Raw genomic sequence first — 64,077 nt, 5'->3', positions numbered from 1 at the left:
AACTCTTTTTTCGGAAGAATTCGTTTGCCGCATCACGGGTGTCTCGCAGTGTAAATTTCGTATGACATGCGCAGAATTCAGCATGGTAGGCTTTGTCAAGGCTGCTCATTATTCAAGCAGCTTGGTGAAGCCACGTCAGCAGAAGGTTGTTAGTGAAGAATAACAGCTCAGCGTGATCAGTCAAGTGTTAGTTATCCAGCTCATGAAAGTTAGTTAGTTAGTGAGTTACTAGCAATTCTCACGTGTAAGGAATAATATAAATACTTGTACTGATTTGTAAAAGCTTTATGAATTGAATCTTATCAAATACAAGTATTGAGAATTTTCTCTTTGATTTTCTATTCAACCAAACAGCACATCTCTGTTTTCTTTCTTGGTATTAGAGCCACAAATGGCCAGCTCAAGCAATACAATCTCAAATCAAACAATCATTAACTCAAATCAACATACACAAACATCATTTACTTTTGCTGCAACTGTGAAACTTGATCGATTGAATTTCTTACTTTGGCGCAAACAAGTGGTAACTTCAATCAGAGGAAATCGCCTTGAAAGATTCATTCTAGAGCCGCAAATTATTCCAGAACAGTATCTAGTTGATTCAACAATCGAAGGATCTGGTGAGAGCATTGAAAATCCAGTCTATAGTAACTGGAGAGCACAAGATCAAATACTCCTTGGCTGGCTGCTCTCAACTATAAGTGAAGGTATTCTTAGTTCTGTTCTTAGCTATGACACTTCATTTGATGTGTGGAGATCTATTGAAAAACAATTTGGAGTTCAATCTGAGGCTAAGATTATGCAACTCAGATATGAAATGAACATCTTAAGAAAAGATTCGATGAATGTTGAGGAATATTGTGCTAAAATGAAATTACTCGCCAATAAACTTGCTTGTGCTGGTGATGTAATCACTGAAAAGGATCTGTTAATGAGAGTTTTGAATGGTTTAGGTTCAGGTTATCTAGATCTAACTTCCATAATCACTGCAAATAAGATGAGCTATGATGATGCTTATGCATTGTTACTGACTCATGAAGCTAGACTTGAACAAAATCAAAGTGCCAAAACTGTGTTTAATGCAAACTATAGCACAATGAATGTGAATCATCCCTATATGAGAGGAAATTTTAGAAGAGGTGTTGTTGGAAATGGAAATTATGGTCGACCTGTGACTAGAGGATTTAATGTTGGAAGAGGCATGTTTCACAATCCACATTCCAGAGGTTTTTCACCTGGTGTTGGTAATGTTGGGGGTTATGGCAGGGGCGAGATGATGCAACCTTTTAGGCCACCTATAAAGCCAAACTTTCATCCTTCAGCTAACATGCATGCTGATGAATTACCAACCATATGTCAGATATGCCACAAAATAGGACATGCAGCAGATGAATGCTGGCATTGATATGATGACAATCACCTAGGCATTTTGGAAGGGGCAGGTCTTTTGGATCTAAGGCTGCATACACAGCTAACTTTGATCTATCTCTCACTTATGCTGCTCCTTCAACTGAAGAACAATATGCTGCACCCTACTCAACCTACAATCCCTTATCCTACTCCTCTTATCCATCAACAGACACAGTCATTCCTGAAGCCTATCTTACCAACTATGAAGGGCCTGCTGATGAAGGGTGGTACCTTGATAGTGGTGCCACACATCACTTGACTAATAGTATGGCCAAGATGAATGTCAGAGAGGAATTCAGAGGATCTGATCAACTTGTCATCGGCAATGGCCAAGGTTTGCCTATAACTCATATTGGTAATGCATGTTTTACTTATAAAGGATCAAATGCTGCACATAAACCAACACATATCCTACTTAAAGACATGTTATTAGTACCTGATATCACAAAGAACCTGCTTAGCATATCAAAATTAACTGCTGATAACAATCTATCTATTGAATTTGTTGATAATGTTTGCTATGTGAAGGATTCTCTGAAGAGGCAAGTGCTTCTGACAGGACTTGCTGAGAAAGGATTGTATAAGCTGCTTCTAAGACCATCTGAGTCTCTTCCTTGTTCTTACTTGGGTCAATCTTCATCCACTCAACCTTTGTCAATGTTATCTGCCTGTTCTTTTGATTCAAGTGTTCTTAAAAACACTCAGAATAATGATCCCAGTTGTGTCACAGTTTGTAATGCATCAATAAATAAATTTTCCAGTTACATTTCATCTTGTGATGCATTGAATAATAAAATTCTTCTTCTTCACAAACGTTTTGGCCATCCTAATTCTCAAATTCTAATGCATTTGCTAAAAGGAATTACTTCAGTTAATCTCTCAAGAAATAACATAAAACAAACACTTGAGCATATCTGTGAAGCATGTCAAATGGGCAAATCCCATAGGCTGCATTTTCCCAGCACAGAAACTAAAACAACAAAACCCCTTGAGCTTATACATACAGACCTATTGGGACCCTCACCTACACCTTCTAGAGATAGCTATGTCTATTACATAAGCTTTGTTGATGATTTTAGCCGATACACTTGGATTGATCCTCTTAAGTTGAAATCTGAGGCATTAGATGTGTTCAAACTATTCAAATTGCAGGTTGAAAACCAATTTGACAGCACCATTAAGAACCTGCAATCAGATTGGGGGGAGAATACAGGTCATTTACTCAATTCTTAAACTAATGTGGAATCATTTTCAGACATTCTTGTCCTTATACACATCACCTAAATGGGGTGGTAGAAAGAAAACATAGACACATTGTTGAGCTAGGACTAACCTTGTTAGCACAAGCCAAGCTACCATTTAAATTTTGGTGGGATGCCTTTCTTACAGCTGTTTACCATATAAACAGATTACCCTCAACAGCTCTGAAACTTCTTACCCCATATGAGAAAATTTTCAAACTTAAACCTGATTACAACATGCTCAAGTGTTTCGGGTGCACATGTTATCCTTATCTAAGGGATTACAACAAACACAAATTTGATTATCACTCAAGCAAATGTATTTTCCTTGGCTACAGTTCAGTTCACAAAGGTTACAAATGCTTGCATTCATCAGGCAAGATGTACATAGCCAGACATGTTGTTTTTGATGAGTCAACATTTCCTTATTCTACAGACTCAGTTTTTCATTCTAATGAATCATCATCTTATTCGAGTCAATCCCTTACACCCCAACAAGTGTTTCATCTGACCACATTATCTACAACACTAATATCAGATGGAAACAGCTCATGCAATCCTCTATCTGCAATTTCTACCAGCAGCAGTTCACAACATTCAGATAATCCATCTCATACTGACAATCAGCATTCCTATTCACAAACACATACCATGTTTATTGAACCATCTACAGAGCCTCAAAATTCACCACCTCAACCTGCACCTGACATATCCTTATTAGCTCAACCTACACCTGTTATATCTTTTCCAGTCCAACCTCATACACATCCAATGACTACCAGAAGCAAAACTGGTATCTTCAAACCAAAGCTTTATACAGCAACCCTTGTTCACAAAGAACCTGATTCTGTATATGAGGCTATGCAAAACCCAAAATGGTTTATAGCCATGCAAAAAGAATATGCAGCTTTGATGCAGAGTGGTACATGGTCCTTAGTGCCAAAAACAAATGATCAGAGAGTTGTTGGAAACAAATAGGTGTATAGGGTTAAATACAACACTGATGGAAGTTTAGCTAAATACAAAGCTAGGTTAGTTGCAAAGGGATTTCAGTAAATTATAGGAGTGAATTGCTTTGAAACTTTCAGTCCTGTCATAAAACCAGCAACTGTAAGAGTAGTCTTGAGTTTAGCTGTGATGAATCAGTGGAAGATAAGACAAGTTGGTGTGAATAATGCCTTTCTCAATGGAGACTTAACAGAGGAAGTGTTCATGGATCAACCAGAGGGATTCATCAGCTCTGAGAAACCAGACTTTGTATGCAAGCTTCACAAGTATCTTTATGGACTTAAACAAGCTCCAAGAGCTTGGTATGATAAGTTGAAAGGCTATTTGTTGCAGTGGGGATTCACAAATTCCAGCTCAGATACCTCCTTATTCTTGAAAATAAATAAGTCATCTATGATTTTAGTTCTTATATATGTTGATGACATTTTAATAACAGGACCAAATAGTTTTGAGCTAGAAAAATTCTTTACAGAATTCAGTACAAAGTTTGCTTTGAAGGATCTTGGAGTTCTCTCTTATTTCTTAGGCATTGAAGTACTGTATGATACAGATTGTATTTTCTTATCTCAAAGGAAATACATAAGGGATTTGTTGTCAATAGTTGAGATGATAAATTTCAAAGATATTGATACTCCTATGAGTACAGGAATGAAGCTACAGAAGGAAGCTCAAGGTAATCTTGGTTGTTATGTTGAAGATGTAACACAGTACAGAAGCATTGTTGGTGGAATGCAATATTTGGTATTAACAAGACCAGAAATTGCCTTTAGTGTTCACAAGCTGAGTCAATACGTTTCTGCACCAACACTGCAGCACCTTATGGCTTGCAAAAGAGTGCTCAGATATCTAAAGGCTACACAGAACTATGAACTCAAATTTATTAAGGATGGTGATCTGAAACTAACAGGATTCACAGATGCAGACTGTGCAGGGGATCTGGATGACAGAAAATCGATTGGAGCCTATTGCATCTATCTTGGTCATAATTTGATATCTTGGTCGTCTAAGAAGCAGCCTGTTATTGCTAGGTCCAGTGCAGAGAGTGAGTATAGGTCACTAGCCTCAGCAAGTGCAGAGATAAGCTGGCTGCAATCTCTATTTTCTAAGTTGAAACTACAATGCATAGAGAAACCTGTTATTTGGTGTGACAATCTTAGTGCAACAGAGTTAGCTCACAATCCAGTTTTCCACTCAAGAACAAAGCATGTTGAGATTGATATTCATTATGTTAGAAACAAAGTCCTTGCTGGAGAACTAAACATTCAATATATACCAAGTGAGGAGCAGGTAGCTGACATCATGACCAAGCCACTCTCATTCATCCATTTTAACTATCTTAGGGCCAAACTCAACGTCATGTCCTGTCCCTTGAGTTTGAGGGGGGCTGTCAAGGCTGCTCATTATTCAAGCAGCTTGGTGAAGCCACGTCAGCAGAAGGTTGTTAGTGAAGAATAACAGCTCAGCGTGATCAGTCAAGTGTTAGTTATCTAGCTCATGAAAGTTAGTTAGTTAGTGAGTTACTAGCAATTCTCAAGTGTAAGGAATAATATAAATACTTGTACTGATTTGTAAAAGCTTTATGAATTGAATCTTATCAAATACAAGTATTGAGAATTTTCTCTGTGATTTTCTATTCAACCAAACAGCACATCTTTGTTTTCTTTCTGGCTTGAATTGTAAAAGATAAGAGCATGTAATCGGAGAGGATCTTGCTGAACTCTCTAGCATTGTTAGTCATTTCATTTGAGACTTCCTCGGCAGTGTAGTAAAGGAGTTCGGTACTAACAAGCCATATTGCAACGCTTACATTAATACTAAAATGAACATGTGTGCTTGAAATATCCTGCATAAGTGAGAAGCCAACTCCTGCAGAGTACAATCTCCGGAAGCTGAACATTTTCTCTTATTAGCCGTCTCTGGACTCTGAGCTTTTGCTTTAATTTCATCAAATAAAAACTACCACAATTCCTTTGTTAATGGCTTGTGGGATAGGGATGTTTTAATTCTTATCTCATACACAATATCACTTCGGTCAAACAAAGCAATGATTTTGTAAATGTGCAGAAACTGGATGACCTTGTTTGTGGCAATGGCCATACATGGAATCAGTCGATCAATGCCCAAATAATGAATTACTTTCTGGCAGGCTAGATGCAAACCACTCTTGACTTTGGGTACTCTGCTTGGACGTCCCTTGAGCCAATATCTCATCCAGCTGGAACCTGAGACGGAACCAGACCACGTGCGGAACAAGAAAGGTGTGGCCAACACCTCGTACTTGCCACCGCCATGTGAATGCCATCGAGGTCTCTTGAGAATGAGAAACCAGCAGAGAATAGCGGCTATGCGGTTCTTGAACAATCAAGTCTTGATTTATCGTCATCATTCTGGAGAGCAACAAACGTCCAGTCGGAGAAAACGAGCATGAAAAAAGCTATGATATCAAGGGCTATGGCGCCCAAGAACAGGGTTTATGTAACACAAACATCAAACTCATTGAAACCATGCTTCTCCACTTGGAAATGGAAAACTGAAAGGGCAGCCACTACTGAACAAAAACATATGAACCGCAAAATAATTCCCAATACAGAATGTGTTACCTGGATCTTGGTATGGAGAACTTCATAAACCAGGTTGAGTTCAACCTCAATTATTCCCAAGGCCTTTTCTGGACTAAAATCATCAAATAAAGGTTCTTCACAATGAACCCATTCGAAGCTGGGTATGAGATCGACAAGTATCAATTTGAAAAGTTTGAAGTATCGACAACCAACCTCGAGATAACCCCCTTTTGTCTTTCTCACAACATTATGATGTAAGCTTAATTTATTTATGCATGTTGTTTACGTAAGAATTGGCTAGGAGTTCTATTAGTGTTGATTTTTATTAGTTGAGTCAGTGAGTCATGTTAGTGAGTTGTAATGGAAGTTAATTTGTATTTTAATTACTATCTTCTAGCAGTTTCATTCAGTTATTATAAGTTACATTGTCATGTGACCTGTGTTATATTTAAACTGAAAAATTGAATGAATAAAAGAGGTTATTCACTGAATTAATGCTTCTTTTCTGGAGAGAACGGTTCTCTCGAACAACCGTATTTTTCTTCCTTCTTTATTGCTTATAATACAACTTAGAACATAACATTTTACCATTTTTCTTTTGCAAAGAACGAATCCTCTTCAAGTGCTCAACTTCTCCTCTAAGAGCTGAGTCTCGAAATTTCTCCATGCTTGCAAGGTACAGAGCACGAATCCTCTCAAAGTACTTAATCGTTCCAGCAATAAACACGAGTGCTGTTGGGAAAAAAAGCTTGTTTCCCGGAAGCGACGTGAGGAAGATATAAACAGCGGCAACAGCCTGGAATATGAATCCAAACAAATGCCTGAGACAAAGTTCGTTATCTTCAAGAGCAAATGCAGTTATGGTGTCTGGCCCGCCCAGGTGTAGTATAAAAAATGTAGCCCAAAATGCTAGAAGTTCATTGTTCTCCGCTGGCTGCTGCTTTGAAGAGTATTCAGCAGTAGGAGTATCCCTTGCTCTTTCTGTGATGAGTCCGACGCCAAAATTAGCAGCCCAGTCTGCAAGCAAGTAAGCTGACCAGATTACGGAGATGATCAGTTTATTGCCCGTGGGTTTTCGGAGGGGAGCAAAAAGAACCAAGACAGCTTGTAATGAAAGACTGAACAAGATTACACCTCGTATATTCCAATTCTCCCATATTTTCTTGACACTTTCAGGGATTGGATTCAGCATTTTCTCCCCTTTCGTTAAAAAACTTTAGTCTCAGATTTGTTATAGGCATGGAATTGATCCTGAATTTGAAAGCTAGAGCATTGATATCTACCTAATGACACTGTTACTGTTAGAGTGAAATGATGAAAATATCAAAGTACCTACTGTAACTCTCAGTGTGAAATGTTGGAAATAATAAAAGAGCAGTGACTACATTGAAGTACATTATCAAAGTCATAAATAGAAAAAAAAAAGTCATAATTTTCATCATGTGGTGATGAAGGAGCGTTCTATGGTGGAGCTAGTACCTCCGCCATAGCCAGACCCAAAAAGATTTAAAAAAAAAAAAAAACTACCGACTAACGATGTTGTTACTGTCAATATGAAATGTTTGTGTGGAAAATAGTATAAAAATTATAAGAGAAAAAAAAATTGGCAGTTTTTGTTATTTACCACTGCTTAATTATCAATCATACTAGGTGCTTATAGCTTCCCGATTGTAAAATATCATTTAGTATTGTAATTGTAATTCAAAACGAAAAAAGATAAGAAAACTTTTACTCCATCTTTTTTATTATTTTTTTTTTTTGTGGATCAATTACACTGAGGCTCTGACGTTTGTTGTAAAAATCTGAAAATATATTAGAGATTTCCAAATTTTGACATATTAATCCTACTTGTTTAATTTTTTTACATGTCTGAGCTTTTTTCAGTACATTAAATTCCTGGCCAACCCATTTACTTTAGACACCCATTACCAAAATTTATAACTTAAACTTTTACTTTATAAATCTCTCGTAAGTCACATACCTACCTTAATTAAATTAATTTTCTTATTTCCGTAGTTTCTCTCTATCCATAATTAAATTCCAAGCTTTCATGGATTCCTTTCGTAATAGCCTTCAATGGCTTGTTGATTTTTCAGTGGCTACTATCGTCGTTTTTTTCCTCTTTTGATTTATTTCGGTTGCTTTATTTCTATTTCAGTTCTTGATTTTGATGGTGGTAGATCATAAACTACTGGCTTTTTTTTTAATTCTTATCATTAATTTTAATTCTTTTAAGAAAGGGAAACAAATGAGAAGATGAAGGGACCGGAGAGATTATTACAAATTTAAGGACACTTTTATCTATTTATTGATATATTTAATATGGATGTATGTGTCAAAATTTGAAACTTCTGATTTTCTAATCTTGCAATAAATAATGGGGCTACAGCCTACAGCCTACAGCAACTACTGAGCCTTGGCACAGTGGCTAAAGCCACTCCCTCACAAGTGTAAGAGAAGTGGTTTGAATCCCCACAAATATTTTGTAGGGATTTAATTTAAATTTCCTTCTTTATAAAATATAAGCAATGTTATATGAGATTTGATGTAAACTAATCCTAGTATTATGTGATTATAAACATCAATTATAATATCATGTAATATGTTGTATTATAAACAATAGTCTCATATAATATTAAAAAAAAAAAGGCCTACAGGGTTGAATAACCCAATGAGCACATTTGGGACATTCACTACTTTGGGATAAGTCTAATTGTGGTTAGGAAAAGGACAAAAATCGGGTTGGTATCATAGCTGGACCCATTATTATTTCTACACCGATATTCATACAAAGCTAAGCACAAAACGGTTCGTTTTGTGCAAAGTATAAAATCCATTTACACTTGCAAGCAACAACACCACACACGCATGGAACAAATCCCCTAGGAGTGCAGCTCCTGTCTCTCTCTCTCTCTCTCTCATTCTCCCTCTTTTATCCCCCACCACACAGTAGTGCAGCAACCATACTAATGCTCATGATGTTACGAATGATACAAAACTTCCCATTCAGAGGAACAATTGCTGCAGTCCTTGGCAATCATAAGCAATTTTAAAGAACCCAATCAAACCAAACTTGAGAAGGTCCCTCATGTAAGAACAAAATTCAAGCAAAAATAAGCAAGGCAATCAACATTAATCACCAAATTAATATATGTTCTGTAAAATAATTTAAAGACCACGATATCCTTAACAAGAATAATAACTATTCAAAATCTATGAGGTCTCAAAAACATATTAATTAATCTTTAACAATTAAGCAGTCTGCATCTTTAATTACAAATTAATCTTTAATCAATTAAGCCGATTGTGTTGGGGGATAGAGAGCGATGCAGCTGAGATCAAGAGAATGAGGGACAACGGAGCCGAGAGAGTGAGGGAGACCAGAGCTGAGAGAGTGAGGGAGATTGGAGCCCAGGGAGCCAGCTAGATGCTTCAAGCGAGAGACGAGAGAGCTGTCACTGTTGCTGCATCATGAGGGAGAATGGAGCTGATATCGAGCTTGTGTGTACACGGGAGAGAGAGAAAAATGTTGTTGTGTGGTGGGGGAGAAAAGAGGGAGACGGGAGAGAGAGATGGGAGGAACGTTGCTGCAGGATTTGTTGCGTGCATGTGTGGCATTGTTGCTTGCACGTGTGAATGGCTTTTATACTTTGCACAAAACGGTCACAAAACGAACCGTTTTGTGCAAAGATTTGTGCTGAGCTTTGTGATAATATTATTTTCCTTATTATTTTGGACGTTTGTGTCATTAGTGAGCGTCCTGAGGGTAGTAATGGCAACTTAAAAATATTTTCTTCAGTGAACGTCGACAGATTTAGAAAATATTAATAAATTAAAGGAGACTGCTAAGGTACAGACTCTGTACCTTACAACACCCTCACAAAATGGTCGTGGGCTCCACTTGGGCCTACTTTTCATTTGCCTGTGCAGGGGTGGCTCTAAGGTGCAGAATCTATAAGTTAGCAGGTGCAGAATCTATAAGTTAGCCTCCCTCATAAATTAAGGTAGTGTTTACTTTTTGGATTGGATTGAGAATCCTGAGGAGTGGGAATCTTAGGATTGGGAGTGTGGAGTGGGAGTGAGAGTAGGTTGTTTACTTACACTGGAATGGAAGCATGGATTAGAGATCAGAATCTAATTTATGTGTTTACTTTATCTTGGATTGGGAGTAAATAGTTTCAAATTACAATTTTATCCTTATTTAAAGAATTATAGTTTTTAATTACAAAACTAATAAAAAATATATTTAATGAATAATATTTATTTTATTATATTTGTAAATTTATTATAATTATTAATATTCTTAATTATGAACAATAAATTATTAATTTTAATACAAAATGAAACCTTATTTTATTTTATTTAATATAATTATATTAAATTTATTATTATATAAAATAATAATATAATATTATTTAGTACAAAATTAATATTTTCTTAGAATAAACTATTTATTATTAATATTAAATAAATATAGTACTATTATTTTTAAAATAAATATAATAGTATTATATTTATTAATTCTCTATTAATATAATAATATTATTTTAAAATAATTTTAACTTAGAATCAATGCAAATTATTATTTAGTTAAATATAATATTATTATTCAAATAAATATAATAATATTTATTTTATTTTATTAATTATAAAATATTAAATTAAATTAAATTAAAAAAATAAAAGGGTAAAAAAGGGAGAGGTGGGAGTGGATTCCCACTCCCACTCCCCACTTCAAAAATGGGTGGGGCCCACGGAGTGAGATTCCCACTTCCTTCCCATTTAGAGGAAGTAAACGCTAGAGTGGGAGGAATCCACACTCCTCACTCCCACTCCAGCAAGTAAACACAACGTAAATGGTTTCTAATGGAATCTGCGCGATGCTGTACTAAGTTATTAACCACTCTTTCAAAGGCAGAAGCTGTACGAGTAATTGAATAAATGACGTGGGGGCTCCCAACATATATGTGCCATATAAACGATGTACCGTAAAATCTCTGAACAGTAATACTTTATAATAATAATTTTCATTTAATAGTAAAAAATTTTAGCTCTAATTTAGATAAGTTATAAATAAGAATAAAACCCTACATTGTAGTAATTGTTATTTTTCCAAAACTCATCTTAAACTTTTTGCATACATATAGTAATAATCATTTGTTTATTACAAAAATACATGCTATGTTACATTAATAGTTTAAGATGAAATAAATTTTTTTTCTAAAATTGCTTGTTACAACAATTTATTTTTCAAAATTGTTATCGCATCTTTAAACTTGAGAGTACGTAATCACTCCATAGAGTGGACACCTTCTTGTTGAAGTTAAAATGTTTTTAGTTTATCTATTAATTAATCATTAATGTAATGCATATTTTACCTATATATTACTTATTAACTAAGTTAATTAATAATTTTTGTAACTACACCTGTAATAAGTTAGAATCTCTTCATAGTAATAAATTTAGTTTGGTCTCAATATTACAAGTGTAAAGAAGTTTTGTTGTATATTATAGAAATTTATTATCTTTTCAATTTATGCATGGATGCCACGAAATTGAGAACTGAATTAATACTTTTTAAAATAATATAAAAGAGCAGGATATTAAAGGAATTTTATTTTGATAGAACGCTCACATAAACAGTGTAAAAAAAATGGCTTACTTAATTAAAAAACAAAGTAAAATAGCAACAATTGATCACTATTTCTGTTAACGCTCTACTTTGCTCTGTTTTGTATCATCATTTTTTTTATACAAAGGCATTTGTCCCAACAATATAGAATTCTGAGTGTTGAAAAGTCAATTTTTTGGGCACCGAACCAAAGTTAAATTTTCAAGCAATTTGGCTTTGACAATTTGGAGGTTTTTTTGGCCTATAAATAGAGAAGCGGAATGAATTTCCAACCCATCCAAAATTGTGAGATAGAGCATAGCAATTGAGCTCTTCAAGAGTGTAGAGAGAGTATTTTTTTGAGTGCTAAGGGGATCTATTAGACTGTATTGGGCATTGGATTTTTTAGAGTTTTTTTCCTAAATTTTATAAATTCTCATTTATTAGTAAACTTTTTTTTCTAATCTTTCTTTATGGACGTAGGTTTAATGCCGAATCACGTAAATTATTTTATCATATTTTCTTTACATTTGTTTATGATACGGGCAATTTTGGAAGAAGGTTTACGAAGGCTTAGAGAAGAAGAGAGATAGAGAGTTGAATACTAGTTGGCTTGATACTTCTATTGAATTCAGAGCTGGCCTTTTTAAAGGCTTACAACACAAATATCTAACTAGAAATAAGGAACAAAAATAACAAAATATAAGGAGATAATGCAGCACCATGTGCCACGATTCCCACATAAATTTATTCAGTTCTATTCTACAGCAACAAAACTACTAACGGCTAATTTACTCCTCTTGACTTGGTCCTACAGCACGCAACAGAGCAGTGATAGCAAATAGCACATATCAGTCCACCCCCCTAAAATGCGACTTGTCCGCAAGGAGAAAGTCAGGATATTGCCGGTTAAAACGCCATTGATTCTCCCAGGTGGCATCTTCCTTGGGTGCACCAGCCCATTTTACAAGAATCTCAGTTTTGGGACGATATTTGCCTTTACGAATAATGCGAGTATCCAAGATAGCCTCAGGTTGTGGAAGAATCGTAAAGTCGTCGCTTGTAGGAGGCAAAGTAGGAGAAGATTGAACTGAACCTACTCGTTTCTTCAAAAGACTCACATGGAACACGTCATGAATTTGAGACCCAACAGGCAGCTGCAGCTGGTAAGCAACAGGCCCCACTCGTGCAAGAATTTTGTAAGGTCTAAAGAATCGTGGTGCTAACTTAAGTGAGCCACGAAAAACCACTGAATGTTGACGATACAGCTGCAACTTAAGGTACACATAATCACCAACTTCATAAACAATATCACGACGATGTTGATCGGCCTGTGATTTCATTCGGTCACGAGCCACGATAAGATTTTGACGTAAGTCTCGCAATATTTCCTCTCAAGAACGCAAGAAATCATCCACTGCCTGAACTTTAGTAGTACCGGGAATGTAGGATAGCAATGAGGGAGGAGGTACACCATATACAGACTCAAACGGAGAAACTTTAGTTGATGAATGAGTGGCTGTATTATAACTGTACTCAGCCCAAGGCAACCAATCAATCCACTTTTTAGGCTGTTCATGAGTGAAACAACGTAGATACTGTTCCAAAACTCGATTGACAACCTCGGTTTGTCCATCCGTTTGTGGATGATAACTAGAGCTCATTGAGAGAGTGCAGCCTTGTAACTGAAATAAGGACTTCCAAAAAGAACTAAGAAAAACACGGTCTCGGTCACTGACAATAGAGGTTGGCACACCATGTAAGCGAACAATTTCCCGTACAAATGCCTTTGCTACTGTCAAGGCTGTATAAGGATGCTTTAAAGGAATAAAGTGGCTGTATTTTGACAATCTATCAACAACGACCATGACAACAGTATAGCCCTGGGATGGAGGCAAACCATCTATGAAATCCATAGAGACTGCAGTCCAAATTCTATCCGGCACTGGCAATGGTTGAAGTAGGCCCGCAGGTTGTAGACATTCTGTTTTACAACGTTGACATATATCACAACCGCGTATATATTCCTTGATTGCCGTTCGCATTCCAGGCCAAGTAAAATTCTTTTTGAGTCTGCTGAGTGTCTTATGGTAACCAAAGTGGCCACCTGTCGGTGATGAGTGCCCTTCTGATAAGATTGCAGAAACTAGAGTAGAAGTAGGACTTAATAGAAGTTTTCCTTTTTTTATCCAAACACCTCCTCTTCTAAGGCACTGAGATTCATCAGAACTAGACAACTTGGCATAAAAAGGATCTTGAGAAACTTCTTGTTGGAGAGTGGACCACCAATCGGCAACGGGCAAGGAAATTGCGAAAAAATGGAAATTTGTAATGCGGGATAAAGCATCAGCTCCCTGATTCTTTTTACCCTGCTTGTACTGGATAGTGTAGTCATAACCCAAAAGTTTTGGTAGCCACCGTGTCTGAGCAGGAGTGGTAATACGTTGCTCAAGTAAATATTTCAAGCTCCTTTGGTCTGTTTGGATGATGAAAGGTTTGCCTAGCAGGTATGGACGCCATTTCCGAATTGCCTTAACAATGGCTAACATTTCTTTCTCATATGTGGACAATGCCAAAGCTGATCCTTTAAGTGCTTCACTAAAAAATGCTACTGGTTGGTTTTGTTGCGTCAATATAGCACCGATTCCTTTGTTACTTGCATCACTTTCAATCACAAAAGGTTGTGTAAAATCAGGAAGACGCAGCACTGGGGGAGAAGTAAGGACATGCTTAAGTTGTGCAAAAGCAGTGGATGCTTCCTGAGTCCAAAGAAATCTTTCCTTTGTCAACAAACGTGTCAATGGAGCAGCAAGTTCTCCAAACCCACGAATAAATTTCCTATAATACCCGGCCAAACCAAGGAAACCACGAACTCCTCGAGAAGAAGAAGGAATCGGCCAGTCCATAACAGCCTTAATTTTTGCGGGGTCGACTGCGACACCTTCTAAGGAAATGAGGTGGCCCAAATAGTCAACCTGTAAAACCCCAAAACGACATTTTGATTTTTTAGCAAACAAAGTGTTATGTGACAATATTACCAATACATTGCGAAGATGTTGTAAATGCTCAGTCCAGGTTCGACTGTACACCAATATGTCATCGAAGAACACTAAGACGAACTTTCGAAGATAGGGCCGAAACAAGTCATTCATAAGACTCTGAAAGGTAGAGGGAGCATTTGTAAGACCAAATGGCATGACCACGAATTCATAGTGGCCTGCATGTGTACGAAAAATCGTTTTGTGTATATCTTCCTCTCGGACTCTTATCTGATGGTACCCGGATCGAAGGTCCAATTTGGAGAAGTACTTCGCACCATGCAACTCGTCGAGCAACTCATCAATTATTGGTATAGGATATTTGTCTTTTACTGTGATGTTATTGAGAGCACGATAGTCAACACAAAATCTCCATGTGCCATCCACTTTTTTTACTAACAAAACAGGAGAGGAAAAAGGACTCGTACTAGGACGAATCAAACCAGAGTCAAGAAATTCATGCACCATCCGCTCAATTTCAGCCTTTTGGTAGTAGGGGTACCGATATGGACGTACACTAATGGGCTCTTGATTTGGTCGAAGTGTTATTTGGTGATCATGTGTCCTTGGCGGGGGTAAAGATGTTGAAGTAGAGAAGATATGAGAGAATTCAGTAAGGAGAGATTCAAGGTCAGCTGGATGTGGGGTTGATTCATAGGAGTATTTTGTAGGGACCACTTGTAAAAAGAAACTCATACCAGACACATGCAGCAATTCCTTAGTAGTCATAGGAACCAGGTTAGGTTGTTGAAGGCCCTGGAAAGTGCAAACTTTGCCATTTTGTTGAAATGTCATTTTGAGTTGTCGATAGTCCGTCTCGACGGGACCCAAAGTCTCCAGCCATTGCACCCCAAGCACAGCTTGACAAGCGGCCACAGGCAATACAAAAAAATCAGCTTGGATTGGATGACCTTGAATTTCCAAAGTAAGCGCTAGGCAACGACCAGAACAATCAACCTTCTCTCCATTCCCGACCATCACTTGAAGTGTTTTGTCTCGGATCACTGGAAGTCCACATTTAGTTACAACAGACTGATCAAGAAAATTATGAGTGCTGCCGCCATCGATGAGCACTGTGAGGTCCCTATTTTTCAACTTACCGGGGACTCGAAGGGTTTGTGGGTGGGTAGTTCCTGCCATAGCGTGGAGAGATATTTTTGGTAAAGATGTAAAAGAGATATCATCATCAGAAGGCTCAGTTTCAGCTGAGTCTACAACAGTTGTAAGGTCTTCCAACATAAAGAGTTGTGGTCACTCGCATCGATGTCCAGGCATGTACTTCTCGTCGCAATAGTAACAAAGACCTTTTTCTCGGCGAGCTTTGGTTTCTTGCCCAGTTATCCGTCGAAAAGGAAATTGAGAGGGAGTTGCCATAGGTGTGGTCTTCTGTGGAGGAGAAGGACCAAGGATGCCCGCGGTTGTATTCGGTTGCAGTCTAGATGGTGGTGTTGTGGATGCAGGACGAGTAGGGAAACTTGGTCGACGCTGCAAGTTATTCCTTTCTTCAATCAAACGAGCCACGCTAATAGCATCTGAGAGAGTGCGTGGTTGCTTAACGCGAACGTCCAGCCGCACGTCATCTTTGAGCCCTGCAATGAAGCTTCCAACAAGATGACTCTCAGGCAAGTTATCCACACGGTGAGAGAGCTGCTCAAATTGTTCCTGATAAGCAGCCACGGTGGTGACTTGTTTAAGACGACCTAATGCTTCTGACGGGTCATCATAATCCGTCGGTCCAAAACGACGAAGAATGGCTTGAGTGAATTCTACCCATGTGGAAGGACCTCGAAACTTTGTGAACCATCGATTCCATTGTAATGCAACCCCCTCTAAATGAAATGAAGCAAGTTGAACTTGCTGCTGAGGATTAATTCCTTTAAACTCAAAATACTGTTCCGCTTTAAAAATCCAACCAGTTGGATCACTGCCTCCAAAGGTCGGGAAGTTCAGTTTGAGGTGGGCTTGGTTGTGGTCGTGAGTAGCATTGGATGTGTGAATCTGATTCAGAAATGAGGTAGGTCGATGTGACGATTCTCCTGGTGCGAAAGGGTTTACTTCTGTCGCAGCTGAGTTGGTGGTAGCGTTGACTCGAAGTGCTTGTAGTTCAGCGAGGACTGTTTGAAGGGTTGCATTAACTTGATTGAAGTTGTTATTGAGGCAGTCAAAGTTTGATTCATGCCGAGTTAAGATTTCGTTGACTTCATTCTTGAATTCAGCATTTGTTTTGCCACGAGTGTCCATGAACGGAACCGTGCTCTGATACCACTGATACGGGCAATTTTGGAAGAAGGTTTACGAAGGCTTAGAGAAGAAGAGAGATAGAGAGTTGAATACTAGTTGGCTTGATACCTCTATTGAATTCAGAGCTGGCCTTTTTAAAGGCTTACAACACAAATATCTAACTAGAAATAAGGAACAAAAATAACAAAATATAAGGAGATAATGCAGCACCATGTGCCACGATTCCCACATAAATTTATTCAGTTCTATTCTAAAGCAACAAAACTACTAACGGCTAATTTATTCCTCTTGACTTGGTCCTACAGCATGCAACAGAGCAGTGATAGCAAATAGCACATATCAGTTTATCACTACGTTTACATTTATTTAGAAGTCATAATCACCGTAATATTGATAATCACTCAACCCACGCTTCCACAACATTGAGCATTAGTGATATAAGATAGTAGATAATTTGGTGTTAAAAAAACTTTTAAAGTATAAATAGCTTCAAATTTTTTAAATATAATAAAGTGTTTATTGAGAAAATAAATTTAGAAAGTATTTTTAACAGGATTAAATAGCCACGCTCAATTAAAAGTCATGTTCATTATAAGTAGTTTACATAACTGCACTTAACACTGACAACAAGACGGAACGGTTCAGGCAATCCTTATAAATATTCGGTACAAAAATGCCTGCACCAATGCTTCAACTTATTATATTTCTTCGTTCAACTGATGAGCAAAAAATTAAATGGTTCCTAAAAAAAAATTATAATAATATATTAACCAAAATTCTATTAAATCGAATTTACCTTCTTTTTTTTCTTTGGTCTGTGCGATGGCCTATCACCTAATCTGAGCGACGGCCATCGCCCAAAGAAAATTGGTGGTTGTTGGACCATCACATATTTTTAAATTAATTTTAATAAAAAATTAATTTCTATAATTTCGGTAAAGGGAATTTCGACCCCATAGATCAGTGTTCGATTAAAAAAAGAAGGAAAAAAAGATTCTACGAGATGCATGGTAAAGAAAAATGAATGTATCAGATAACATTACATTGAATGGCCCAAATGATTTGATTATGTAAAGGCCAACACTAAATTATGTAAAAAGAAGACAAGTATGGATTTTAATTTCTCTTTAGTGGTGGAGCTAGTGACAGTTTGATGCTCTGGAAACGTCAAAATCATGTCATCTACTTGTGATGCGTTTGCTATCGTTGGTTTTGGGTAATTTTTAACCTACCACCAAATAAATTAATATTTTGTACCGCGTCTCTAAAAAATTTGACTTATTGCACCGCACCCCCAATTCTGTTATTTTCTCAATTAAGTTTAACGGTGGAGGGGTAAAATTAAAAGTTCATTCTTTAAATTAATTTTAGTGGGAATTCTCTTTATTGCAATTGAAATAAAAATCTTTACAAAATTAAAGGAAAAATAATAGTGGTGACAATGTACATGTAACAAGAAATTTTTGTATTGCAATTGAAATAAAAACTTTTTAAAAAAATTAAATGAGCTAAAAATTTTGTATTTTTTCATATGGAGGGGCATTTTTGTCATCCAATCAAAAGTTAGACGGAACTATTAGAAATAACTAAAAAATTAACGGAATTAGGGACGCGGTGCAACACATCATTTTTTTTTGGTACGCGGTGCAAAATATCAATTTATTTGGGGTAGGTTAAAAATTTCCCGTTGGTTTTTGTGCTTCACGTTTTGTTAAAACAAAAATTAACCTCCGCTTGGTGGCTTCAATTATCAGCCTACTTTTGTTTTGGGCGAAAGCAATGTAGACGAGACGGGATCAAATGGATAGTGATATTTCTAAATTTGTATCCGCTATTTTTTTTTTTTTTTTTTGATACCTATACGCATTAATTGTCCGCTATTCTTTTTTTTTTTTTTTAATAATACTAAACCTATTAAATATCTGTTATAGTACGGACATTTGACAGATTTTGTGGGTAATTCTCGCCACTCGATCGCCTCTCCAAAATTTAGTAGACAACATTGCACATCAGTTATAAATCTAATATATATATCACCAACTCAACCAAATAAATTTAAATTTTTTACATAAATTTAAATTTTCAATAGTTAAAAATTAATGTCAATCATAATTTTATAAACTATCAATGCAATATTAGGTTCAAACTCACACATCGCACCATGAAATAAATAAAATTTCTCTTTAAAAAACTTCTCATAAAATAATCGTGCAAATATAAGTGTTTATTTCTTACAAAGAATCAATATTATATCTTCTTGTGGTTTCTTTCTAAAAATTAAGTTTTAAAAAAATTATTAGCTTTAATAAATATAATATAAATTTATACAAATATGTCTATTACGAATATTTAGATCAACATACATTCAATCAATTACAGAATATAATTAATAAAAGTGACAAATCGTGTATTGTGACATCTACAATGAATATCATCACCCAACATGCACAAGGTACATCAGAGCTCTACAACAAAAATCCTCTCAAAGTCATCACAGATCTAGACCAAGACGGAAATAAAATTACCACTTACTAAAAACCTGATTTTAATGATTTTGAAATATCCAATTTTTATGGTAGCTAGTTTACTTTTGATGAAATGAAAGGAAAAGTGCTTGGAAATTTAGACTACAGGATACCTTTTTTTTTGGGCTGTAACCAACTAGGATCAACCCGACAACCCATATTCGACCCAGATTAACGCCTCAAAATTCTAAAATAAGAATTTATTTATAAATATAGTAAATAATCGAATTCAACATAATGAAACAATGACATTAAAAGGACTTGACTTCCCTAAGGAAACAGTAACACAGACGGGAATTCATTCAAACTTGTGGTTTGACAAGCTCAAAGTGATGCATCAACACCCAAACAAAAGTAATAAGCTCCCCACCACTGGTAACTTGTTGGGTATGTGCCCTTGTTCTGCAACGAATTGCTCCATAACACAACAACTCCACCCACACTTTGCTCACTAGCTCCCATCTCTTGTCCTCCTCGAATTTTTTAAGCTCCTGGACCAAATCTGCTGCATCATGCAGTTCTTTTATATCGTTGTCTTTGAGCATGATTTTTTCACAGATTTTCTTGACCGATCTTATTTTTCGGTCCGATAAATCAAATAAAATTTGCGCCACTAATTTCATCAAAGTTGCCGCAATATTCAGCATGGTAGGCTTCACTAGTAAAAGATAGAACATGTAATCAGAGAGGATCTTGCTGAATTCTCTAGCATCTTTTGTCTTTTGAATTGAGACTTCCTCATTAGTGTAGTAAAGGAGATCGGTAGCGAGGTGCCATAATACAACACTTGCAGGAAGTTCAGGTACATCTTCTGTTTTCCTTTCTGTGATTTCCTGGACACGAGCATTTGCCAATTTCTTCAGAGTACAACTGCCTGAAGCTGAACATATTCCACTATTCCCCGCCTCTGGATCATTTGCGTCGTCAGCTTTTTCCTTAATTTCAGAAAATATAAACTTCCACATTTCTTTCAATAATGGCTCATGGGATTGAGATCTTTTGATTCTTCTCAGAAGCACAACATCACCTAGGCCTAACAGAGCAATGAGTTTCTCTGTCAAAAAGCCTAATTCTGCCATGATTTTGTACAGAAAATAGATAACCTTGTTTGTGGCAAGGGCTATATTCTGAAAGATTTTATGGATGCCACAGCTATGAATGCAACCATCTATTGCATTGACCGTACATGCAATGATTCCATCAATGCCCAATTTACGAATGACATTCTGGCAGGCAAGTTGCCAACAACTCTTGACTTTGTGTACTCTGCCTGGACGTGCATTCAGCCAAAATGTCATCACGCTGATTCCTGATACAGAACCAGACCACCTGCGAAACGGGAAAGGTGTAGCCAACAACTCGTACTTGCCACTATCATGTGAATGCTGCCACCGTGGGTTCTTGAGAATAAGAAACCACCGGAGAACAGCAACTATGAGGTTGCTGAACTTTCCAAATCTTGATTTAACGTCATCATTCCGGAGAACAGTAAACGTCCAATCGGAGAAAATGAGCATGAAGAAAGCTATGATGTCAAGGGCAATGGCACCCAAGAACAAGGTATATGTAACTCGAACATCAAACTCATTGAAACGGCCATGCTTCTCAACTCGGAAATAGAAAATTGAAAGGGCTGCCACAACAGACCCAAGCGATGTGAACCGCAAAATAATTCCCAATAAAGAGCATATTACCTGGATCTTGGTGTGGAAAATTTCGTAAAACAAGTTGAGTTCAACTTCAATTATTCCCAAGGCCTTTTCTGGACCAAAACTACCAAATGATGGACCTATAATAGCAAGTCCATATGCATGGAAGTGGTGCAAGAGATCGACAACTATCCCTTTGAAAAATTGGAAGTATTGGCTAGCCGCATCCAGATAATCCGCGCCTTCCTTTATCACATTTAACCTGTGCTCCACGAATTTTCTAGCAGTTGAGTCTCGAAATTTCTCCTGGCTTGCAAGATGCAAAGTACGAATCCTCTCAAAACTTTTTATCATTCCAGCAATAAACACGAGTACTGTTGGAAACAAAAGCTTGTTTCCGGGAAGTGACAGGAGGAAGATATAAACAACGGCAACAGCCTGGAATGCGAGTCCAAACAAGTGCCTGAGCCAGAGTTCGTTATCTTCAAGTGCAAAAGCAGTTATAGTGTCTGGACCACCGACGTGTAACAGCAGAAATGGAGCCCAAAATGCTAAAAGCTCATTGTTCTCTGCAGGGATCGAAGGTTCAGGAGTATCTCTTGCTCTTTCAGTGATGAGTCCAACGCCAAAATTGGCAGCCCAGTCCGCGAGAAGGTAAGCTGACCAGATTACGGAGATGATCAGCTTACTGCCGGTGCCTTTTCGGAGGGGAGCAAACAGAATTAAGACCGTTTGTAATGAAAGACTGAACAAGATTACACCTCTTATGTTCCAGTTATCCCATAATTTCCTGAAAGTTTCAGGGATTGGATTAACCATTTTCTTGCTTTTTGCTTTGAATTTCAATAAAATTCTGTTGCAGAGTTTCTACAGCGATTAGGGCAGTTGATTTTGTGCTTTTTGTATGTGAAAAATTGAGGGGGAATTAATAAGGAGCTTTTGGAATCCTTCTCTATCTTCTTCCTTGACAACTTCTTGCCGAACGAAAGAATCATTTTCAGAACAAGAATTAAGACAAAGACATAGAAAGAGTAATGGTAAACAATATTCATATAGCAATAATCAAGAAAAGAATAACACTGCGGATTCAAACAATACTACTCTGACTGGCGACCGAATAACAGAGCTATATGGCGGTGTTTTACAAATTACGGTGACACTTTGTAAAAATATTTTTCCAGAAATAAATTTGTAAAAGTAATCACAAATAACAAATGACTAGCTATTTAAACCCAAATTACTAAATGCATCTATTTAATGCATGCAATTACTTCATTCGGTTATGACTTATGAGGGATCTTCTTAATAGAGGGCAACTTATGTTTATCAGGGAGCTAAATAGCGCATTCGTCGACCATTTTAATCCTACATATTCGAGATAAAATTACGAAAGAATGTTCAAGGCCAAATTACATGTTTTGTGAATTGCTTCCCGTTCAATTATGTAATGTTTATACTTTTTTTGGAATAATTGATATGTTGTTAATTTGATGCAAAAAAAATTACAAGGGTCTGAATCTGATTATCATTTAGAGAATGTTTGATTTCCATCTCATGATGAACTCCGACAAAATCTCACCATCCGAATACGAGTTACTACATACTAATAGAGTTGAAAAACTAGAGTTAATTGACATCTTTTTAAAACTTTATAGTTATGTACAATATCAAATTATATTAAAATTTCAATCACGAAATTCCGACAAATATATATGTATCATATAACCTATTTGTTAAAAAGTTTAAAAGACAAAAAAATAGTTATAGATGATAATGCAATTCTTGTCTTAAAGAAAAATCAGCAAAGCTAAAGATATAGGTTTTAGATATTGATAAAGATTGAGTTTCAATATAGAGATTTAAAAAACAATGGGTTTTATATAGTCTACTAAAAGTGAAAATTCTAAAGATAACGAAAACACGAGGTGGAGGAATGTTTGGCGTGATACTGAGTTTACTTCAACGTTAATGATCTGTATTTAGAATCTTTCTTTATCTTTTTCCCTGAAAACTGTGTGTACAAGGTAGGAACCATTTTAGCAAGAATTAATTAAGAAAGGGCAGCTGCTAAGTTACCGGCCACGTAACTTACACCAAACCAAAGTAATCATCCAATATAAAAAGATAATAATATTTAAAATAATTTGAGATTATCTGTAATTAAAATTAAATTCTTTGTAAGCTACATATAATGTAACTTAACAAGACCTTTAACAAAAAAGTAAAAGGAAGACAAAATAATTATGCAGTAGAATCAAGAAAAGAACCAAGAAAAAGAAAGAAATAACATTGCAGCAAGAATCAGGAAAAGCATGAACTTTCCATAATTTTGGCCGGGGTTAGGTTTTCTCTAAGCATCGAGTCTTGGAATTTCGCCAAGCTTGCAAGATAGAAGGCACGAATCCTATCAAAATACCTGATAATTCCAGCAATGAAAATGAGCACTGTTCAAATTTAGCAGCCCAGTCTGCCAGCAAGTAAGCTGGCTGTAGTGAATATATGTACACTTGCTCGCTTTATTAAATAAACTAAAACAGGCACTCAAGCTTGTTAAGACGGGTGCTCGGGTTTGTTAAGACAGGGGGTAAGGCTTGTTAGCCCAGGTGCCACGGCTTCAACATTTAAAAAGAATATTAAATTACACTATAAAAGCCACCAGAATGAGTTTTATTGATGATCCTAAGCGATTTTACAGAGCTTAGACAGAAATTTATAAGAAGTAAAATCGCTTACACAGAGAAATTTATAAGAAACAAGATGGCTCTTTCTCTCTCTTAATTCTCTCTACAAAATTCTCTCAATCTTGCTGAAACTGCCTCAATAATCAGCTTATCTAATAGTCGTTTATAAACCCAGATTGCGCCAGATTCATCCACGTGAATAACAGCTTTGTAAATTGTAACTAACTTGATTCTCCTCTCACGTGCTTCGATGCATCACTGAAACCTTTGCCGAAACGCCTTCATGTCTTGCCATTTTGATATTATTGAGTAGCTTATAGGTAAAACGGTGCCGTTTAACATTATCAAGTTTTGAATTCAGCAAATTCGTCCACAACTATGAAGCAAATATTAGTGGCTATAGAGACTGGACTTTAGCGTCTTGTAAGTCATAAATTAAGATGAATTTTTAGCTTATTGAGTTTTATTGGATGTTAATTAATTGTTTGTGAATCCTTCTTTATATATCTTCTTCCTCGAAACTTGGTGCATAATGAAAGGATCACAGATCACTACAGAACGTAAACTACGAAAAGACAGAGGTGGAGTAAAGGAAAACAATATTCATGTAGCCAGAATAGAGAAAAGAATTGAATAAATAAAAGATGGAATCAAGAAAAGGAAAAAAAAATTCCACAATTTCTGGACTCATTGGCTCAAAATATTGTGTTTATTTTTATTCATTTGCATTCTTACAGCAGATTAATGCAAATTAACAATAAGAATATCGAACACAAGTTTATACTAGATTGGTACCATTGGCAAATTGGTAACATAATATTTATAACTATGTACAAATTTCAGAAAATAATCAAATAAGCAAATCAGAGAAAGGAAATCAATTAAAACAGACAGTGCAGGGAGGATCAACGCCAGTTTCTCTGTACAAAATTACTTCCCAAGTAATTCCCAGAACAGACTACTTTTAAGAATGTTGATGTACTGCTGAATTTTAGGCTTTAGGCAAGGATAAATCAAATAGTGACACTTTTAAGATTAATTTTAAAGCATTAGAACTAAAACATGTAAGCCCAAAAAAAGGAAATTATTAATGCACTAAAATTAGGGGTGGGCAGAAACTCACAACTCATGGGTTTACCCAAATTCAAATCAATTAATGCACTGAAATGATTTGGGTTGGATAAATAATGAAAATGGGTTCAATTTGGGCTTTTATGTAAGAAACCATTTTATAAACTAGTGCAAAAATATGAACTAGATTCTAGCATGAGGAAGAGAGCACATAGCCGGATCATAGGAGCGCAAATCAGCTCAACGGCAAGATATTCAGGAGCCAGCCTGTCAACCATCCCCATGCTATTCAAAATCTGTTTAAAATCAGGCTGCCCTGGCTTTAGAAGTAGAAAAGGCCCTGCACTTTCCTTTGTTAATTATGATTACCTGAGAAGAGAATGAGAGCTGGAAATCGTGATGGGTAATAAATTTAGCACCTAATCTTGACCTTGACAAAACCCCACCACCCGCAAGTCTGCAACCCATTAACCTTGTCACCTATTCTCTTCCGCATCCACAAACTCTTCAAGCTTTCGTTTTCTTTATTGGCGCCAAGCTGCCCAAGTCCTCCACTGCTGCGAATATGCGTACCATTTAGCTGGTTCAATAATAGATTGGCATTTGGCAATAATATATTTCTCGTAAACATGAAGGCAATATACTGCTACAAAACATCGCGAAGAAGCAAATAATCAATCACTGCAACAATGGTTCCAATTCAGTTGCTTTTTCCATGCCTTATCAAAGACGATTGGTCGTCTACTATCAAACGACATTTCATTCAATTATTACAGACAGATCCGACATGTCGCTTATAGTTTTAATAGACGACAGTAGCATGGGCTGGCGCATACTATTGACGACTTGTCGTCTAACAAATACGACAATTCGTCCAATGTACATTGTAAAAATGACATGTAGTTATAATAATTTTTTATGAACAAATGATAGATCACTAAATTTTTCGTATATTGAAGGTTTGTTTGGTAGTGGCTATAGAAACAATAGACTTTAGCGTCTTGTATGTGATATATTGAGATGAATTTTTGGCTTATTCAGTTTTACTTGGATGTTAATTAATTGCTTTTGGAATCATATATCTTCTTCTTATCACATACTTAAGATCACCTAGGCCAAAGAAAGCAATGATTTTGTAAATGTGCAGAAAATGGATGACCTTGTTTGTGGCAAGGGCTATATTCTGAATGATTTTATGGATGACACAAAGCTGAAAGTAACCACTGATTGCATTGACCGTACATGGAATCAGACGATCAATGCCCAAATAATGAATGACAATCTGGCAGGCAAGATGCAAACAGCTCGTGTACTCTGCTTGGACGTGCCCTGGGCCAATATCTTATCCAGCTTATTCCTGAGACAGAACAAGACCACCTGCGTGTTAGGAAATTGAGTTTCCTCCCAAGATCTCTCCAAGTAATTTATTAAGCAACAAATTAATAAGAAAAATTAAATGGAGAATATACCAATCACACAACACAAGATTTACGTGGAAAACTCTAAATTCGGAGAAAAACCACGGTTGTTGTCAAAAAGACAACCAGAGAAAAAATATTCACTATGTGGAAAATTATTACAACCACACTCTCATAAATTTTCTCTCACCCAAGCCCCAGATACACCCAAAATACTAAAATTTCCTAATACTCACTTAATACTTAACTTGCATTAGATTTTACAACTTTGAATGTTTCTCTCTAGGATGATTAGAATGAAGGAAGGGCATCTCCTATTTATAGGCAAAAAAACTTGCCTAAAAGTCTTCAAGTTTGATCAAATTTGGTGGCTTACCCACCAAATTTGATCAACAAATTTGGTCATGTTCAACCATGGAGGCTAAAGTCTTTACTTTGACATTCTCCCACTTGGAGATTTGATTGAGAATCAATCAATCTCTGCACCACCCTTGTTGTCTTCACCGTTAGTCATAATTCTCAACATAGAGAATTATCATACTCCACCATAAAGAGTATACCACTTAGAATTAATTACCAATTCTAAGAATTTTACATCGGCACATGTTGAAATATCCTGCTGAAATTTATGGTGCAACTTCCATGTTGGCTTTCCTGAAAATTCATCAGCCATCGACATAAATTCCACCACACACCCTGCATCAATGCCAACCATGCCTTGTGTGTAAATCTTGTGGACCCGCTAGTAGTAAAACATCCCCTTTCATGGTACTAGCAGTATACCATGAGGATGTCATCATCATTTATTTTACAAGGGATCATCGTCTCCTACGATGATGAGAGACTTACCACTAGCAATACTATCAGTATCTGATCTGGAGCCACTTGCCGATCCTGCTCCATTTCTACTATGACAATCTCTTTTTAAGTGCCCCAATTGTCCACACCCCCAGCAGACTCCTTTCTTTTTAGATTTATCTTTCTACCAATTCCCTACAACTGCCAAAGCCGAGACATCCGTAGTTTTAGTGCTTGCACCACTCAGTCTTCTTTCTTCTGAGAGTAAAGTACTAGTAACTTCTTCAAGATCTACTGTCTCCTTCCCGTACATCAAAGTAGGTAACAAGTGTTTGTAGGAAGTTGGAAGTGACCATAGTAACCTAAGCGCCTTGTCCTCATCTTCAATTTTAACTCCAATGGCTTCTAGTTCTGACACAATACCATTGAGAACACTGAGGTGATCGGAAATTTTTGTACCTTCAGCCATTCGCAGTGTGTGAAATCGCTCCTTCAGGTACAATCGATTTAAGATGCTCTTTGTCTGATACAACTTTTCTAGCTTCTCCTAAAGTTCTTTCGCTGTAGGAATTTTTCCTACATTTGCAAGAACATTCTTTGCTAGACACAGTCGTATGGCACTTGCAGCTCGATCATCTAATTCTTCCCAATCTTCATCACTTATACTAGTTTTTCCAGAGCCACTACTGGAAGCAGGGGATGGCTTCCCCTTTAATGCCTTGTGTAACCCAGATTGAATCAATACATCTTTGACTTGAACTTGCCACAAGCCAAAGTTAATTCTCTCATCGAATTTTTCTATTTCAAATTTCACCGGACTTGAAAATTTCAATCCTGACATATTTGCTTTGCAGATCAGCTTTTACTCTTCACCACGGACTGTTTGGATTGGCTCCCACTGCTTCACGTGAATAGTACCATATACATGAACAGTACCGTATACGTGAACAGTGCCCCGACACCAAAACTTCAATCAATGACTCTGATACCACTGTTAGGAAATTGAGTTTCCTCCCAAGATCTCTCCAAGCAATTTATCAAGCAACAAATTAATAAGAAAAATTAAATGGAGAATATGCCAATCACACAACACAAGATTTACGTGGAAAACTCCAAATCCGGAGAAAAACCACGGCTGTTGTCAAAAAGACAACCAGAGAAAAAATATTCACTATGTGGAAAATTATTACAACCACACTCTCATAAATTTTCTCTCACCTAAGCCCCGGATACACCCAAAATACTAAAATTTCCTAATACTCACTTAATACTTAACTTGCATTAGATTTTACAACTTTGAATGTTTCTCTCTAGGATGATTAGAATGAAGGAAGGGCATCTCCTATTTATAGGCAAAAAACTTGCCTAAAAGTCTTCAAGTTTGATCAAATTTGGTGGCTTACCCATCAAATTTGATCAACAAATTTGGTCATGTTCAACCATGGCTTCAACCATGGCTGCTCCCATGGTTCAAGAATGGAGGCTAAAGTCTTTACTTTGACACTGCGAAACAGGAATGGTGTAGCCAACACCTCGTACTTGCCACCACCATGTGAATGCCGCAACCGTGGGCTTTTGAGAATGAGAAACCGATGGATGACAGCGGCTATGTGGTTTTTGAGCTTTCCAAGTGTTGATGCATTGTGGTCATCCTTGTCGGATGAAGCTGATGGCGCTGCCGTCGTGGTCGTCGGACGAAGCTGCTGCGGCGCGTGACACCATCTAGCTTCTGCTCACTGTGCTGCTACTACTGCTTACCAGTATCCTCTTTGCATTGTTTTGGTTATTTTCATCTTTTGATCTCAAATGGCACCTTGCTTCTTTTGATTGCTGTGTTTGTGATGTGTTTATTATGATTTTGTGATGATTCATAAAACTTTGCAGATGATAAGTTTAAATTAGGAAAAAAAAATTAAATGAGGCCCAAATGGCGTTTCGGTTTAATTCTTTTTTATATTCGGTTCTAATTCGGAATTTTTTTTTTAATATAAAGTAACTTACTTTAATCGGTTTTGTTTGATTTGTAATTGAACCGAACCCGCCCTCCCCAATATGTCTCTATGGTGCATATTTGGCGCATCTTATTATATAGTATCAGAGGCCTACATTGTATTGAAGTATCATAATCTCATGTTTGGCAATTCCACCGCATTGTATAAACAAAAATTTTAATGTGGTAAAATCCCAAATTAACAAAACCCATGTGAGGTGTCAGAGTTACATGGGTTTACATTACATCTAAAAATAAATAAAAAATAAAACTAAAAAACTTTTCTTTGTATTTTCAAATCACACTCTTAGAGTCTTAGGCAATTCCACCGCTAGATGATGTTTTTGATAAAAAAAATTGCTGCATTTTGATTATCAAACTGTATCTCTACAATTTTGACTGTGTTTTTTCTTTCTTTCTTTCTTTTGATTAACTGTGGATCAAAATTAGTGTTTTAAGCTTTTACACAATAGTGATAAATAAGATATTTGACAAAACAAATTCTAAAAAAAACATATTTGACAAAATTGCGAAAAAGAAGAAGAAGAAGAAGAAGATTATAGTTATAGAATTCGATAAAAAAAAAATAGTAATATCCCATTTTGTTTGTTTGAGAAATGTCAAAAATGATAGAATTTATTAGTTTTATAATTAATAGGAGATGGTAATATTTTATATTTATAATATTTCTCCAAAAAACATATGATAAAAAATTAATAGCACCAAATATAGGATAAATAAAAATTAATACAATATAAATGTAATACCCCCTGCATTAGATAATGTGATACATCCAAATACAGTCAAATGCACCCAGTATCCATTAACTCTAAAATTTGACTTTGGAAGTTATAATATATATATATATAGAGAGAGAGAGAGGCGGGGAGTAAATTATTTTTAATCTTAATTTCAATTATTTAAGTATTATTAATATGCTAAACAGTTTTTATTAATCTTAGAATAAATCTAACAAATTAATTATTTATTATGGTAATTTATTAAATATTCAAAACAATTTATATAAAAAGTGCATTATCTTATAGAGTATGTTGTTTTAACATTATATTTTTATTTATTATAAATGTTTAAAATCAATTTTTGGATTAAAGGGTATAATATTGGGTTTCTGGGTGTTCTTTTTACTTTTCTTTAATTTTTTTATCCTGAAAAAATTGGAGAAAAAAAAAACATTGTTTTGGATGCACAACGGGTATGGTAGTAGAAAGACATTCTTTATTTCATAGATAATATTCCCAACTTGACTCATTTATTTGTGGATTATATGGTAACCTATAACAGAATGAAACGCCGATAACGTAATGAATTCAATCTTTTGGTTCGACAAGATGAAAATGAAGCATCAGTAGCCAAGCAAAAGTAATAAGCTCTCCACCATTGGTAACATACTGGGCGTGTGCCATTGGTGTGCAATGACTTGCTCCGTCTGACAAAATCTCCATCCATATTCTGCTAACTGTCTCCCATTTCTTATCCTCATCCAGCTTTTGAAGCCCGTTGGCCAATTTTATCGCATCCTCAAGTGCAGAGTCAGATGACTCAGGAACCGGTCCATCCATGATCTTTTTACAGGCAGCCTTCGCCGGTCTTGATTTTATACCATTTTTTTCAAGTAATTTGTCAGCCGCACTATTGGTTCGTCGCAATATGTGTTTCGTATAACTTGGCGAAGAATTCATCATGGTAGGCTTCAATAGTAAAAGATAGAACATGTAATCCGAGAGGATCTTGCTGAGCTGTCTAGCATTGTTAGTCTGCTGACTCTGCTCATTCGAGACTTCCTCGGCAGTGTTGTAAAGGAGTTCGGTAGCAAGATGCCATACTGGGACGGTTACATTAATACTAAAATACACATAATTCTTTGAAATCTTCTTCATGATTTCGATGAGATGATATCCATTTGTACCCAAGTCGTGGAGAGTACAGTCGCCTGAAGATGAATATACAGTTCTCTTGACACCCGCCTCTGGATCCTCTGCATACTGAGATTTCCGTTTGATTTCATGAAATATAAACTGCCATAATTTCTTTGTTAATGGCTGATGGGATAGGGATCTTTGGATCCTTATGTCATCAATGATTTTAGAAATGTGCAGAAACCGGGTGACATTGTCCGCGGCAATGGCCTTACGTGGAATCAGTCGACCAATGCGCAGATAATGAATGGCTTTCTGCCAGGCTGGATGAAAACCATTCTTGACTTCGTTTACCCTGCTTGGAGGCACCTTGAGCCAATATCCTGTCCAGCTGATTCCTGAGACAGAACCAGACCACCTGCGAAACAGGAAAGGCACAGCCAACACCTTGTGCTTGTCATCAGCATGCGGACGCTGCCAACGTGGGCTTTTGAGAATGAGAAAGCGGTGGATAACAGCAGCTATGCCGTTTTTGAACCTTCCAAGTTTTGATTTGTCGCCATAATTCCGGAGTGCAACAAACGTCCAATCGGAGGAAACGAGAATGAAGAAAGCTATGATGTCCAGGGCTATGGCACCCAAAAACAGGGTGTATATAAGGCGAACATCAAACTCGTTGAAACCATGCTTGTTGTCACAAGGCTATTTTCTTCGATGCGGCAAGCCCGTGATGGCGCTAAGTTTTCCGCTTAGCCAGCCACTCGACAATTCGCAACGGAGGCTACGTGTGTGAAACACACCCTAAGATTTTGATGGGTGTCGAAGCCAACAAAAATAAATTCCTACTCTAAATAAATTGTGTATAGTGATTGAGCAGGGTCGTGTCCACAGAGATCGGTAATTATTTAAATCCTTTTGAAACGTAAAACGTAAAATGGGGGAATTGTTGACAATAATAAAAATCAAATCAAAATAACAAGAATGCAAATTAAAGTTGTAATTCAAATTGGAGAAAGCTCTGGTTGAAGGAATTAACTCAGCTTGATTCAACTACTGATCATTGATTCAAATATAGATTATTATTATTAATTATGAATAGACCGGTTATAGCTACTGAGACCCTCTAATAGCCAATCTCTCCTTAACTAGTCGATAACCAAGGTACGACCGTTGGTTATTTCCCTAATCAATAGACAACCCTAGATACGATCATAGGATTTAATTAATTGACAGCCTGAAAAACCAGAGAGACCCAAATCCTAATCAACACATATGATGACTCATTTAAATTAGATTGTTTATTCTCACAACACAACTCTCTGCTATGTTATTTGTCACAAACATTAAATTCTTCATACGATGAATCCTTTAAATGACAATAGATTAAGTTGATAATTAAATAGTGGCCAATTACCTAATTAACAAACATAATCATGAAACTAATTCAGAGAATAAACAAATACCCAAAAAGTAATAAAACAATTAAAGCATAAGAAAGATCTCACAGTAGTGATGAATCAAAGCTTCATTATCCTTCAACCAGAAAAATAGGTTTAGCTCTTCATAGAGAGAAGAGAAAAATTAGATCTAGGGTTTCTTTCTTTTTCTCCAATCCAAAAATCCCACTTTTTCACAATAGATTCCTCCCTTAAATACTCTCTCTCTCTTCTCTTTTAGAGTTCTATTTAAAATAAAATACTAATATCTAAAATATTAAATTCGTAATTACAAAAATAGCCAAAAATATAAAACACGTTAAACTAAAAACTGCAGGTCCGCAATTGACAGCACGCGTCCACGCCTTATTAACAAAATTCTTCTGCCGCTCATAATTTCTCCAAGGGAACAATCATCCCTAAACATCATCTTGTAGCTCAATTTTATCACCAATCAATAGAATTGCACCTACAAAAGTAAATCACAAGTAAATCACTATTATTAAATGCAAAACATCGATATTAAGGGAAGTAAACAATGCAAAACTAGTGCATAAATTGCACTCTAACAAATTCCCCCACACCAAGATGATGCTTGTCCTCAAGCATATAACTCAAGATTAATCTCAAATTTCCACTCAATTCTCATCTCAACTCATCCAAAAACAATTTTAAGCAAGCATACCTCAAGAAATTAAGTCGTTCAACGTTCGAGCGACAAGGATTTTAAAGCATAGAATTTCGTAAGATAGAATAAGAACATTCAACCACCAAGAAGATCCATTCAAAATTCAAGTGCAGCAAGATTTAATAGCCCTCTCAATAACTTCACTCCAGGCACTCAAAGTGTTTAGGGTGTCATTTATCCACTCAAATCAAATCAAAGAATGCTATTACCATAAGCTTGCTCATATATCACATCTCAATCCACAAAACATGAATAAAATGCAAAAATCTAAGGGTCTTAAAAGGGTTGTAATGGGGTTAAATTGGAGAAATGAAAAAGAAAGGTTTATGAAAGAAAAAGAGATCAAAATGAGAAGAATGAACTCATTGAATGAACTTATGATATCAAAATGCTTATTTCTACTCAAGTCACCAAGAATGTAAACTTTTTTTTTTCGATTTTTCTTTTTCTTTTTTTTTCTTTTTTTTCTTTTTTTTCTTTTTTTTTCTTTTTTTTCTTTTTTTTTCTTTTTTTTCTGAATCAAACAAAAGAAACGAACCTTGCACAATTTAATTCAAGCATAATGCTTGTTGATCTAATTGAGAAACTTTAATACAAGGTAGAAAAAGTAACAAAATATATCCACACAATGAGTCCAAAAATCTCCTTAAATTGAGGCTCAAAAAGAAGAAAAATGGTTAAGTCGACGGAGAGAATTAGATGGGTAATGGTTAAGGCTCAAACAAAGGTAGCAAATAAAGGTCTTCGGGTAGAGAAGAAAAAAAAATGCGAGAATAGAAAAATGGAATATGGTTTGCCCTTATCATTTTAATGCATAAAATCCCGTAATGTGGCTTCAACATGCATAACAAAGCAAGTTCTAGAATAAACAAACTAGGATTGATATTCACATAACAAAAATAATTAGAGCAAAGTGGTTGCTCATAGGCTCAAATCCTCACAAAGTTGGTAAATTTGCCATCAAATCATGTACACTCTTCAAATGAATCAACCATCAATAGTGGTGTAGAATGAGAAGAAGGTATGAGTAAGATATAAAAGGAAAGGTAAAAAGGATAATAAGCGAGAAAGATGTATGTAGTAAAAAAAAATGAAAGATAAAATATGAGTGATGACAGAGTATGATAGAAAAAAAAATAAATATAAATAATTTGAGATATATGGGAAAAGAGTAGTGACAGAGAAAGAAAAAGAAAATTAATAATATATGAAGCATACTAACTCAAAAATTATTTAAGGATGAGTAGAGTGAAAAAAAAAAAGATAAGTAGAGTGAAAACAATAATTTCAGATATCAATAATGCAAAAATCCCTCCCCCACACCAAGAACTTACATTGTCCCCAATGTAAGATAATCAAAGCTCACATAAAAATTAAAGCGTAAGGATAAAAGATTAAAGGCAAAAACTTCCATGAATTGTGAGCTTTAATCCTCATAACGTCTATGGGCTTGGCGGGAATGGTGGGATAAATCCCACACTCTTGAAGTATGCGGCCAAATTCTGCTCCATCTTGTCACGGATTTCGATTCATGCGGCTGGAATGCAAGTCGTAGGCTGGTTACGGACTATTGCTGCTCGACTGGAGCTTGCGGGTACACGGCTGGTGGTTCAGTTGCGCGCGGATGGGACTGATGCTACGAACTGGTGACGTTGGATCTGCGTGCTGCGGCTGTTGCTGCGCGCTGGGGGATTGCTGGTGCGCGCGCTGGTGACGCTTGTTGCGTTGCGTGCTCGGCTGGAGCTTGCTGCGCAGCTTGGGGCTGGTTGCGCACTGCTGGTTGCGTGCAGGATGCTGTCTGCGTGGCTGCGTTGCGCGCGAGAGCTGCTGCGTGGCTGTGTTGCTGCGGGACTGTTGCGCGCGAGAGCTGGTTATGAGTTGCGTTGCGGGGCGTGCTCGTTGCTGGTGCTTGCGTTGCGCGCGACTGATGCTGCATTCTCCGGCTGGCTGGTTTGCTGCTGGCGTGCTGCAAACGGCTGGAGAAGAAAACAATTTCTGGAAAATTAGAGATTTTGTGAACAGTAAATATATATATATTTTTTTAACAATGATTTTTTTTATTTTTTTTAAATAAATAAAAATATATATATATAAAAGAAAGAACAAAAGAAATAAATAAATAAAATAAAATGAAATAAAATAAATTAAAATTAATTTTTTATTTTTTTTTAGTGATGAATCACTTTGAGACACTAAAAATTTCAGAAGTACTTTTCTAATAAGCACGTGGGCACGCCTTATCAAAAATTTTCTTCTGACCAAAATAAGCAAACACATTATTTAAAAAAATCTGAATCAAAATTAAAAGAAGATATAACAAAAACCAAAATAAATAAATCACTTGGGTTGCCTCCCAAAAAGCGCCTTTGTTTTATGTCTTTGGCTACACATTTATGCATGAATCTCCATAATTTGGACTTTCGAGAGCCACATCCTCCACAATATTCACCGAAAAACCTTCATAAAAAGGTTTTAAGCGATGACCATTAACCTTAAGAACTCTGTCAGAGGTCGGGCTCCGAATCTCAACTGCACCATGAGGAAAAACATTAGTAACAATAAAAGGTCCAACCCAACAAGAACGTAATTTACCCGGAAAAAGTTTAAGCTTAGAATGAAAAAGAAGAACTTTTTGACCAACAGAGAACTCCTTTCTCAAAATCATTCTATCATGAAATGTCTTCGTCTTTTCCTTGTAAAAAATTTCCTGCGCTATAGGGTTAATAACATCCACAGAAAATACCGAATGTTCCTCACTAGGATATTTCATGGCATCATTCATATTGAATTCTATAACCTCTCCATCAAACTCCATAGTGAGAGTCCCTTTATGTATATCCATTTTAGTCATAGCAGTCTTAAGAAAAGGTCTTCCTAGCAAAATTGGGATAGAATTAGAGGAGTTATCATCTTCCATATCAAGTACATAAAAATCAGCAGGAAAAACCAACTCATTAACTTGTACTAAGAAATCTTCTAATACCCATCAGGATATGCATTAGACCTATCAGCTAGTTGAATTATCACACCAGTTTCTTTTAATGGACCAATATTCAAAGATGAATAAATGGAACGAGGCATGACATTAATAGAAGCTCCTAGATCTAACAAAGCCTTTTCAACTCTAACACTACCAATTTTACAAGGGATAGTAAACATACCTGGATCCTTGCACTTAGGAGGTAGTTTCTTTTGGAGAACTGCTGAAACATTCTCCCCCATGTGAACTTTTTCATCTCCTCTTAATTTTCTCTTGGAGGTGCACAGTTCCTTAAGGACTTTAGCATATCGAGGTATTTGTTTTATAGCATCTAATAAAGGAATATTTACCTCAACCTTGCGAAATATCTCAAGGATGTCTTTCTCTTGTTCCTCTTTCTTGGATTTTGCAAATCGGCTTGGAAAAGGAGGGAGGTATCACAATAGGTAGGGGTTTCGCTTTGGTGGGTTGCGCATATTGAGATTTAGGTATCAATTCATTCTTCTCAAGCTCATCTTCTACATGCTTTGTCACTTTCTTACTAGGCTCTTGCAACTCCTTCCCACTTCTAAGGATGACAGCACTAACGTTTTGCTTTGGATTCACCTCAGATTGCGAAGGCAATCTCCCTAATACTTGAGACTCCAGACGGCTCACTGTAGTCGCCAATTGACTCATTTGGTTCTCCAAGTTCTGAATGCTTGTTGTAGTTGCCTGCTGAAATTGTTGAGTGTTAGTCGCAAGTGATTTAACAATTTCTTCAAGAGATATACCTGACTTGGAGTTTAACTGTGGAGGTGCTGGTTGTCTTGGTGGATACTGTTGTGGGAATCTTGATTGCCTAACTTCATAGCTGAAGTTGGGATGATCCTTCCATCCCGGATTGTATGTTTGTGCATAAGGATCATACCTCCTCTGAGGCATGCCTGGAAATCCTCCAACTGCATTGGCTTGTTCAACGGGTTCTTCTTGAAATGTAGGACACATATCGGTTGAATGACCCATATTGTAATAAATGCCACAAGTTTTCACCTGTTGTACATTACCTACAATAAACTTTTTCTACAAGAGAAGTAAGTTTATCTAAACGTTGTTCAACAGAAGAAATATTTACCTCATTCACCTTCCTTGAAGTAGGATCTTGCATGCTGCCAAATTGTTGTGCATTGGCAGCCATATTTGATATCAACTCCCTTGCTTGAGTAGGGGTCTTGTTCACCAACACGCCTCCACTAGCAGCATCTATCATACTCCTATCCATCAATGATAGTCCTTCGTAAAAATATTGAATAAGAAGTTGATTAGAAATCTGATGCTGAGGACAGCTGGCACACAATTGTTTGATCGCTCCCAATACTCATACAAAGTCTCCCTAGGAAGTTGTCTGATCCCACAAATGTCTTTTTTGATGTTGGCAGCTCTTGAAGCAGGAAAGTACTTCTCGAGGAATTGCTTCTTCAAACCATTCCATGTTGTAATCGATCCAGGAGGCAAGTAGTACAACCAATCTTTAGCTAACCCATCTAAAGAGAATGGAAAAGCACGCAGCTTAATCTGCTCTTCAGTCACGCCTTGTGGTCTCATAGTTGAACATACAACATGAAACTCCTTAAGATGTTTATGAGGATCTTCACCTGCAAAACGATGAAACTTGGGTAATAAATGAATAAGACCAGACTTTAATTCAAAATTTACCTCCAAATCTATATATTGAATGCAGAGTGGTTGCTGATTCAAGTCTGGTTCAGCTAACTCTCTAAGAGTTCTTTCTATAGGTGCAGGTCTATCCATCACTTGTTCTTCTGAATCGCTAGATGATTCAACTAAATCTGGCACTGTATCTGTTTCAGAAAGAAAAGGCGATGAGGATCGTTGCTTAGCTCGCTTCGTCTGCTGTCTCAGCTGGCGAACTGTCTTCTCAATTTCAGGATCAAACGAAAGTGTACCTGTACGAGAAGAACGAACCATACACCAAGTAAAACGTAAAAAGGATTAAATAAATGACACCAATCCCCGGCAACGGCGCCAAAATTTGATGGGTGTCGAAGCCAACAAAAATAAATTCCTACTCTAAATAAATTGTGTATAGTGATTGAGCAGGGTCGTGTCCACAGAGATCGGTAATTATTTAAATCCTTTTGAAACGTAAAACGTAAAATGGGGGAATTGTTGACAATAATAAAAATCAAATCAAAATAACAAGAATGCAAATTAAAGTTGTAATTCAAATTGGAGAAAGCTCTGGTTGAAGGAATTAACTCAGCTTGATTCAACTACTGATCATTGATTCAAATATAGATTATTATTATTAATTATGAATAGACCGGTTATAGCTACTGAGACCCTCTAATAGCCAATCTCTCCTTAACTAGTCGATAACCAAGGTACGACCGTTGGTTATTTCCCTAATCAATAGACAACCCTAGATACGATCATAGGATTTAATTAATTGACAGCCTGAAAAACCAGAGAGACCCAAATCCTAATCAACACATATGATGACTCATTTAAATTAGATTGTTTATTCTCACAACACAACTCTCTGCTATGTTATTTGTCACAAACATTAAATTCTTCATACGATGAATCCTTTAAATGACAATAGATTAAGTTGATAATTAAATAGTGGCCAATTACCTAATTAACAAACATAATCATGAAACTAATTCAGAGAATAAACAAATACCCAAAAAGTAATAAAACAATTAAAGCATAAGAAAGATCTCACAGTAGTGATGAATCAAAGCTTCATTATCCTTCAACCAGAAAAATAGGTTTAGCTCTTCATAGAGAGAAGAGAAAAATTAGATCTAGGGTTTCTTTCTTTTTCTCCAATCCAAAAATCCCACTTTTTCACAATAGATTCCTCCCTTAAATACTCTCTCTCTCTTCTCTTTTAGAGTTCTATTTAAAATAAAATACTAATATCTAAAATATTAAATTCGTAATTACAAAAATAGCCAAAAATATAAAACATGTTAAACTAAAAACTGCAGGTCCGCAATTGACAGCACGCGCCCACGCCTTATTAACAAAGTTCTTCTGCCTCTCATAATTTCTCCAAGGGAACAATCATCCCTAAACATCATCTTGTAGCTCAATTTTATCACCAATCAATAGAATTGCACCTACAAAAGTAAATCACAAGTAAATCACTATTATTAAATGCAAAACATCGATATTAAGGGAAGTAAACAATGCAAAACTAGTGCATAAATTGCACTCTAACAGATTTTCAACGATACAACAACCGAAACACAACACAAACACAAGGCACACGAGATTTACGGAAGCACCGACTTCCAACCTTTTCTTATTAATCAAGAACAAGGAACTAAAAATAGCTTCCAGCAAGAATGCTTGCAGAATACCACTCACTGTCTACAAAACTTGGCTCCCCAAGCTCTCCCCCCATAATGCTACTTATAGCATTTGTAAGTGACAGCCCCACTTACTAGGATAGTATAGATTATTCCCAACCCATACCTTGTTTGCCACCAGCACACATAAACAAATAAGCCCACTACCTAAGTGCATTGCCCATACACTATTGTTTAGGTTACATTGAATAGTGGCGGACCATCCCCACTTAGACAAGATCCCCATTATAGGTAGTGCCCATGCAGTGGCGGGCCTCCGCCACTAAGAATTGCTCCAACAATCCTCTTGGCCTGATGCTTGTGTGCGGAACATGTTCTGTGCGTGTGCGCTCCATTGGCGCGCCTGTCCGCTATCCGTTAGCGTGCGCGCTGCCTGGCACGCTTTGTGTGCGCGCATGCTGCTTGGCGCGCTCTTGCGTCCGCGCTTGCCCGCTGCATACGCTCGCTCACTGCCCATCAGCGTGCACATGCCTTGCGCGCATTTGCGTGCACGCTATACCCTCGGAGCACTTGTGCGCTGCCTCGCGCATATCCCGCGCGCGCTGCCCATCAGCCCGCTAGTTGCTGCCACTCCCCAGCCCGCGTGCAGACTTGCCTTGTTTCCTCACACATCCGTTGCCTCATTATGCTTGGCACAAGGCCGCAAGCCAAGCATTGGCGTGCCTCGAGTTTTAAGGCTGTAACACTTGTCCACTTGGAAATAGAAAATTGAAAAGGCTGCCACCACAGAACCAAAACTTATGAACCGCAAAACAATTCCCAATACACCCTGTGTTACCTGGATCTTGGTGTGAAAAACTTCATAAACCAAGTTGAGTTCAACCTCAATTATTCCCAAGGCTTCTGCTGGACTAAAATCATCAATGGAAGGTTCTTCAAGTTTAACGTCTTTGAAGCTGGGGACGAGATCAACAAGAATCAATCTGAAGAGATTGAAGTATTGACAACCCACCTCGACATAATCTCTGCCTTCCTGTATCGGAATAACACGATCATTTTCACGAGACAAAGCACGAAGCCTCTTAAAATGCTCCAGTTGTATTTTAAGGGATAAGTCCCGAAATTTCTCCAGGCTTGCAAGATACAAAGCACGAATCCTCTCAAAATACTTTATCATAGCGGCAATAAACACGAGCACTGTTGGAAACAACAGCTTGTTTCCGTGAAGCGACTGGAAGAAGATATAAACAGCAGCAACAACCTGGACTACGAGTCCAAGCAATTGCCTGATCCAGAGTTCGTTATCTTCAAGAGCAAACGCAGTTATAGTGTCTGGACCACCAAGGTGTAACAACAGAAATGGAGCCCAAAACGCTAAAAGCTCCTTCTCCGTGGGCATCGAGAGCTCAGGATTATCTCTTGCTCTTTCAGTGATGAGGCCAATGCCAAAATTAGCAGCCCAATCTGCGAGCAAGTAAGCGGACCAGATTATCAAGATGATCAGTTTATGGCCCGTGGTTTTTCGGAGGGGAGCAAAAAAAACCAAGACGGTTTGTAATGAAAGACTGAACAAGATTACACCTCGTATGTTCCAGTCGTTCCATAATTTCTTGACAAGTTCAGGGATTCGATTAAGCATTTCCTCGCTTTTCGCTTTTCAAGGTATAGAGATTAAAAACAGTGGACTTCTAGCGTTTTGAAGCTTAAAAATTGACAGGGAACAAGAACACGAGAGATAAATTGATGAGGAATTTTTGGAATCCTTCTTTCTCTTCTTCCTTGACAACTTCTTGTCGGACGAATGAATCATTTTTTAAAAATTTAGAAAACACATTAAAATAAGAGGATTAAAGGTCAGCAATATTCAAATAGCAAGAATCAAGAAAAGAATTTAAGAAAAAGAAGACAAATCGCGGATTCAAGACAGAATAATGCAGTATCGCGCTGTTTCACAAATTATAATGACGCTTTCTCAAAATATTGTTCCAGAAATACATTTGTAAAAGCAATTGCAAATAGTAAGTGACTAGCTATTTAAACCCAAATGATTAAATGCATCCATTTATGCTCTGATGCTTGCAATTAAGTCATTTGGTTATGATGAAGGGTCTTCTTAATAGAGAGCAACATATGTATATCCGGAAGTTAAATGCAATTCCTGCCTTCTAGAAAAATATCAGCCCAAGTTAAGATGTAGGGTTTACGTATTGAAAAAGAGTGAGTTCAATAAAGAGATTAAAAACAATGGACTTTAGAGTCTTCAATAAGTGAAAAATTTTGAGATAACAAAAGCACGAGATAGAGGATAATTCGGCTTCTTACTTAGTTTACTTCAATGTTAAAGTAATATTTAGAATTCCTTGGAAACTTTGTCTAAAAGGCAAAAGCAAGGATCCGCTTCATTGCAAGGATTGATTAAGAAATGACATGAAGGAAACAATATTCATATAGCAACAATTAAGAAAAGAATAAAAAAAAGATAGAATCCCAAAAAAAAAAAACATTATCCACATATTGACTTATGAAATAAGAAAAATTATGGATTAATAAAAGAAATTACTCCATTGGAAAACCCTAATGAGCTACGGGAAAGCTTCTCCACCGCCGCTGGCGAGCGACCGTTTCACCAAAAAGACAAAGTTTAGGGCTGAAGGGGCTGATGGAGATAACCCTAAGCCCTTATCCTACCGTGATATTGCCATGGAGGCGAATGGGGGTTCTGCAAATATGGGGTTTGGCATGAGGGACGAGTGGGAACTGGAAGAGGAGGATGTCTGTTGCAAGGAGGACGAATCTATGCCCTATATTGCTTTCTCACAAAGGGTTCACGATCGACTAGCAAAACCTTGGGCGAACTCAGTTGTCGTTAAAACTCTTGGACGAAACTTGGGATATAGAGTTATCAGTGAGCGTTTGAAGAGACTCTGGAGTTCTACAATGGGTTTCTCCATCATTGACTTAGCTAATGATTACTACTTGGTCCGTTTTCAGAACGAGGGAGATGTGGAATATGCTCTTACTGAGGGGCCTTGGACCATCATGGGGCATTATCTTTTTGTTCAGCAATGGACGCCGGAGTTTGATGCTACCACGAATAGAGTTGATCGGATTGTGGCTTGGATTCGTTTGTCTGGCATGAATATTCACTTTTATCATAAAACTATTATTCGGCGGTTAGGGCAAATTGTTGGCCCGGTCATCAAGATAGACTATCTCACTGCCGCAGCCCAAAGGGGAAAATTCGCTCGCATTGCGGTTCAACTAGACCTTGACAAGCCGCTGGTTTCTCAATTTAATTTTGAGGGAAGAATCCAAAAGGTGGAGTATGAAAATCTGCCCATGATTTGTTTTTGTTGTGGCAAGTTTGGCCATTATCAAGATGCTTGCCCTGACGGTGGTACCACGCATGTGGAAGCGGCACAGCCAACTTCTTGTCCTGTTGCTGCAAACCAGAATATTGTGGTGGAGGAGGGTTCTAACCAAAATGAGTCTAAGTTTGGATCGTGGATGGTGGTAACCCGTAAACCTCGCCCTCGTAGATCTACAGAAAGGGTTTCTTCTAAGGTCTGGGTTCAGGATCAACAGGGGCTGAATGTTCGTGTGTCGCGGTTTGATGTTTTAGGCAAAGTGATGGATGACGAAAGTGTACCACAAAATCAGGACAACACTTCGGTAGTCCATCAGGAAATCCTGGAGCCAACAGTAGAAAACCCCAACACATTAGCCCCAAAATCCAGGAGCATGAAAAAGAAACAAGTGAGTCACTTTATGCGGAAATATCCTACCAAGAAAATTTCAGTTTCGGCAAACAACTCCATAGCTGAAAATATCAACCCAAACAATCACAGCCGTAACCAGACTTTCCAACCACATAAGCCTACCCTAGCCATGCAAGGCATGCACGCACATCTCAAGGTTCTTACAACATCTGAACCAAGTGCCACCTCCGATGTTCCCTGTAGCTCCATGCATGGCATGCATGCCCATCCCAACACACTGGCTGCTTCTCCGATGCCTGTTCATGTAACCCTTAACCCGTTAAACCACAGTGCAGTTTCTTTCCCCAACCTTCAGCTACAATTTCCTCATCCTCGGTCTCATCATGAACACTTGCCTGAGGGAGTTTTGGCCCTAAATTTGGATAAAGAGCCTCCCGATGAGGATGGAATGGAGAGCCCTAATTTCCGGGGGGGAGATGTTAGGGAGCTTGATTCAGATGTTGCGGGTAGGATTTTGCCTTCAACTGATGACGATAATTCAGGGGTTCCTGACACCTTCATGGATGATGAAGCTGAAGCCATAGGGCTGTCTTAGTTTCGCCCCCGTTCCCCTTTTAAAATATTTTTGTTATGTGTATTACAACTATGTTTTGGAATGCTCAAGGTGCTGCCTCACCGTCCTTTCGTCGTTCTTTCTCTGCTGTGGTTACCAATTACAAGCCCATAATGGTGGTGTTAATGGAGCCTCGCATCAGTGGGTCCAAGGCGGATAACTTCATCAAGAATAGTGGTTTTGAAAAGTCTCACCGAGTGGAAGCTGAGGGTTTTTCGGGCGGCATTTGGATCCTTTGGAAAAATTTATTTGATGTTGAGATAGTGGAGAATCATACTCAATTCATTCACCTCAAGATTTCAAGGAACAATAATCTTCTAACTTGGATGACGGCAATCTACGCTAGTCCTAATCCAAGCATTAGGCGACATCTTTGGAATGAGTTGGCAAAGATTGCTTTGACTGTCCAGGGCCCTTGGCTGTTAGGTGGAGATTTTAATACTATTCTGTATAATTCTGAGAAGAAAGGAGGATCTCCGATGGGCGCAGGAGTGTGCAGACTTTTTCAGTCTTGGTTTCATAGTCACGGCATGCATGACCTTCCTTTTCATGGGCCACGTTTTACTTGGTCTCGCGGCAATCTTTTCAAACGTCTTGATAGAGTGATTTGCAATGGAGATTGGGCTCAGACTTATGCTGCCTCTACTGTCCTTCACCTTCCAAAGTTTATTTCTGATCATCGGCCTCTTCTAGTGAAAGAGAATATTAATCCTCCGAGAAATTTGAATTCTAGGCCGTTTCGTTTTCAGGCGGCTTGGCTCACGAATGATGGTTTCAAGGATTTTGTGGCCACTTCATGGGATCGGAACGTCACCTATATGGAGGCGGCAAATCTTTTTCGGCTTAAAGTCATGGATTGGAATAGGCAGCAATTTGGGAATATTTTTTGGCGGAAACGACGATTAATGGCTCGGCTGGGGGGAATTCAGCGGGCCTTGGAGAAGTATAGTTCTCAAGGGCTCCTTGAGCTTGAATTAAAGTTGAGAACCGAGCTTGAAGAAGTGCTTACTCAGGAAGAAATTTTCTGGCTTCAAAAGTCGCGCAAAGATTGGCTCCTTTTAGGTGATCGTAACACTTACAGCCATTAAAAATAATGCGGGCACTTGGATTTATGATAAAGAGGAAATTACGCAGCATGTGATTCAGTTCTATTCATCCCTGTATTCTTGCGACTCGCCAAATTTCCGGGCATATCCGCATCCGAACTCTTTTCCTATTATTAATGATGAGGAGCTTCAATATCTTCAGGGGAATGTGGATGATGATGAAATTAAAAGAACCATCCTTGGCATGCACCCTCTCAAGGCCCCGGGTCCGGATGGCCTCCATGCCATTTTCTATCAAACACAGTGGGATACGGTTGGCCCATCTCTTTGCTGCTTAGTGAAAGATGTTTTTAAGCATAAACGTTTGCCGGGGGATCTAAATACTACATTGCTTGCGCTTATTCCAAAGATTGAGAATCCCTCTTCTTTGAAGTTGTACCGTCCCATCTCTCTCTGCAATGTAGCGTACAAGACCATTACCAAGATTATTGCTAATCGGCTCCAATCGATTTTACCTCATCTGATTGGCCCCCACCAAACTAGCTTTGTTCCCGGTCGTCACATAACGGAAAATATTGTGATCGCTCAAGAAGTCATCCATTCCATGAGGAAAAAGACTGGTGCTAAAGGTTTTATGGCGATCAAGGTTGATCTTGAGAAGGCGTATGATCGCCTTAGTTGGGAATTTATCAATGATACTTTGTGCGAAGCTCAAATTCCCCCCGATCTCATTCAGACTATTATGGCTTGTATTACCTCAGTCAAAATGCGGGTTTTGTGGAATGGGGAAGTGACGGATGAATTCGTTCCTTCCCGTGGAATTCGCCAGGGTGATCCGTTGTCTCCTTATCTTTTTGTTCTCTGCATCGAACGCTTGAGCCATGGGATTCATAATGCCGTGACTGCTGATAAGTGGAAACCGATTCATTTGGCTCGCAATGGTATCCCTCTCTCTCATCTTTTCTTTGCGGATGATCTCCTGTTGTTGGCTGAAGCTTCTATTGAGCAAGCTCGTATTCTATCGGCAGTCTTGGATGCTTATTGTTACAGTTCAGAAGCTAAGGTTAATGTTAACAAGACTATGTTATACTTTTCCAAGAATGTAAGGGGTATAGATGTGGCCAGGATCTCGGGTATTCTTGGTTATTCTGTCACGCAGGATCTTGGGAAGTATCTTGGGGTCCCTCTCCACCACTCACGGGTCACCAATAAAATGTTCCAGGATATTATTGATAAAGTTGAAAAGCGGCTCTCTGGCTGGAACGCTTCCCATTTGTCTCTGGCTGGCCGCATTACTCTGGCTCAGTCGGTCCTTCAGGCTATTCCCATTTACGTCATGCAAACTGTTTCTATTCCGGCTGGTATCAGAGAGAAGATTGATAGGGCATGCAGGCGCTTTATTTGGAGCGGCTCTTCACCTAATCAAAGCCTTAGCATGATCAGCTGGAAGGATATTTGTAAGCCAAAGTCAGCCGGGGGGTTGGGGTTCAAATCCTTGGCTATCATGAACCGGGCCCTTCATATGAAACTTGCTTGGGGTCTCCTCTCTTCCCCAAACAGCTTCTGGGTTCAGGTCCTTGTCTCTAAATATGGGGTTGACATTCGCAATCCGCCTCTTTTGCTTCCAACGCGCTATGGTTCTCACTTGTGGAAGTCTATCGGAAATGTGTGGAGTGATGTTTTGGCAAGCCGACGCTGGTGCTTGGGAGATGGTAAATCCGTTTGGTTTTGGTGGGATCTTTGGGTGACTAAGGATGTCCCTCTTGCGGCTTATACAACCAATAATCTTCCTAGCAATATCTTAAACGGTAAAGTGGCTGATTTTGTTAAAGAAGATGGTTCCTGGCTCTGGGAGCGTTTTGAACAATTTCTTCCTGCTAATATCATTATTCAGATTGCGGCTTTTCATCCCCCATCCCCTGATAAGGGTACGGATTCTTTGTTTTGGACTCACTCCAAATCTGGGCGTTTCACTACTCACTCGGCCTACTTGGCCTTTTCGAATGATACTCCCATGCATGATGACAGGCTCTGGCGTACGGTTTGGAGTTGGAAGGGTCCCCAAAGTGTGAGGATCTTCTTATGGCAAGCATTTCACGATCGTCTGAAAACTAAGGCCGAATTAGTTCGTCGTCACATCCCGGTATCAACCTCCTGCGACCGGTGTGGGGCTGCGACTGAGGATGCTATGCATGTCTTGCGGGACTGTGCTTTGGTTAAGCGTTTCTGGCTCCTGATTCTCCCAGAAAATAAACGACAACAATTCTTCAATTGGCGGCTCCATGATTGGCTTCGTACGAACCTGGGAATGGTCGGAGGGCTAGGGAGTGTTTCTAATTGGGCCATCTTCTTTGGTATTGCTCTCTGGAGACTTTGGTTTTGGAGGAACCAATTCATCTTTAATCAAGTTTCTATGGATCCGAATACTGTTTTAATGGATGTTTTTATGCGCACTGCGGAAATGCATAAGATTCATTCTCATCCGCTTACCTCAGGACATACAAGAGTGATGAGATGGATTTCTTGGAAACCTCCAGATTGGCCTTGGTGCTCTCTGAACACGGATGGTGCCCATAACAGGGAGGGAATTTCTTCTGCTGGGGGATTGATTCGCGATCACATGGGTCGCTGGATAAGTGGTTTTGGGATGATGATAGGTTCCTGCTCTGTTACAGTAGCGGAGCTTTGGGGTTTGTATCAAGGGTTGCAGCTAGCCTGGAATTCTGGTATAAGAAAGCTTAAAGTGGAAATAGATAGTTGTTGTGTGCTGCAGTTGGTGACCAAGCCAACATTGGAAATCAATCACTATACTCCTCTGATTCGAGCTATCAAGGATTATCTAAAGATGGATTCCTCTTGGTCTTACTATCTACCATACTCCCCCGTTGGGTGCTAGACCCTTTTTGTTTAAGGATGCTTATGGGGTTGCCCATTCTCGCTCGATTGTTCTTTAGCTCTGCCTAGAGCCCCTTTTTACCAAAAAAAAAAAAAAAAAACATTATCCACAGTTCCTAGACTCATTGGCACGTGATAGCAATTGTTGATTCATCTTGATTGGACTGTATGAAATTAATAACAAATTTGTTTAAGTTTAATAATTTAACAACGTCTATTCAATTGACATTGGCATATGACAAAGAAAAACTGGATACAAACAATTTTTTTTCCTATATTTTATGTCAACGATGACATTTTCATTCAACCAATAAGTACACGACATTTTCATTTCGTCAAAATGTCTCTAATTGGGCAATTTTCAGAAACCTCCCCTAAGGTTTGATATAATTTCACTTAGATGGCGAGTTTGATTGTATTCTCACTTACCTCCCCTGCCGTTAGTATACATACGGTTTGACCGTTAGTGGACGAGGGTAAATATGTAAAAGGCAAGGTGAAATTATAAAAAAATCAAATAACAATAAAAAAATGGTTTAAAATCTATTGGACAATTGTATTAACCGATTAGACACAATATCCATTGTGTAAAAGAGTGCATTTCTCTTTCTCTTCTCTTTCCCCAGCACAAAAAAGCAGTGGCTGTCAATGTCTCACCATTTTCACTCCACTCACCTACTCTCATCTGCTAGAACAAAAAGAAATACACATTAAGCGCATACATAACCCATGAAGAAGAAAAACGTAGGTGGTCGGAGAATGCCACCGACCGGTGACGATCAACAGCGACCGAAAGATGCCACTGTTATTGAAGTTTGTAAGAGGTTAATTACTTTATGAAAGTCTAAAATTTATAAATACCTTTGGTTTTCTTGTTTTTGGAGTTTTATAAGTGGTTATTGGTTGTGTTTCATTTGTCTTGTTCATGGGTTGGTGGTGGAAAAATTGATTAAAAGGAAAATGAGTTTAGCCATATGTGGCCATAAGTTGAAAAAAATTTAATTATTAGTTATTTTATGTTTATGATTTACACCATACATAGTGCAATAAGGCTATAAAGCCAAAAATTTGTTATTGTTATGCAAATGGGTGTGTAAAATAGAAGTAGTCTTAACTGCAATTTTTATTTTTCCTGCCAAAGTTTGCTTAAGTTGATATGTTTATGAATTTGCAGTGTTTGTGTGCGCCCGTCGCAGAAACACAGTTTCTGCGTTTTTAGGTGACAATTTTGTCTCATGTGCGACAAGTTTGAGAGATTTGATGATACAACACCTTTTCAGTACGAGCAAGGCAATTGAGATGTCGTATCATCTTTTTGTACTCAGTCATATGCACAAGATTGAGTTTTTGTATATTTTGTATAAATGTTATACTAACATAGTGACAATACCATGTATAAAGTATAACTCAACTATCTATCATGACCACTGTTACTGTAGTTATTATTTTTGTTCTTTTTGTATATATGGGCGACTGCTAGATGTATAGGCTGATGAAATTCAGTCAAATTATAATTGTGATCAACTGTAAGCTGCAGAAATGCACATGTAACTATTATTTAAGTGATAGTGTCAGTTCTTATTAGTGTTATTTTTCAATTTAATTAACTGATATTAATGTTTTTTAGGTTTCAGCATAAATTAAAATATTTGTTATTTGTATTGTCGGTTGGGTGACAAACAACTTGATGAAGAGTATAGTATATTGCTGAAAGAAGTAAATTATGTTTTTGTAGTTTTTTATTTCACCTCCAGGCAAACATTCTGAAATTTGGGGAGACAACATTGTCGCACAGGAGACAACAGCTTGTCTCCCTAAATTTCAGAATACTTGTTTCAAAATTGCAAAAACAAACATTCTGAAATTTGGGGAGACAAGCATTGTCGCACAGGAGACAACCGCTTGTCTCCTCAAATTTCAGAATGCTTGTTTTTGCAATATCGACAATGTTGTCTCCCATGCGACAATGTTGTCTCCCATGCGACAATGTTGTCTCCCATGCGACAATGTTGTCTCCTCAAATTTCAGAATGTTTGCCTGGAGGTGAAATAAAAACTACAAAAACATAATTTACTTCTCTCAGTAATAGACTATACTCTCCATCAAGTTGTTTGTCACCCAACCGACAATACAAATAACAAACATTTTAATTTATGCTGAAACCTAAAAAACATTAATATCAGTTAATTAAATTGGAAAATAACACTAATAAGAACTGACATTATCACTTAAATAATAGTTACATGTGCATTTCCGCAGCTTACAGTTGATCACAATTACAATTTGACTGAATTTCATCAGCCTATACATCTAGCAGTCGCCCATATATACAAAAAGAACAAAAATAATAACTACAGTAACAATGTGCCATGATAGATAGTTGAGTTATACTTTATACATGGTATTGTCACTATGTTAGTATAACATTTTTACAAAATATACAAAAACTCAATCTTGTGCATATGACTGAGTACAAAAAGATGATACGACATCTCAATTGCCTTGCTCGTACTGAAAAGGTGTTGTATCATCAAATCCCTCAAACTTGTCGCACGGGAGACAAACTTGTCACCCAAAAACGCAGAAACTGTGTTTCTGCGACGGGCGCACACAAACACTGCAAATTCATAAACATATCAACTTAAGCAAACTTTGGCGGGAAAATTAAAAATTGCAGCTAAGACTACTTATATTTTACACACTCATTTGCATAACAATAACAAATTTTTGGCTTTATAGCCTTATTACACTATGTATGGTGTAAATCACAAACATAAAATAATTAATAATTAAATTTTTTCAACTCATGGCCACATATGGCTAAACTCATTCTCCTTTTAATCAATTTTTCCACCACCAACCCATGAACAAGACAAATGAAACACAACCAACAACCACTTATAAAACTCCAAAAACAAGAAAACCAAAGGTATTTATAAAATTTAGACTTTCATAAAGTAACTAACCTCTTACAAACTCTAATAACAGTGGCATCTTCCGGTCTCTGTTGATCGTCACCGGTCGGTGGCCTTCTCCAACTACCTACGTTTTTCTTCTTCATGGGTTATGTATGCTCTTGATGTGTATTTCTTTTTGTTCCAACAGATGAGAGTAGGTGAGTGGAGTGAAAATGGTGAGAGATTGACAGCCACTACTTTTTTGTGCTGGGAAAAGAGAAGAGAAAGAAAAATGCACTCTTTTACACAATGAATATTGTGTCTAATCAGTTAATACAATTGTCCAATAGATTTTAAACTATTTTTTTATTGTTATTTGATTTTTTTATAATTTTACCTTGTCTTTTACATATTTACCCTCATCAACTAACGGTCAAACCGTACGTATACTAACGGCAGGAGAGGTAAGTGAGAATACAATCAAACTCGCCATCTAAGTGAAATTATATCAAACCTCAGGGGAGGTTTCTGAAAATTGCCCGTCTCTAATTAGAAGGGGAAAAAAAATAGTGAAGTGTCAATCCGCATAAATAGAAGCCACATAGTGTGTCCGTTTTTATTAGCGAATTTAACTCACAATTGGTGGGAAATATGCTTTTCATTTAGTTTCGAAAACGGGGATGACAAATGGGCTAGGCCTAGCCTAGGACCAAGTGTAGGCCTAGTTTCTTAAGAAATCCAGAACCCTGAAAAGCCTAGGCCCAATATAGAGGAGGTGGGGATCTTGAGCCCGCCATAGGCAAATTCGGTCAAATTTATGCACAACACTTGACAGCACTGAGCAAATCCTCCAATACTTTGGCATCAGAACGGCAGTGCATTGATGTGGGACAAGCATTTTAAATTTAATTATTTTTAACAACTACTAGAGATGCCCAACAAGGTGGGCGCCGTGGCATGACAAGAGCATGGCACGGCATAAGCACACTTTGATGGGGCAGGTGGCATGGCAGGCACGCACGCGGGTTAGGCCGAGTTTAGAATTTTAAGCACGCGAGCCTTAAAAGAACAACACAATTAGAGATGGGTTTAAACAAGACATGTGAAAAGGTCGCAATAAGCACATTTTACTTTTTGATGGAAGTAAAATTAAAATTTTATGATTTTATAAATAATTTAAAATTAAACCTTTTAATATATTTTATTAGCACAAATTTTTTAACTTCAATTAATTCTTAGTTTTAAAAAAAATACTCTAATTGATTTATGTTTATAATTTATTAAATGAACAATTGACATCATGATTTTAATAAATAAAATTATAAATATCATGATTTTATAAATATAAATATGTATTAATGCTATTACAGACTATGATCTATAACTCTTTGTAAGTCCAAGTTAACAATTAAGTTAACCATTCAGAAAAATTTATTATTATTGTTGTTGTTGTTGTTAAGTATTAAAAAAGAATTCGATTACGGTAAGGTCTAACTTGATAATTAGTATTACATTCTCTTACTATTATTAGTTTATTATTGTTGAATATATACTTGAATTTTTAATTTTTAATTCTATTAAATTTGATTAGAGGTACATGGATCCAATATATATATATATATATAGGCTTGTAAAAGTACGCCAACAATTTGGCATGCCCCATTAAAAATTTAAAAAAACAAAGAAAAAAATTTATCATGCTTTTTTTTTTTTTTTTGCACGGAAATTGTGCTTCACTTGTGTCATGCCAAGCCTAAGCCGAAAAAAATAAGGCACGACAAGGTGCACGAAGCACATGATGGGCTCGACATGACATAAGCACAAGTACGCATATGCCTTCCTTCGTCGGCCCAACCCGTTGGCCATCTCTAACAACTATTTCAACTATTGTCAATTAGATTTTATTGGAGTTGTATTTTAGTATGTTATTAAAGTCTTTTTATTTGTATTTAGGTGGGATTCTATTTCACATTTGAGTTTTCTTAGACTAGTGGATTTGCTCCATTATAAATATGTAATTTGTTAGAAAAAAAACTTCAATAAATAAAAATTTCTCTTTTCTAATTCTATTTTAAACTAGAGCGTTATCTAATGGCTCTTTGAAGCATCATTATTTATATATCCATCACCTTTGTGTATTACTATTTCCCTTCGAAGAAAATTTTCAATGTCCATGTAGTGTTTTTTTCACCGAAAGAAAGTCTTTTTGTTGTCAAGTTTAAAAATAATCTATGTAAAACGTTAATTGGAGATTTATATGCACATACATTTTTAGATTTAAAGTTATTAACTTTGTTATATTTATGTAATTGTAGAAGCAAAGAGCTAGAAAACTGAGGATGAAAAGAGGCGAAAGAGGCCCAAATTGAGGAGAAAATTTTAATATCTTTTTTGTTTTGTCGAGAAGACAAAAACTCAAGACTCGTATTTTCATTTTTTTACTTTTTACATATATTTCAAAAAGGTCGGAACGTGTCAACTCAGTGGCCAACTAAAAAAAGCCCCTATCTTCTAAACAGTTGAAACACCGGTGGCATGTCAAAGAAGGAAAAGCAAAATTTTTATGTTCTTCTTATGGTGTTTTATTTATGTATTTGAAAATTATCTAAACTTATCATTTCTACATTGAGATATTTCAGAAAATAATTCAACATGAAACACTGACATTAAAAGGATCTGATTTCCGGAACACGAATTCAATAACATGATTGATCAGCTGCCACAATCAGTTTTTTTCCGCTCTTCGCCGACCGTTGCTAATATGGAACTGCTCTCCAAGGCCAAAATGAGTCATCAATACCCAGACAAAAGTAATAAGCTCTCCACCAATACTAACTTGTTGGGCATGTGTCCTTGCACTGCATTGACTTGCTGCTGCACTCGACAACAATTCCACCCACACTTTGCTTACTAAGTCCCATTTCTTCTCCTCCTCCAACTTTTCAAGCTCTTTGGCCAGCATGCTTCCGTCAAATAATACTGATTTGGTTTTATCTTCCTTCACATCCTGTGGTAATTCAATAGATGCATCCATGTTAAGAATGCTTTCACAGGCCTTCTTCACCTCCTTTGGTTTTATACTCTTTTCTTTAAACAATCTTTCAGCCTCAGCACTCGTATCTTGCAATCTTATTTTCGCAATACTTGCCACAGAATTCATCACTGTAGGCTTCAGTACTAAAAGATAGAGCATGTAATCAGAGAGCATCTTGCTGAATTCTCTAGCATTGTAAGTCTTTTCATCGGCAACTTCTTCTGTAGTGTAGTAAAGGACTTGGGTAGCAATGTGCCACAAAAGGAGGCTTTCATCATAAGAAACATCCGCACTGTAACTCATTAATTTGACGAGATCATCACCTTCTGTGCCCAATTCCTGCAGAGTCCCTTCACCTTTAGCTGAACATATTCTCTTGTTAGCCTCTGCATTATGTGCTGCAAACCGAGCTTTTCTTTTAATTTCTTCAAATATAAACACCCACAATTCTTTGGTTAATGGCTGATGAGATAACGATGCATTGATTCTTATCTTATCCACAATATCAGCTAGGCCTAACAAATCAATGAGTTTCATGGTTATAAAACCTAAAAGACTAATGATCTTGGAAATGTGTAGAAACTGGACGGCCTTGTTTGTGATATTGGCTATGTTGAGAATGATTCTGCCAATGCCATGATTATGAATGAAATCGTAGATCGCAGTCTTCTTATTTTGAATCAGTTGATCAATTCCCAAGTAATGAATGATGTTCTCGCAAGCAAGATGCAAACAACTCTTCACTTTGTGTACTCTGCTTGGACGTGCCTTGAGCCAATATCTTATCAAGCTGTGTCCTGAGACAGAACCAGACCACCGGCGAAACAAGAAAGGCGTAGCCAACACCTCATGCTTGATTCCGCGGTGTGAATGCTGCGCATGACATTCTTGCCACTGTGGGTTCTTGAGAACGAGACACCAACGGAGAGTAGCGGCTATGCTACTTTTGATCTCCCCAAGTCTTGACACATTCTTATGATTCCCGAGAGCAACAAATGTCCAATCCGAGAAAACAAGCATGAAGAGAGCTACGACATCCTGGGCTATGGCACCCAAGAACAAGGTGTATGTAATTCCAACATCAATCCCAACAAAACGATACTTATCCACTGCAAAATAGAAATACGAAAGCGCAGCCACAATTGAGCCAAAAGAGATGAACCGGAAAATGCATCCGAATACAGAATGCATCACCCGGATCTTGGTATGCAAAACTCCATAAATGAAGTTGAGTTGAACCTCAATTATTCTCAAGGCATCTTCAGGACTTAGCTTATCAAAGAAAGCTCTGCTCTGTTCACGCTCGTTGAAGCTGAAGATGAGGTCAACAATGAACCCTTTGAAAAGATTGAAGTATAGATAAGCAAAGTGCACCACCTCCAGATAGTCCAAGTTATATCCTGAGTGAAGTATTTGTGCTGAAACTTTGGCCTCAACCTTCGAGTCGGGTTTTTTAAGCATTGAGTCTCGGAATTTGTCCAAGCTTGCTAGATACAGAGCACGAGTCCTCTCAACATACTTGATAGTTCCAGCAATGAACAAGAGTATCGTTGGGATAGAAACACTGTCGTTGGGAAGTGCCATGAAGAAGATATAAACAGCAGCAGCAGCCTGGAATACGTATCCAAGCAAGTGCCTGAGCCAGAGTTCGTTATCTTCAAGGCCAAATGAAGTTATGGTGTCCGAACCACCGAGGTGTAGCAAAAGAAATGAAGGCCAAAGTGCTAAAAGCTCAATGTTCCCCGCATACACAGCCGTATACGATTGATTTTCAGAGATGACTCCGACACAATAAGTAGCAGACCAGTGTGCGAGTAAGTACGCTAGCCAGATGAACAAGGTTATCAGCTTGTGCCCTGTGCCTTTTCGGAAGGGAGCAAATAGAAGTAAAACGGTTTGTATTGAAAGACTTAGCAAGATTGCAACCCGTAAATTCCATGTATAAAATATTTTGGTGAGTCCTCCAAGGCTAAAATTAACCATTTTCTCTTCCTTTTGTTTCTTTTGATTTTCCCTTCGCTCTGGCGAAAGAAAACTTCATCTCAGAGTTGCTATAGGCTGCAGCTCTTTGAAGGCTGATATATACAACAATAGCATTTGGGTCACTCTACTTTTATGATTTCTCAATTAATGACTGAACTTTCTTAATCTATATCAACTGGATCCCCAACTCACCCTTTAATGACTGGAACATCCTTCAGTGGTAAGTTTAGTTACCATCATAACTCTTACATTGTGAAATACGATTGTCAAGACTCAAAATTTAGGATAGTTTGGGATTAGTGCGGCCAATTAAATAAGTTACTTTGTTATGTTGATAAAATAAACTGCTAAAAAAATAAATTTTTAAATATTTACCCATAATTTTTTGTTAAAACTTACTAAATAAAATACTTTTATTTTTTTAACTTCAATCCTAAATATTGCCTCAATATAATGACATTAATTTAGTCATTTAATTATGATTAGAATGTAGGACATATTGATAAAAATTAGACTAACTATCATCATTTTGAAACTTATAAAATTTATGGAGTCGAATGTTATTACTCAATTAATATATATTTTCTGTAACTCTTATCGTGTGAAAGGATGAACGTGTGAACAAAAGAAAGGGCTGTTGTTTGTAAAATGTCAAAGCAATTTTTTTTTTTAAATTTTTATACAATTAATTTCAACCATGATTAGGATTTCAATGTTCAGTTAGCATTGAATTGTTAAATTAAATATTACCCTAATGGAAACTTCTCTATTTTTCAATTAATAGAACCAGTAGTAGGAAAGAGACAATGTTGAATGAATATCAAAATGCTAATTTCTTCTTTCTAGAGTTATTAGCACATGTTACCAAAGACTTGTTATACTTGTGCAATAGATCCACTTACCTTTTTCTATATAAGAAAATAGAAAGCAATAGTTTCTTATTTCTTTGACTTCACGAATTTTAATAAGTTGATACGTTGGGGAATAAAGAGAGAAAAAGAAACCAATTGATTTTTAGAGACTAGAATTATTGGCACATGATACCAATTTTCTTTTAAATTATTATGCATAACAACTTTCTTCTTGTACTTTTTTTAAACGTCCAACTTTTGTAATTATTATAATGAAATTTCTCTGGGGTTGGTGCTCAATAAGATATAATGAGTCCCCATCTTCTTTGTTAAGAGGACAGCCGTTGTCATCTACCAAATGATCTGGATAATTTTCAAAAATATTAGAATGACTTAATTTTAGAACAAAATTATATTTTTAGTCTAATAATTTTAGAACAAAACTATATATTGAAGGTACGTACTAATTTAAGCCTCCATTGAGTTTCTGTATTATTTTTCATAAATTATAATGTATCAGTAGATTATAGTGATAAAAAATGGGATGATAGGCAAGAATGACTTGTCAAAATTGGAGATCTGTCACTGTGGGGTTAAAAAGTTACATGGACAACTCTATGGGCCAAATTTTCAAAATGAATAACATTATAAGGGCCAAATGATAAATACCTCAATTTACCGGAGTCACCACAAAAGACCAGCAGTCTCAAATTCAAACATCGAAGTTCCCAAAATACATTCGCCAAATTCCCGCTCAACACTCACAGTGAGTGAGGGGATCCGCAATTCCTCCCTTGATTGGCCCATAAACGACGACGGATCACGTTAAATTATCGCCGCCGTCATAAAAAGGTGAGTCTTTTTTGGGAAATTCGTCATGTGCGCGTATAATTTGTTTGTAAAATTATTAGTTGAGGTAATTTTGAAATTTAAGCCAAACTTTTGTTAGATTTTTATACAAATGCCGCCAAAGCGAAGAGGAAGACCTGCTAAAAAAGCTTTGTCTTCAAATGCCGAAGAGGCTAAAGAGTCCCAAGTTGAAGATAAAGATGCTGAATTGTTTTACCGAGAAGGTAAATTTGGGAATCCCCAACCTTTAATTAATTTTTATTTTTCTTCAAAACCCTAATTTAGTTTTTTGCTCAGTTGAACGACAGTGTGCTGCAGTTAGAGCAATTCGTGACGTGGAGCTTGAACAGACTCTCACTGGGTTGCGCTTGCTCCGCTCATATTTCAATGAGGAACAAATGCAAACCCCTGTGCTTCAGTTTTTCGAAGAGAATCTTCCAAACCTTACGGTTCTAAGAGATGATAAAAATGGAAAATTTGAAGTACGGTGGAAGGATGAAGATGGTAATTTCTATATGGACAATGCTGATGGAAAAGATATACATGCTTCTCTTTTACATCGAATGTCCATAGGTTATCCTTACTGCTCTGGCGCTCCATCATTTAGTGGCTATGGATTCTCAAGCAAAGCAGGTATTGTGTGATATATATATTTTTTCTCCCACTTGATGCATTCGACACGAGTTGGGATGTATTTTCATCATTACTGTTTTTGACATTGAGTTTCCTTATTCTTTGCAGTGAAAACAAACCTCCTAGGTGTTGATAATTTGCAGATCGGAGACTTTGTATGTTCTTTCCATCTCACCTTTATACTTTTACTTCGGTTCCTCGTGAAATGTTGCTTAACTGAAGATTAAAAAGTAGAAAACAAGCATATATGAAAAGAGCATAGAGAATTGTTTGAGTTGAATTTCAATTGTTAGTCAAGAAAATCATGGTTTGTTATGCATTTGAACTGATGTGTTTTTCTTCTTGTTGAAATCTGAATATAAAATGACTGCCCTTCGCCATATGCTTGATATGTGAAGTGTTTTTCTTTTCGTAGTAAAAAATTTCACGATAAATATTCTGCCTTTAAATTGAGAAATGCTTGATTTTATGGTTAGATTGCTTCGAATATATGTTATTTGAACAGATTAGTTTAGTCCAGGCAAAAGGACCTCGTGCAACAGACTCATGAGAGTAAATTCTAGAAGTTTTTCCGAATGCTTTTTCAAACTAACTAAAGATTAAAGAAAAGCTTTCATATGTTTATTGTTTTTCTAGTTTGACATTTCTGTTTTGTAGGTTTTGGAGGAGCCATCCAATTCTCAAATGTTTGGAATGCATGAAGCCCTCCGAACTCCTGGGGTTTGTGGCCTCTTCTTCATATCATTATTTGAATTAACAGTTTTAAATTCAATGAAAAGTTCAAATCTAATGGTACAATTCTGGGTTTTGAGAAAATGATTTAGCTGTCTTATAGTCTCCCAGCTATCTGCATCCTGCGTATGATTCAGTGAAATTGAACAAAAATCCCTGCACTGCTAAGACTTTCTACCATAAAAAATTTTGAAGTTAAATCAGTTTGATGTCTGTTAACGGAAGAACAATGCAATAAGGCCAATGATTTTGTGATGAAATCATGAGGGTGATTAAAGCTAGTGTGCTTCAGTCACTTTTTATTTGTCACAAAGTGCCTAAATTCCTTGAGCCATATGGCTGCTGAAACCCCCCACTGATATTATGAGCTTTGACGTCGCAGGTGACCAGCCAAAGGCTGTCTGTTGGGGTGACACCCAAAACTCTAAGGCAGCCAAAGCGTGGTGAGATGCTTCTTTCTGTTCATGGCTCGCCCCTTGGGGTGTATGAAGAGGATAACATGGGAGCCATACAAGGTATGCCTTTAAATCAGAAATTTCACTTTCTGATTCTTGATCTTGAAACTGTTGGGAGAAGAAATACTTTTATTGTGTTCTGAAAATAGAAGTACTCTGAATCCCTTTGGATAAACAATGTAACCTACCCTAACAAAGTGACAGATGTATCTGCTTCATCTTGTGATTTGTATACAGAAACTTGGCTTAAATGGAGGATGTAATATATCCTTGATTCTTATAATATGTCTTAGTTTTGCTCTGATTTTTGAATTCTTGATTGCAGAATCTGAAGAAGGTTGATCATAATCCAAGAATCTGCAATGGTTGCCCATTTAAGGCTGCTCTAAATGTACTTTCATCATTGTACATGTAATTGTTCTTTTGTTCAAATGTGCTGTTACCTTGACACTGATCTTTAGCTAAAGTTAGTGTTACATTTTAACAACTAATGTGACTTTGTTTTTCCCTGCCGTAGTTATGTAAGAGATGGAGCTCTTTTGCCACTTCATTTGTTAGAATGTGGGTATTGACTATTGAGACCAAGACTTGATGATAAAAAATAGAATAGAGCCTTGATAAAATAATAATATTGTGGCCAAAATAAATTTATTAATTAAGCAAATATTAATTAATTGAATTATAATTTAATACATTGACCCTAAGTCGATTAGCAAAGCCTATTATTCAATTGAAGTTTTAATTTTATTGAGTATTAATTTAATTGAGATTGCGTTCTCATAATTCATAGAGGGTTTTATTTCTCCTACAATAGAGTAGAGTTAGAAATGACATTGTTTGATAATGATATTAACTACAAATAATTTTGTGAGATTGCAATACTACAGCCAATGAATCTTGGGGAAGTATTCAATTGGTCATGCAAATAAAATAGAACATAAATTTTGGCTACAATTTTTTCATCTATGTATCTCGGCAGCAGTATCTTGAATCCATCGATCTGATCATATATGTCAAACAGCTATCGAAAAATCCAATTTCATGCTCAAAGATGCCCATGCCGCCAAAAGTAACCAATTTCAAAGATAAATCCCGCTAATTGAACAACGACTGCAATTAGATTTAACTTTTACCCCATTCATTCTAAAGCATGGACAGTATTGAAAGAATCTGGGTAAAATGGCAGGAAATATTAAAAGGCAAAGAGACATGAGAGCATATATTACTTCAATGGACCCTGTTTCAGTTCAGCAAAATGGAAAGTGCACTTACTGTTGCATTATTATAAGTACATACCCTTGAAAGACTACTAAAAAAAATGCATCAAAAAATTTATCTTAACTTAATGATGTGAAGAAATCAGGTTAATAGTGAGGATCTGAGAGCAGCTTTTGTCAACCCTGAAGAGCAGATGGAATACAAAGTGAGGTACAGGGAGGATCGCCACCAAAATTAATTCCCAAATAATCCCCAGCACAGAATACGTTTAAGAGTGTTTTATATTCCACTGACTTTTGGCAAGGAGAAACCAGAGAGTGGCACTTTAAGATAAATTTTAAAGCCACAGAACTGCAATATGTCAGCAATAAACTGAAATTATTAAAGTCATGATATATTGAAAACAACTAGATAAAATGTCTCAAAAATATGAAATAGATTCTATTATGAGGAAGAAAGTAAATACCGGATCATAGGAGGGCAAATCAGCCAACGGCAAAATATTCAGGAGCCAGCCAGTCAACCATCCCTATACTATACACAAACTCTGTTTTGAATCCAGGCCTGATTGGAAGGAATCAGAAGAATGCAAAAATGAGTCATTTAATTTCTTCAACCTAACTCTTTGCAGTGCTCAGTGACCTGGTCAAATCAGTTTTGGCACTTCCAGATTGTGAACCAGCCAGAGAAGAACTGAAAGTTTCCAAAGCCTCAAGGAAGAATCTTTTATTAGGAACTATACCATTTTGTTCCATACGCTTCAGTAACTTCTGCACAAGCTCCTTCATATTGGCTTTAGTGTAGGCCTTATAAAGAAGTTTATATGTTGATGAATCTGGGGTCACCCCCATGTTATGTGAATTCTCAAAGAGCAAATCTGCTTCCGTTGGCAAACCGTTCATGCAGTAAGCCTCAAGCATTGCATTCAAGGTTGAAACTTTCATATCCTTCCCTAATTTAGACAGCTCATCAAATATTTCTCTGGCCCTTGAAACATTGTCACAATACCCATACATCGTAATGATACACTCATATGTGATGAAGCTGGGCGTGTACTTCATTGCAGTCATCTTTTGAAAAACATATTCAGCTTTCCCTTGAAGCCTTGCTTTCCCATAGTTTATGATCATTGAATTAAATGTAGGCAGTGTTGGTTTCTCTTTGGAGTGCATCAAGCTCTTAAAAACTTGCTCCATCTTATCAAAAGCTTGCCTCTTCCCATATGAATCAATCAGCAGATTAAATGTGATAATATCAGGTTTACACTGGTTACTTTTCATGCGAGAAAGTACAGATTCCATTTCTTTTATCATCCCATTTTTCCCATATGCATCCATCACACCATTATATGTATAGATATCAGGAGCAAGGATGCTCTCATCAAGTTCTTTGAACAAAGCATTGACCTGATCTACATTTCGAGCTTGGGCACAAGCTCTCAAAAGAATGTTGTATGTCACAATGTTTGGCTTGCACCGTTCCATTCCCTTCATCTTCTGAAAATAACCTAGTGCTTTGGCCAATGCCTTTGCTTTATCCCGGGTGTGGAGATGTGCGGTGATGAGAGCATTATAAACAGAAGGGTCAGGCCGGCACCCACTATTACGCATCTCAGAGAAAAGCCACATGGCCAACCTAGTTTGGCCCTTCTTCCCCATAACTGCTATTAACTTCGAATAAATACCAGTATCAGCAATGTACCAACGTTGTTTCTGCATCCATCTGAACACCTAAAAATGCAATATTTAAGTCAGGCAAACTGTTTGCTTGAAGAAATTCACCATGGCAATGCCAACTTCCACATTGACACACCTTAGATCTAAACCCATTTTCCCTTTGCACAAAATAAGTCAAATTGTATTAACTCAATGCCATCACAGATTAATACTCATTATGTTGCATTTCTATGAGTTAATCTTAATATGATCACAATGCTCATGTATAAGGCCCGAATAAACATCTCTCTCTAGGACTAAAATGAAATATGGAACCACAAACGGAAGGTATTGACATTGCTAAAAAGCATTCCACTTAAAAACATCACATACTAAGTGCTTCCCAAGAAAACAATTCAGGGGCGTTTCTTTTTTTTTTTTTTCCCCCATCTAAAAGTACTTCTCCAGAAAACAGTCCCATTGTTTTTTAATGAAAAAAGAGCTTGTGCCTATTTCAACAAGTCAGTAAAAGCAGACATTACAATTTTGATACTTGAAAGCGCTTATAGTGGCGTCAAAAGCACTTCAAAACACGCCATAAGAAAACTCAAACGCACAATTCAGAATCATAATTATAGAAAACATACACACAAGCGACAGCACAAGAAACTCAACAAACTCCAACTACCCAGAAGCCAAAATTGCACAAAAACAGCATAAAAAATTGAAATTGAACCAAAAAAAAAAAAACCTCAAGGCACTGAAGCCACTTATCAGACTTGCCAAGCTCTTCAAAGAGAAGAAAGCAATGCTCACTCCTCACCACCTTCACATACTTATTAAGTGTCCTCACAAGCGGCTCTTTGTCACTAAAACTTCTCATTAAAACCCTTACAAGCTCCTTGGACTCCAGCTCTTCGCTCTTTCGACCCCTTTTACTTCTGGGTCGGGTCCAAACGCAGCATATTCCGGTCCTCGGTCGGGTTCTGAGGCTGAGAGGGATGTGTCGATGGGTAAAGTTGTAATTTTGAGATGAGCTTTGGTTGAATGAAGAAGAAGAAGAAGAAGAAGAAGAAGAAGCAGAAGAAGAAGAGAGTGTGGATAGTCGCAGAGAGTAAGGCGATAAGTTTGTCAAGGCCATGTTTGGCAATTGGAGTTTATCTTTTCTTGGTGGCGCGATATGTTTGTGGGTGAATTTCCACTTTTCCAGATTATGAGGAGGGCTTATGTGAGAAATATGGTCAAGATTTAGGGCCACTATCGTATTAGAGAGTATGGAGGGGGATTTTGCAAAATTTAATTGAAATGACAAAAATACCCATATAATTGGAAGTGAAAGTACGGATTGAGCCGATGCGAGTCGAACGCGCAATCTTCTAATCTGGAGCCGGCAATTCAATTGCGCCACGGGCACACTAGTAGTTAATAATATTTATTAAATTTAATTGGATGACATTGGAAGATTTTTTTAAAAAAAAATTAGAATTTGTGATTTTTTTTATTTTATAAATGTACGAGAATATATAAGGTGAATTTTGGTTAAGAAAAAAAATGTATTGAGTGATTTTGTTAAGTTGAAATTTATATCTTTCGAGTTAGAAAAACATTCAGTTATTGTTCAAATTTTTCGTATTAGTAGTCTTGTCATAAAGTACTCTTATAGAAATTGAGTACTTTTCTACCCTTTAATTTTAGTTTTTATTTTATAATTATTCTTAAATGAACAGAAGAAAAAGAAACGTTAGGGTTGCGTTGAAAATATAAAAAAGAAAAAAGCAAAATAGTTTAAAGCTATGAAAAAGAATTGAATCCTAACCATATAGTAAGTGTGAAATGGGATTTAGTTAATAATGTTTGAAACAGCAGTGCTAGGCTGCTAGCGGCAGTCGATGCTTCTAAGGGGGACAAGTGTCCCTTTTCTGTTTTTGTGCCTTATTAAATGCTTTTGTTATTG

General features: G+C 37.1%; 6 protein-coding genes and 1 pseudogene across 8 annotated transcripts; 2 read left to right on the top strand and 5 right to left on the bottom strand.

The window, feature by feature from the left end:
• Positions 1-19,826: 19,826 nt before the first annotated feature.
• LOC112495641 (uncharacterized) lies at positions 19,827-22,164 on the bottom strand. Its single transcript, XM_025092323.2, has one exon. The coding sequence runs from the start codon at positions 22,101-22,103 to the stop codon at positions 19,938-19,940; it is 2,166 nt and encodes a 721-aa protein (XP_024948091.1). The 5' UTR covers positions 22,104-22,164; the 3' UTR covers positions 19,827-19,937.
• Positions 22,165-30,570: 8,406 nt separating this feature from the next.
• On the bottom strand, positions 30,571-31,805 carry LOC127898894 (uncharacterized). Its single transcript, XM_052431401.1, has 2 exons — positions 31,793-31,805; positions 30,571-31,748 (listed from the first exon to the last, which is right to left on the bottom strand). Exons 1-2 carry the CDS (start codon positions 31,803-31,805, stop codon positions 30,571-30,573), a joined length of 1,191 nt encoding a protein of 396 aa, XP_052287361.1.
• Positions 31,806-35,959: 4,154 nt separating this feature from the next.
• Positions 35,960-37,939, bottom strand: LOC107174821 (uncharacterized; annotated as a pseudogene).
• Positions 37,940-43,907: 5,968 nt separating this feature from the next.
• On the top strand, positions 43,908-44,963 carry LOC127898893 (uncharacterized). The gene has a single exon (XM_052431400.1). It carries the CDS (start codon positions 43,908-43,910, stop codon positions 44,961-44,963), a length of 1,056 nt encoding a protein of 351 aa, XP_052287360.1.
• Positions 44,964-53,438: 8,475 nt separating this feature from the next.
• On the bottom strand, positions 53,439-55,730 carry LOC107176773 (uncharacterized). The gene has a single exon (XM_015529730.1). The coding sequence runs from the start codon at positions 55,728-55,730 to the stop codon at positions 53,439-53,441; it is 2,292 nt and encodes a 763-aa protein (XP_015385216.1).
• Positions 55,731-57,277: 1,547 nt separating this feature from the next.
• Positions 57,278-59,800, top strand: LOC102621038 (uncharacterized). 3 transcript variants are annotated; one of them, XM_006464256.4, is made up of 7 exons: positions 57,278-57,433; positions 57,531-57,654; positions 57,728-58,063; positions 58,172-58,218; positions 58,721-58,783; positions 59,178-59,310; positions 59,576-59,800. In XM_006464256.4, the coding sequence occupies exons 2-7, from the start codon at positions 57,543-57,545 to the stop codon at positions 59,590-59,592; spliced, it is 708 nt and encodes a 235-aa protein (XP_006464319.1). In that variant the 5' UTR covers positions 57,278-57,433; positions 57,531-57,542; the 3' UTR covers positions 59,593-59,800. The 3 variants fall into 3 exon arrangements, with proteins under 3 accessions (XP_006464319.1, XP_006464321.1, XP_052299940.1); XM_006464258.4 differs by having other exon boundaries at positions 57,288-57,433; positions 57,516-57,654; XM_052443980.1 differs by having other exon boundaries at positions 57,289-57,489; positions 57,539-57,654.
• Positions 59,801-60,442: 642 nt separating this feature from the next.
• Positions 60,443-63,323, bottom strand: LOC102621702 (pentatricopeptide repeat-containing protein At4g39620, chloroplastic-like). Its single transcript, XM_006464259.4, has 3 exons — positions 62,875-63,323; positions 60,935-62,198; positions 60,443-60,819 (listed from the first exon to the last, which is right to left on the bottom strand). The coding sequence occupies exons 1-2, from the start codon at positions 63,262-63,264 to the stop codon at positions 61,086-61,088; spliced, it is 1,503 nt and encodes a 500-aa protein (XP_006464322.1). The 5' UTR covers positions 63,265-63,323; the 3' UTR covers positions 60,443-60,819; positions 60,935-61,085.
• Positions 63,324-64,077: the final 754 nt, after the last annotated feature.

Source organism: Citrus sinensis, chromosome 7 (genome assembly GCF_022201045.2).
Source record: "Citrus sinensis cultivar Valencia sweet orange chromosome 7, DVS_A1.0, whole genome shotgun sequence".
NCBI lineage: Eukaryota > Viridiplantae > Streptophyta > Magnoliopsida > Sapindales > Rutaceae > Citrus > Citrus sinensis.
Note: the sequence above shows the minus strand (reverse complement) of the source record. Positions and strands in the feature narration are given on the sequence as shown.

Excerpts from the sequence above, each read along its gene's own strand:
- LOC102621702 (XM_006464259.4), bottom strand. The coding sequence starts at position 63,264 with ATGGCCTTGACAAACTTATCGCCTTACTCTCTGCGACTATCCACACTC. Across the intron at positions 62,199-62,874 it reads AGTGGCTTCAGTGCCTTGAG|GTGTTCAGATGGATGCAGAA; the intron begins GTTTTTTTTTTT and ends TTGCATTTTTAG.
- LOC102621038 (XM_006464256.4), top strand. The coding sequence starts at position 57,543 with ATGCCGCCAAAGCGAAGAGGAAGACCTGCTAAAAAAGCTTTGTCTTCA. Across the intron at positions 58,064-58,171 it reads TGGATTCTCAAGCAAAGCAG|TGAAAACAAACCTCCTAGGT; the intron begins GTATTGTGTGAT and ends TATTCTTTGCAG. Across the intron at positions 58,784-59,177 it reads AAGCCCTCCGAACTCCTGGG|GTGACCAGCCAAAGGCTGTC; the intron begins GTTTGTGGCCTC and ends TTGACGTCGCAG.
- LOC127898893 (XM_052431400.1), top strand. The coding sequence starts at position 43,908 with ATGTTTTGGAATGCTCAAGGTGCTGCCTCACCGTCCTTTCGTCGTTCT.
- LOC107176773 (XM_015529730.1), bottom strand. The coding sequence starts at position 55,730 with ATGGTTAATTTTAGCCTTGGAGGACTCACCAAAATATTTTATACATGG.
- LOC112495641 (XM_025092323.2), bottom strand. The coding sequence starts at position 22,103 with ATGGTTAATCCAATCCCTGAAACTTTCAGGAAATTATGGGATAACTGG.